This window comes from Pristiophorus japonicus, chromosome 25, assembly GCF_044704955.1.
Source record: "Pristiophorus japonicus isolate sPriJap1 chromosome 25, sPriJap1.hap1, whole genome shotgun sequence".
In the NCBI taxonomy this organism is placed as follows: Eukaryota; Metazoa; Chordata; class Chondrichthyes; family Pristiophoridae; genus Pristiophorus; species Pristiophorus japonicus.
In genome coordinates this window covers 31,101,570-31,173,658 of record NC_092001.1, presented here as the reverse complement: position 1 = coordinate 31,173,658, position 72,089 = coordinate 31,101,570, and positions in this window count along the sequence as shown.

The window sequence follows — 72,089 nt, the reverse complement described above, 5'->3', positions numbered from 1 at the left end:
GGAATGATGTTTGGAATGCTGTGTGGAAACATGTGTAGAATGAGGTGTGGAATGATGTGTGGAATGATGTGTGGAATGATGTGTAGAATAAAGTGTGGAATGAGATTTCGAATGATGTATGGAATGATGTTTGGAATGATGTGTGGAATGATGTCTGGAATGCGGTGTGGAAAGTGGTGTGGAATGATGTGTGGAATGATGTGTCGAATGGTGTGTGTATTGATGTGTGGAATGATGTGTGGAATGATGTGTGGAATGAGGTGTGGAATGATGTTTGGAATGATGTGTGGAATGATGTGTGTTATGATGTGTGGAACGATGTGTGGAAAGATGTGTGGAATGAGGTTTGGAATGATGTTTGGAATGATGTAAGGAATGAGGTTCAGAATGATGTGTGGAATGATGTGTGGAATGATGTGTGAAATTTCGTGTGGGATGAGTTGAGGAATGAGGTGTGAATTGAGGTGCGGAATGAGGTGTGAAATGAGATGTGGAATGATGTTTGGAATGATGTGTGGAATGATGTGTGGAATGAGCTGTGCAATGATGTGTGGAATGATATGTGAAATAATGTGCGGAATGAGATGTGGAATAAAGTGTGAAATGACGTGTGGAATGAGTTGTGGACTGAGGTGTGAATTGAGGCGGGGAATGAGGTGTGAAATGAGGTGTTGAATGATGTGTGGAATGGTTTGTGGAATGATGTGTGGAATGATGTGTGGAATCTTGTGTGGAATGATGTGTGGAATGATGTGTGGAATGATGTGTGGAATGACGTGTGGAATGATGTGTAGAATGAGGTGTGGAATGATGTGTGGAATGATGTGTGGAATAATGTGTGGAATGATGTGTGGAATGAGGTTTGGAATGAAGTGTAGAAAGCTGAGTAGAATGAGGTGTGGAATGATTGGTGGAATGATGTGTGGAATGATTTGTGGAATGATGTGTGGAATGACGTGAGGAATGTGGTTTGGAATGATGTTTGGAATGATGTGTGGAATGATGTGTAGAATGAGGTGTGGTATGATGTGTGGAATGATGTGTGGAATGATGTTTAGAATAATGTGTGGAATGAGGTTTCGAATGATGTATGGAATGATGTTTGGAATGATGTGTGGAATGATGTGTGGAATGCGGTGTGGAAAGTGGTGTGGAATGATGTTTGGAATGATGTGTCGAATGGTGTGTGGAATGATGTGTGGAATGATGTGTGGAATGATGTGTGGAATGATGTATGGAATGCGGTTTGGAATTATGTGTGGAATGATGTCCGGAATAATGTGTGGAATGAGGTGTGGAATGATGTTTGGAATGATGTGTGGAATGATGTGTGGAATGATGTGTGGAACGATGTGTGGAAAGATGTGAAGAATGAGGTGTGGAATGTTGTTTGGAATGAGCTTTGTAATGATGTGTTGAATGAGTTTTGGAATGATGTCTGGAATGATGTGTGGAATGAAGTTGGAATTAGTTGTGGAATTATGTATGGAATGATGTGTGGGATGAGGTGTGGAATGATGTGTGGAATGATGTGTAGAATTACGGGTGGAATGAGTTGTTGAATGATGCGTGGAATGATGTGTGGAATGATGTGTGGAATGATGTGTGGAATGATGTGTGGAATATTGTGTGGAATGATGTGTGGAATGATGTGTTAAATGATACGTGGAATGATTTGAGGAATGATATGTGTAATGATGTGTTGAATAATGTGTTGAATGCTGTGTGGAATGATGTTTGGATCGAAGTGTGGAATGATGTGTGGAATGAGATTTGGAATAATGTGTGGAATGATATGTGGTATGATGTGTCGAATGATGTTTGGAATAATGTTTAGAATGAGGTGTGGAATGATATCTGGAATGAAGTGTGGAATGAGGTGTGGAATGATGTGTGGAATGATGTGAGGAATGAGATGTGGCATGAGGTGTGGAATGATGCGTAGAATGAGGTGTGGAATGATTTGTGGCATGATGTGAGGAATGATGTGTGAAATGATGTGTGGAATAATGTGTGGAATGATGCGTGGAATGATGTGTGGAATAATGTGAATGATGTGTGGAATGATGTTTGGAATGATGTGTGGAATGATGTGTCGAATGATCTGTGGAATGATGTGTGGAATGATGTGTGGAATGAGGTTTAGAATGGTGTCTGGAATGATGTGTGGAATGAAGTTTGGAATGAGTTGTGGAATGATGAATGGAATGATGTGTGGAATGAGGTGTGGAATGATGTGTGGAATGATGTATGGAATGCGGTTTGAAATTATGTGTGGAAAAATGTTTGGAATGATGTGTGGAATAATGTGTAGAATGACGGGTGGAATGAGTTGTGGAATGATGCGTGGAATGATGTGTGGAATGATGTATGGAATGATGTGTGGGTTGATGTGTAGAATTACGGGTGGAATGAGTTGTTGAATGATGCGTGGAATGATGTGTGGAATGATGTGTGGAATGATGTGTGGAATATTGTGTGGAATGATGCGTGGAATGATGTGTAGAATGATGGATGGAATGAGTTGTGGAATGATGCATGGAATGATGTGTGGAATGAGGTTGGAATGATGAGTGGAATGAAGTGTGGAATGATGTGTGGAATAATTTGTGGATTGATGTGTGGAATGATGTGTGGAATGAAGTGTGAAATGATGTGTTAAATGATACGTGGAATGATTTGTGGAATGATATGTGTAATGATGTGTGGAATGATGTGTTGAGTGATGTTTGGAATCATGTTTGGATAGATGTGTGGAATGATGTGTGGAATGAGGTGTGGAATGAGGTGTGGAATGATGGGTGGAATCATGTGTGGAATGTTGTGTGGAATGATGTGTGGAATGATTTGAGGAATGAGGTGTGGAATGATGTTTGGAATGATGTGTGGAAACATGTGTAGAATGAGGTGTGGAATGATGTGTGGAATGATGTGTGGAATGATGTGTAGAATAAAGTGTGGAATGAGATTTCGAATGATGTATGGAATGATGTTTGGAATGATGTGTGGAATGATGTCTGGAATGCGGTGTGGAAAGTGGTGTGGAATGATGTGTGGAATGATGTGTCGAATGGTGTGTGTATTGATGTGTGGAATGATGTGTGGAATGATGTGTGGAATGAGGTGTGGAATGATGTCCGGAGTAATGTGTGGAATGAGGTGTGGAATGATGTTTGGAATGATGTGTGGAATGATGTGTGTTATGATATGTGGAACGATGTGTGGAAAGATGTGTGGAATGAGTTTTGGAATGATGTTTGGAATGATGCAAGGAATGAGGTTTAGAATGATGTGTGGAATGATCTGTGGAATGATGTGTGGAATGATGTGTGAAATTTCGTGTGGGATGAGTTGAGGAATGAGGTGTGAATTGAGGTGTGGAATGAGGTGTGAAATGAGATGTGGAATGATGTTTGGAATGATGTGTGGAATGATGTGTGGAATGAGCTGTGCAATGATGTGTGGAATGATATGTGAAATAATGTGCGGAATGAGATGTGGAATAAAGTGTGAAATGACGTGTGGAATGAGTTGTGGACTGAGGTGTGAATTGAGGCGGGGAATGAGGTGTGAAATGAGGTGTTGAATGATGTGTGGAATGGTTTGTGGAATGATGTGTGGAATCTTGTGTGGAATGATGTGTGGAATGAAGTTGGAATTAGTTGTGGAATTATGTATGGAAAGATGAGTGGAATGAGGTGTGGAATGATGTGTGGAATGATGTATGGAATGCGGTTTCGAATTATGTGTGGAAAGATGTTTGGAATGATGTGTGGAATGATGTGTAGAATGACGGGTGGAATGAGTTGTGGAATGATGCGTGGAATGATGTGTGGAATGAGGTTGGAATGATGAGTGGAATGAAGTGTGGAATGATGCGTGGAATAATTTGTGGAATGATGTGTGGAATGATGTGTTAAATGATACGTGGAATGATTTGTGGAATGATATGTGTAATGACGTGTGGAATAATGTGTTGAGTGATGTGTGGAATGCAGTTTGGATAGAAGTGTGGAATGATGTGTGGAATGAGATTTGGAATAATGTGTGGTATGATGTGTGGTATGATGTGTCGAATGATGTTTGGAATAATGTTTAGAATGAGGTGTGGAATGATATCTGGAATGAAGTGTGGAATGAGGTGTGGAATGATGTGTGGAATGATGTGAGGAATGAGATGTGGCATGAGGTGTCGAATGATGCGTAGAATGAGGTGTGGAATGATTTGTGGCATGATGTGTGGAATGATGTGTGGAATGAGGTGTTGAATGATGTGTGGAATGGTGTGTGGAATGATGTGTGAAATGATGTGTGGAATAATGTGTGGAATGATGCGTGGAATTATGTGTGGAATAATGTGAATGATGTGTGGAATGATGTTTGGAATGATGTGTGGAATGAGGTGTCGAATGATCTGTGGAATGATGTGTGGAATGACGTGTGTAATGATGTGTGGAATGATGTGTGGAATGAGGTTTGGAATGATGTCTGGAATGATGTGTGGAATGAAGTTTGGAATGAGTTGTGGAATGATGAATGGAATGATGTGTGGAATGAGGTGTGGAATGATGTGTGGAATGATGTATGGAATGCGGTTTGGAATTATGTGTGGAAAGATGTTTGGAATGATGTGTGGAATAATGTGTAGAATGACGGGTGGAATGAGTTGTGGAATGATGCGTGGAATGATGTGTGGAATGATGTATGGAATGATGTGTGGAATGATGTGTAGAATTACGGGTGGAATGAGTTGTTGAATGATGCGTGGAATGATGTGTGGAATGATGTGTGGAATGATGTGTGGAATATTGTGTGGAATGATGCGTGGAATGATGTGTAGAATGATGGATGGAATGAGTTGTGGAATGATGCATGGAATGATGTGTGGAATGAGGTTGGAATGATGAGTGGAATGAAGTGTGGAATGATGTGTGGAATAATTTGTGGATTGATGTGTGGAATGATGTGTGGAATGATGTGTGGAATGATGTGTGGAATGATGTGTAGAATAAAGTGTGGAATGAGATTTCGAATGATGTATGGAATGATGTTTGGAATGATGTGTGGAATGATGTCTGGAATGCGGTGTGGAAAGTGGTGTGGAATGATGTGTGGAATGATGTGTCGAATGGTGTGTGTATTGATGTGTGGAATGATGTGTGGAATGATGTGTGGAATGAGGTGTGGAATGATGTCCGGAGTAATGTGTGGAATGAGGTGTGGAATGATGTTTGGAATGATGTGTGGAATGATGTGTGTTATGATATGTGGAACGATGTGTGGAAAGATGTGTGGAATGAGTTTTGGAATGATGTTTGGAATGATGCAAGGAATGAGGTTTAGAATGATGTGTGGAATGATCTGTGGAATGATGTGTGGAATGATGTGTGAAATTTCGTGTGGGATGAGTTGAGGAATGAGGTGTGAATTGAGGTGTGGAATGAGGTGTGAAATGAGATGTGGAATGATGTTTGGAATGATGTGTGGAATGATGTGTGGAATGAGCTGTGCAATGATGTGTGGAATGATATGTGAAATAATGTGCGGAATGAGATGTGGAATAAAGTGTGAAATGACGTGTGGAATGAGTTGTGGACTGAGGTGTGAATTGAGGCGGGGAATGAGGTGTGAAATGAGGTGTTGAATGATGTGTGGAATGGTTTGTGGAATGATGTGTGGAATCTTGTGTGGAATGATGTGTGGAATGAAGTTGGAATTAGTTGTGGAATTATGTATGGAAAGATGAGTGGAATGAGGTGTGGAATGATGTGTGGAATGATGTATGGAATGCGGTTTCGAATTATGTGTGGAAAGATGTTTGGAATGATGTGTGGAATGATGTGTAGAATGACGGGTGGAATGAGTTGTGGAATGATGCGTGGAATGATGTGTGGAATGAGGTTGGAATGATGAGTGGAATGAAGTGTGGAATGATGCGTGGAATAATTTGTGGAATGATGTGTGGAATGATGTGTTAAATGATACGTGGAATGATTTGTGGAATGATATGTGTAATGACGTGTGGAATAATGTGTTGAGTGATGTGTGGAATGCAGTTTGGATAGAAGTGTGGAATGATGTGTGGAATGAGATTTGGAATAATGTGTGGTATGATGTGTGGTATGATGTGTCGAATGATGTTTGGAATAATGTTTAGAATGAGGTGTGGAATGATATCTGGAATGAAGTGTGGAATGAGGTGTGGAATGATGTGTGGAATGATGTGAGGAATGAGATGTGGCATGAGGTGTCGAATGATGCGTAGAATGAGGTGTGGAATGATTTGTGGCATGATGTGTGGAATGATGTGTGGAATGAGGTGTTGAATGATGTGTGGAATGGTGTGTGGAATGATGTGTGAAATGATGTGTGGAATAATGTGTGGAATGATGCGTGGAATTATGTGTGGAATAATGTGAATGATGTGTGGAATGATGTTTGGAATGATGTGTGGAATGAGGTTTCGAATGATCTGTGGAATGATGTGTGGAATGACGTGTGTAATGATGTGTGGAATGATGTGTGGAATGAGGTTTGGAATGATGTCTGGAATGATGTGTGGAATGAAGTTTGGAATGAGTTGTGGAATGATGAATGGAATGATGTGTGGAATGAGGTGTGGAATGATGTGTGGAATGATGTATGGAATGCGGTTTGGAATTATGTGTGGAAAGATGTTTGGAATGATGTGTGGAATAATGTGTAGAATGACGGGTGGAATGAGTTGTGGAATGATGCGTGGAATGATGTGTGGAATGATGTATGGAATGATGTGTGGAATGATGTGTAGAATTACGGGTGGAATGAGTTGTTGAATGATGCGTGGAATGATGTGTGGAATGATGTGTGGAATGATGTGTGGAATATTGTGTGGAATGATGCGTGGAATGATGTGTAGAATGATGGATGGAATGAGTTGTGGAATGATGCATGGAATGATGTGTGGAATGAGGTTGGAATGATGAGTGGAATGAAGTGTGGAATGATGTGTGGAATAATTTGTGGATTGATGTGTGGAATGATGTGTGGAATGATGTGTGGAATGATGTGTTAAATGATACGTGGAATGATTTGTGGAATGATATGTGTAATGATGTGTGGAATGATGTGTTGAGTGATGTTTGGAATCATGTTTGGATAGATGTGTGGAATGATGTGTGGAATGAGGTGTGGAATGATGTGTGGAATGATGGGTGGATTCATGTGTGGAATGTTGTGTGGAATGATGTGTGGAATGATTTGAGGAATGATGTGTGGAATGATGTTTGGAATGCTGTGTGGAAACATGTGTAGAATGAGGTGTGGAATGATGTGTGGAATGATGTGTGGAATGATGTGTAGAATAAAGTGTGGAATGAGATTTCGAATGATGTATGGAATGATGTTTGGAATGATGTGTGGAATGATGTCTGGAATGCGGTGTGGAAAGTGGTGTGGAATGATGTGTGGAATGATGTGTCGAATGGTGTGTGTATTGATGTGTGGAATGATGTGTGGAATGATGTGTGGAATGAGGTGTGGAATGATGTTTGGAATGATGTGTGGAATGATGTGTGTTATGATGTGTGGAACGATGTGTGGAAAGATGTGTGGAATGAGGTTTGGAATGATGTTTGGAATGATGTAAGGAATGAGGTTCAGAATGATGTGTGGAATGATGTGTGGAATGAAGTGTGAAATTTCGTGTGGGATGAGTTGAGGAATGAGGTGTGAATTGAGGTGCGGAATGAGGTGTGAAATGAGGTGTTGAATGATGTGTGGAATGGTTTGTGGAATGATGTGTGGAATGATGTGTGGAATCTTGTGTGGAATGATGTGTGGAATGATGTGTGGAATGATGTGTGGAATGACGTGTGGAATGATGTGTAGAATGAGGTGTGGAATGATGTGTGGAATGATGTGTGGAATAATGTGTGGAATGATGTGTGGAATGAGGTTTGGAATGAAGTGTAGAAAGCTGAGTAGAATGAGGTGTGGAATGATTGGTGGAATGATGTGTGGAATGATTTGTGGAATGATGTGTGGAATGACGTGAGGAATGTGGTTTGGAATGATGTTTGGAATGATGTGTGGAATGATGTGTAGAATGAGGTGTGGTATGATGTGTGGAATGATGTGTGGAATGATGTTTAGAATAATGTGTGGAATGAGGTTTCGAATGATGTATGGAATGATGTTTGGAATGATGTGTGGAATGATGTGTGGAATGCGGTGTGGAAAGTGGTGTGGAATGATGTTTGGAATGATGTGTCGAATGGTGTGTGGAATGATGTGTGGAATGATGTGTGGAATGATGTGTGGAATGATGTATGGAATGCGGTTTGGAATTATGTGTGGAATGATGTCCGGAATAATGTGTGGAATGAGGTGTGGAATGATGTTTGGAATGATGTGTGGAATGATGTGTGGAATGATGTGTGGAACGATGTGTGGAAAGATGTGAAGAATGAGGTGTGGAATGTTGTTTGGAATGAGCTTTGTAATGATGTGTTGAATGAGTTTTGGAATGATGTCTGGAATGATGTGTGGAATGAAGTTGGAATTAGTTGTGGAATTATGTATGGAATGATGTGTGGGATGAGGTGTGGAATGATGTGTGGAATGATGTGTAGAATTACGGGTGGAATGAGTTGTTGAATGATGCGTGGAATGATGTGTGGAATGATGTGTGGAATGATGTGTGGAATGATGTGTGGAATATTGTGTGGAATGATGTGTGGAATGATGTGTTAAATGATACGTGGAATGATTTGAGGAATGATATGTGTAATGATGTGTTGAATAATGTGTTGAATGCTGTGTGGAATGATGTTTGGATCGAAGTGTGGAATGATGTGTGGAATGAGATTTGGAATAATGTGTGGAATGATATGTGGTATGATGTGTCGAATGATGTTTGGAATAATGTTTAGAATGAGGTGTGGAATGATATCTGGAATGAAGTGTGGAATGAGGTGTGGAATGATGTGTGGAATGATGTGAGGAATGAGATGTGGCATGAGGTGTGGAATGATGCGTAGAATGAGGTGTGGAATGATTTGTGGCATGATGTGAGGAATGATGTGTGAAATGATGTGTGGAATAATGTGTGGAATGATGCGTGGAATGATGTGTGGAATAATGTGAATGATGTGTGGAATGATGTTTGGAATGATGTGTGGAATGATGTGTCGAATGATCTGTGGAATGATGTGTGGAATGATGTGTGGAATGAGGTTTAGAATGATGTCTGGAATGATGTGTGGAATGAAGTTTGGAATGAGTTGTGGAATGATGAATGGAATGATGTGTGGAATGAGGTGTGGAATGATGTGTGGAATGATGTATGGAATGCGGTTTGAAATTATGTGTGGAAAAATGTTTGGAATGATGTGTGGAATAATGTGTAGAATGACGGGTGGAATGAGTTGTGGAATGATGCGTGGAATGATGTGTGGAATGATGTATGGAATGATGTGTGGGTTGATGTGTAGAATTACGGGTGGAATGAGTTGTTGAATGATGCGTGGAATGATGTGTGGAATGATGTGTGGAATGATGTGTGGAATATTGTGTGGAATGATGCGTGGAATGATGTGTAGAATGATGGATGGAATGAGTTGTGGAATGATGCATGGAATGATGTGTGGAATGAGGTTGGAATGATGAGTGGAATGAAGTGTGGAATGATGTGTGGAATAATTTGTGGATTGATGTGTGGAATGATGTGTGGAATGAAGTGTGGAATGATGTGTTAAATGATACGTGGAATGATTTGTGGAATGATATGTGTAATGATGTGTGGAATGATGTGTTGAGTGATGTTTGGAATCATGTTTGGATAGATGTGTGGAATGATGTGTGGAATGAGGTGTGGAATGAGGTGTGGAATGATGGGTGGAATCATGTGTGGAATGTTGTGTGGAATGATGTGTGGAATGATTTGAGGAATGAGGTGTGGAATGATGTTTGGAATGATGTGTGGAAACATGTGTAGAATGAGGTGTGGAATGATGTGTGGAATGATGTGTGGAATGATGTGTAGAATAAAGTGTGGAATGAGATTTCGAATGATGTATGGAATGATGTTTGGAATGATGTGTGGAATGATGTCTGGAATGCGGTGTGGAAAGTGGTGTGGAATGATGTGTGGAATGATGTGTCGAATGGTGTGTGTATTGATGTGTGGAATGATGTGTGGAATGATGTGTGGAATGAGGTGTGGAATGATGTCCGGAGTAATGTGTGGAATGAGGTGTGGAATGATGTTTGGAATGATGTGTGGAATGATGTGTGTTATGATATGTGGAACGATGTGTGGAAAGATGTGTGGAATGAGTTTTGGAATGATGTTTGGAATGATGCAAGGAATGAGGTTTAGAATGATGTGTGGAATGATCTGTGGAATGATGTGTGGAATGATGTGTGAAATTTCGTGTGGGATGAGTTGAGGAATGAGGTGTGAATTGAGGTGTGGAATGAGGTGTGAAATGAGATGTGGAATGATGTTTGGAATGATGTGTGGAATGATGTGTGGAATGAGCTGTGCAATGATGTGTGGAATGATATGTGAAATAATGTGCGGAATGAGATGTGGAATAAAGTGTGAAATGACGTGTGGAATGAGTTGTGGACTGAGGTGTGAATTGAGGCGGGGAATGAGGTGTGAAATGAGGTGTTGAATGATGTGTGGAATGGTTTGTGGAATGATGTGTGGAATCTTGTGTGGAATGATGTGTGGAATGAAGTTGGAATTAGTTGTGGAATTATGTATGGAAAGATGAGTGGAATGAGGTGTGGAATGATGTGTGGAATGATGTATGGAATGCGGTTTCGAATTATGTGTGGAAAGATGTTTGGAATGATGTGTGGAATGATGTGTAGAATGACGGGTGGAATGAGTTGTGGAATGATGCGTGGAATGATGTGTGGAATGAGGTTGGAATGATGAGTGGAATGAAGTGTGGAATGATGCGTGGAATAATTTGTGGAATGATGTGTGGAATGATGTGTTAAATGATACGTGGAATGATTTGTGGAATGATATGTGTAATGACGTGTGGAATAATGTGTTGAGTGATGTGTGGAATGCAGTTTGGATAGAAGTGTGGAATGATGTGTGGAATGAGATTTGGAATAATGTGTGGTATGATGTGTGGTATGATGTGTCGAATGATGTTTGGAATAATGTTTAGAATGAGGTGTGGAATGATATCTGGAATGAAGTGTGGAATGAGGTGTGGAATGATGTGTGGAATGATGTGAGGAATGAGATGTGGCATGAGGTGTCGAATGATGCGTAGAATGAGGTGTGGAATGATTTGTGGCATGATGTGTGGAATGATGTGTGGAATGAGGTGTTGAATGATGTGTGGAATGGTGTGTGGAATGATGTGTGAAATGATGTGTGGAATAATGTGTGGAATGATGCGTGGAATTATGTGTGGAATAATGTGAATGATGTGTGGAATGATGTTTGGAATGATGTGTGGAATGAGGTGTCGAATGATCTGTGGAATGATGTGTGGAATGACGTGTGTAATGATGTGTGGAATGATGTGTGGAATGAGGTTTGGAATGATGTCTGGAATGATGTGTGGAATGAAGTTTGGAATGAGTTGTGGAATGATGAATGGAATGATGTGTGGAATGAGGTGTGGAATGATGTGTGGAATGATGTATGGAATGCGGTTTGGAATTATGTGTGGAAAGATGTTTGGAATGATGTGTGGAATAATGTGTAGAATGACGGGTGGAATGAGTTGTGGAATGATGCGTGGAATGATGTGTGGAATGATGTATGGAATGATGTGTGGAATGATGTGTAGAATTACGGGTGGAATGAGTTGTTGAATGATGCGTGGAATGATGTGTGGAATGATGTGTGGAATGATGTGTGGAATATTGTGTGGAATGATGCGTGGAATGATGTGTAGAATGATGGATGGAATGAGTTGTGGAATGATGCATGGAATGATGTGTGGAATGAGGTTGGAATGATGAGTGGAATGAAGTGTGGAATGATGTGTGGAATAATTTGTGGATTGATGTGTGGAATGATGTGTGGAATGATGTGTGGAATGATGTGTTAAATGATACGTGGAATGATTTGTGGAATGATATGTGTAATGATGTGTGGAATGATGTGTTGAGTGATGTTTGGAATCATGTTTGGATAGATGTGTGGAATGATGTGTGGAATGAGGTGTGGAATGATGTGTGGAATGATGGGTGGATTCATGTGTGGAATGTTGTGTGGAATGATGTGTGGAATGATTTGAGGAATGATGTGTGGAATGATGTTTGGAATGCTGTGTGGAAACATGTGTAGAATGAGGTGTGGAATGATGTGTGGAATGATGTGTGGAATGATGTGTAGAATAAAGTGTGGAATGAGATTTCGAATGATGTATGGAATGATGTTTGGAATGATGTGTGGAATGATGTCTGGAATGCGGTGTGGAAAGTGGTGTGGAATGATGTGTGGAATGATGTGTCGAATGGTGTGTGTATTGATGTGTGGAATGATGTGTGGAATGATGTGTGGAATGAGGTGTGGAATGATGTTTGGAATGATGTGTGGAATGATGTGTGTTATGATGTGTGGAACGATGTGTGGAAAGATGTGTGGAATGAGGTTTGGAATGATGTTTGGAATGATGTAAGGAATGAGGTTCAGAATGATGTGTGGAATGATGTGTGGAATGATGTGTGAAATTTCGTGTGGGATGAGTTGAGGAATGAGGTGTGAATTGAGGTGCGGAATGAGGTGTGAAATGAGATGTGGAATGATGTTTGGAATGATGTGTGGAATGATGTGTGGAATGAGCTGTGCAATGATGTGTGGAATGATATGTGAAATAATGTGCGGAATGAGATGTGGAATAAAGTGTGAAATGACGTGTGGAATGAGTTGTGGACTGAGGTGTGAATTGAGGCGGGGAATGAGGTGTGAAATGAGGTGTTGAATGATGTGTGGAATGGTTTGTGGAATGATGTGTGGAATGATGTGTGGAATCTTGTGTGGAATGATGTGTGGAATGATGTGTGGAATGATGTGTGGAATGACGTGTGGAATGATGTGTAGAATGAGGTGTGGAATGATGTGTGGAATGATGTGTGGAATAATGTGTGGAATGATGTGTGGAATGAGGTTTGGAATGAAGTGTAGAAAGCTGAGTAGAATGAGGTGTGGAATGATTGGTGGAATGATGTGTGGAATGATTTGTGGAATGATGTGTGGAATGACGTGAGGAATGTGGTTTGGAATGATGTTTGGAATGATGTGTGGAATGATGTGTAGAATGAGGTGTGGTATGATGTGTGGAATGATGTGTGGAATGATGTTTAGAATAATGTGTGGAATGAGGTTTCGAATGATGTATGGAATGATGTTTGGAATGATGTGTGGAATGATGTGTGGAATGCGGTGTGGAAAGTGGTGTGGAATGATGTTTGGAATGATGTGTCGAATGGTGTGTGGAATGATGTGTGGAATGATGTGTGGAATGATGTGTGGAATGATGTATGGAATGCGGTTTGGAATTATGTGTGGAATGATGTCCGGAATAATGTGTGGAATGAGGTGTGGAATGATGTTTGGAATGATGTGTGGAATGATGTGTGGAATGATGTGTGGAACGATGTGTGGAAAGATGTGAAGAATGAGGTGTGGAATGTTGTTTGGAATGAGCTTTGTAATGATGTGTTGAATGAGTTTTGGAATGATGTCTGGAATGATGTGTGGAATGAAGTTGGAATTAGTTGTGGAATTATGTATGGAATGATGTGTGGGATGAGGTGTGGAATGATGTGTGGAATGATGTGTAGAATTACGGGTGGAATGAGTTGTTGAATGATGCGTGGAATGATGTGTGGAATGATGTGTGGAATGATGTGTGGAATGATGTGTGGAATATTGTGTGGAATGATGTGTGGAATGATGTGTAGAATGATGGATGGAATGAGTTGTGGAATGATGCAAGGAATGATGTGTGGAATGAGGTTGGAATGATGAGTGGAATGAAGTGTGGAATGATGTTTGGAATAATTTGTGGAATGATGTGTGGAATGATAGGTGGAATGATGTGTGTAATGATGTGTTAAATGATACGTGGAATGATTTGTGGAATGATATGTGTAATGATGTGTGGAATGATGTGTTGAGTGATGTGTGGAATTATGTTTGGATAGATGTGTGGAATGATGTGTGGAATGAGGTGTGGAATGATGTGTGGAATGATGGGTAGAATGATGTGTGGAATGATGTGTGGAATGATGTGTGGAATGCTTTGAGGAATGATGTGTGGAATGAGGTGTGGAATGATGTCCGGAATAATGTATGGAATGAGGTGTGGAATGATGTTTGGATTGATGTGTGGAATGATGTGTGGAATGATGTGTGGAACGATGTGTGGATATATGTGGAATGAGGTTTGGAATGATGTTTGGAATAATGTATGGAATGAGGTTTAGAATGATGTGTGGAATGATGTGTGGAATGATGTGTGGAATGATATGTGGAATGATGTGTGGAATGATGAGTGGTATGATGCTGGAATGATGTGTGTAATAATGTGTGGAATCAGGTTTGCAATTATTTGTGGAATGATGCGGGGAATGATATGTGGAATTATGTTTTGAATGAGGTTTGCAATTATATGTGGAATGATGTTTGGAATGATATGTGGAATGATAAATGATATTTTAAATGATACGTGGAATGAGGTGTGGAATGATGTCTGGAATGATGTGTGGAATGACGTGTAAAATGATGTGTGGAATGATGTTTCGAATGAGGTTTGGAATGTTGTGTGGAATGAGGTGTGGAATGATGTGTGGAATGAGTTTTGGAATAATTTCTGGAATGAGGGTTGGAATGATGTGTGAAATGATGTGTGGAATGATGTGTCGAATGATTTGTGAAATGCTGTGTGGAATAATGTTTTGAATGCTGTTTTGTATCACGTGCGGAATGATGTGTGGAATGAGGTTTGTCATGATGTGTACAATGATGTGTAGAATGAATTGTGGAATGATGAGTGGAAAGATGTGTGGAATTATTTGTGGAATGATGTGGAATGATGTGTGGAATGACGTTTGGAATGATGTGTAGAATGAGGTGTGGAATGATGTGTGGAATGATGTGTGGAATGTTGTGTGGAATAATGTGTGAAATGAGGTTTGAAATGATGTGTGGAATGAGGTTTGGAATTATGATTGGAATCATGTGTGGAATAATGTGTGGAATGATGTGTGGAATGAGGTTTGGAATGAAGTTTAGAAAGCTGAGTAGAATGAGGTGTGGAATGATTGGTGGAATGATGTGTGGAATGATGTGTGGAATGATGTGTGGAATGATGCGAGGAATGTGGTGTGGAATGATGTTTGGAATGATGTGTGGAATGATGTGTAGAATGAGGTGTGGAATGATGTGTGGAATGATGTGTGGAATGATGTTTAGAATAATATGTGGAATGAGGTTTCGAATGATATATGGAATGATGTTTGGAATGATGTGTGGAATGATGTGTGGAATGCGGTGTGGAAAGTGGTGTAGAATGATGTTTGGAATGATGTGTCGAATGATGTGTGGAATGATGTGTGCAATGATGTGTGGAATGATGTGTGGAATGAGGTGTGGAATGATGTCCGGAATAAAGTGTGGAATGAGTTGTGGAATGATGTTTGGAATGATGTGTGGAATGATGTGTGGAATGATGTGTGGAACGATGTGTGGAAAGATGTGTGGAATGAGCTTTGGAATGTTGTTTGGAATGAACTTTGGAATGATGTTTGGACTGATGTGTTAAATGAGGTGTGGAATGATGTGTGGAATGATGTATGGAATGCGGTTTGGAATTATGTGTGGAATGATGTCCGGAATAATGTGTGGAATGAGGTGTGGAATGATGTTTGGAATGACGTGTGGAATGATGTGTGGAATGATGTTTGGAAAGATGTGTGGAAAGATGTGTGGAATGAGGTGTGGAATGTTGTTTGGAATGAGCTTTGGAATGATGTGTGGAATGAGGTTTGGAATGATGTCTGGAATGATGTGTGGAATGAAGTTGGAATTAGTTGTGGAATTATGTATGGAATGATGTGTGGAATGAGGTGTGGAATGATGTGTGGAATGATGTATGGAATGCGGTTTGGAATTATGTGTGGAAAGATGTTTGGAATGATGTGTGGAATGATGTGTAGAATGACGGGTGGAATGAGTTGTGGAATGATGCGTGGAATGATGTGTGGAATGAGGTTGGAATGATGATTGGAATGAAGTGTGGAATGATGCGTGGAATAATTTATGGAATGATGTGTGGAATGATGTGTGGAATGATGTGTGGAATGATGTGTTAAATGATACGTGGAATGATTTGTGGAATGATATGTGTAATGTTGTGTGGAATAATGTGTTGAGTGATGTGTGGAATGATGTTTGGATCGAAGTGTGGAATGATGTGTGGAATGAGATTTGGAATAATGTGTGGAATGATATGTGGTATGATGTGTCGAATGATGTTTGGAATAATGTTTAGAATGAGGTGTGGAATGATATCTGGAATGAAGTGTGGAATGAGGTGTGGAATGATGTGTGGAATGATGTGAGGAATGAGATGTGGCATGAGGTGTGGAATGATGCGTAGAATGAGGTGTGGAATGATTTGTGGCATGATGTGTGGAATGATGTGTGGAATGAGGTGTTGAATGATGTGTGGAATGGTGTGTGGAATGATGTGTGAAATGATGTATGGAATAATGTGTGGAATGATGTGTGGAATGATGTGTATGATGTATGGAATGATGTTTGGAATGATGTGTGGAATGAGGTGTGGAATGATGTGTGGAATGATGTGTGGAATGACGTGTGTAATGATGTGTGGAATGATGTGTGGAATGAGGTTTGGAATGATGTCTATAATGATGTGTGGAATGAAGTTTGGAATGAGTTGTGGAATGATGAATGGAATGATGTGTGGAATGAGGTGTGGAATGATGTGTGGAATGATGTATGGAATGCGGTTTGGAATTATGTGTGGAAAGATGTTTGGAATGATGTGTGGAATAATGTGTAGAATGACGGCTGGAATGAGTTGTGGAATGATGCGTGGAATGATGTGTGGAATGATGTGTGGAATGATGTGTGGAATGACGTGAGGAATGTGGTTTGGAATGATGTTTGGAATGATGTGTGGAATGATGTGTAGAATGAGGTGTGGTATGATGTGTGGAATGATGTGTGGAATGATGTTTAGAATAATGTGTGGAATGAGGTTTCGAATGATGTATGGAATGATGTTTGGAATGATGTGTGGAATGATGTGTGGAATGCGGTGTGGAAAGTGGTGTGGAATGATGTTTGGAATGATGTGTCGAATGGTGTGTGGAATGATGTGTGGAATGATGTGTGGAATGATGTGTGGAATGATGTATGGAATGCGGTTTGGAATTATGTGTGGAATGATGTCCGGAATAATGTGTGGAATGAGGTGTGGAATGATGTTTGGAATGATGTGTGGAATGATGTGTGGAATGATGTGTGGAACGATGTGTGGAAAGATGTGAAGAATGAGGTGTGGAATGTTGTTTGGAATGAGCTTTGTAATGATGTGTTGAATGAGTTTTGGAATGATGTCTGGAATGATGTGTGGAATGAAGTTGGAATTAGTTGTGGAATTATGTATGGAATGATGTGTGGGATGAGGTGTGGAATGATGTGTGGAATGATGTGTAGAATTACGGGTGGAATGAGTTGTTGAATGATGCGTGGAATGATGTGTGGAATGATGTGTGGAATGATGTGTGGAATGATGTGTGGAATATTGTGTGGAATGATGTGTGGAATGATGTGTAGAATGATGGATGGAATGAGTTGTGGAATGATGCAAGGAATGATGTGTGGAATGAGGTTGGAATGATGAGTGGAATGAAGTGTGGAATGATGTTTGGAATAATTTGTGGAATGATGTGTGGAATGATGGGTGGAATGATGTGTGTAATGATGTGTTAAATGATACGTGGAATGATTTGTGGAATGATATGTGTAATGATGTGTGGAATGATGTGTTGAGTGATGTGTGGAATTATGTTTGGATAGATGTGTGGAATGATGTGTGGAATGAGGTGTGGAATGATGTGTGGAATGATGGGTAGAATGATGTGTGGAATGATGTGTGGAATGATGTGTGGAATGATTTGAGGAATGATGTGTGGAATGAGGTGTGGAATGATGTCCGGAATAATGTATGGAATGAGGTGTGGAATGATGTTTGGATTGATGTGTGGAATGATGTGTGGAATGATGTGTGGAACGATGTGTGGATATATGTGGAATGAGGTTTGGAATGATGTTTGGAATAATGTATGGAATGAGGTTTAGAATGATGTGTGGAATGATGTGTGGAATGATGTGTGGAATGATATGTGGAATGATGTGTGGAATGATGAGTGGTATGATGCTGGAATGATGTGTGTAATAATGTGTGGAATCAGGTTTGCAATTATTTGTGGAATGATGCGGGGAATGATATGTGGAATGATGTTTTGAATGAGGTTTGCAATTATATGTGGAATGATGTTTGGAATGATATGTGGAATGATAAATGATATTTTAAATGATACGTGGAATGAGGTGTGGAATGATGTCTGGAATGATGTGTGGAATGACGTGTAAAATGATGTGTGGAATGATGTTTCGAATGAGGTTTGGAATGTTGTGTGGAATGAGGTGTGGAATGATGTGTGGAATGAGTTTTGGAATAATTTCTGGAATGAGGGTTGGAATGATGTGTGAAATGATGTGTGGAATGATGTGTCGAATGATTTGTGAAATGCTGTGTGGAATAATGTTTTGAATGCTGTTTTGTATCACGTGCGGAATGATGTGTGGAATGAGGTTTGTCATGATGTGTACAATGATGTGTAGAATGAATTGTGGAATGATGAGTGGAAAGATGTGTGGAATTATTTGTGGAATGATGTGGAATGATGTGTGGAATGACGTTTGGAATGATGTGTAGAATGAGGTGTGGAATGATGTGTGGAATGATGTGTGGAATGTTGTGTGGAATAATGTGTGAAATGAGGTTTGAAATGATGTGTGGAATGAGGTTTGGAATTATGATTGGAATCATGTGTGGAATAATGTGTGGAATGATGTGTGGAATGAGGTTTGGAATGAAGTTTAGAAAGCTGAGTAGAATGAGGTGTGGAATGATTGGTGGAATGATGTGTGGAATGATGTGTGGAATGATGTGTGGAATGATGCGAGGAATGTGGTGTGGAATGATGTTTGGAATGATGTGTGGAATGATGTGTAGAATGAGGTGTGGAATGATGTGTGGAATGATGTGTGGAATGATGTTTAGAATAATATGTGGAATGAGGTTTCGAATGATATATGGAATGATGTTTGGAATGATGTGTGGAATGATGTGTGGAATGCGGTGTGGAAAGTGGTGTGGAATGATGTTTGGAATGATGTGTCGAATGATGTGTGGAATGATGTGTGCAATGATGTGTGGAATGATGTGTGGAATGAGGTGTGGAATGATGTCCGGAATAAAGTGTGGAATGAGTTGTGGAATGATGTTTGGAATGATGTGTGGAATGATGTGTGGAATGATGTGTGGAACGATGTGTGGAAAGATGTGTGGAATGAGCTTTGGAATGTTGTTTGGAATGAACTTTGGAATGATGTTTGGACTGATGTGTTAAATGAGGTGTGAAATGATGTGTGGAATGATGTATGGAATGCGGTTTGGAATTATGTGTGGAATGATGTCCGGAATAATGTGTGGAATGAGGTGTGGAATGATGTTTGGAATGACGTGTGGAATGATGTGTGGAATGATGTTTGGAACGATGTGTGGAAAGATGTGTGGAATGAGGTGTGGAATGTTGTTTGGAATGAGCTTTGGAATGATGTGTGGAATGAGGTTTGGAATGATGTCTGGAATGATGTGTGGAATGAAGTTGGAATTAGTTGTGGAATTATGTATGGAATGATGTGTGGAATGAGGTGTGGAATGATGTGTGGAATGATGTATGGAATGCGGTTTGGAATTATGTGTGGAAAGATGTTTGGAATGATGTGTGGAATGATGTGCAGAATGACGGGTGGAATGCGTTGTGGAATGATGCGTGGAATGATGTGTGGAATGAGGTTGGAATGATGATTGGAATGAAGTGTGGAATGATGCGTGGAATAATTTATGGAATGATGTGTGGAATGATGTGTGGAATGATGTGTGGAATGATGTGTTAAATGATACGTGGAATGATTTGTGGAATGATATGTGTAATGTTGTGTGGAATAATGTGTTGAGTGATGTGTGGAATGATGTTTGGATCGAAGTGTGGAATGATGTGCGGAATGAGATTTGGAATAATGTGTGGAATGATATGTGGTATGATGTGTCGAATGATGTTTGGAATAATGTTTAGAATGAGGTGTGGAATGATATCTGGAATGAAGTGTGGAATGAGGTGTGGAATGATGTGTGGAATGATGTGAGGAATGAGATGTGGCATGAGGTGTGGAATGATGCGTAGAATGAGGTGTGGAATGATTTGTGGCATGATGTGTGGAATGATGTGTGGAATGAGGTGTTGAATGATGTGTGGAATGGTGTGTGGAATGATGTGTGAAATGATGTATGGAATAATGTGTGGAATGATGTGTGGAATGATGTGTATGATGTATGGAATGATGTTTGGAATGATGTGTGGAATGAGGTGTGGAATGATGTGTGGAATGATGTGTGGAATGACGTGTGTAATGATGTGTGGAATGATGTGTGGAATGAGGTTTGGAATGATGTCTATAATGATGTGTGGAATGAAGTTTGGAATGAGTTGTGGAATGATGAATGGAATGATGTGTGGAATGAGGTGTGGAATGATGTGTGGAATGATGTATGGAATGCGGTTTGGAATTATGTGTGGAAAGATGTTTGGAATGATGTGTGGAATAATGTGTAGAATGACGGGTGGAATGAGTTGTGGAATGATGCGTGGAATGATGTGTGGAATGATGTGTGGAATGATGTGTGGAATGATGTGTAGAATTACGGGTGGAATGAGTTGTTGAATGATGCGTGGAATGATGTGCGGAATGATGTGTGGAATGATGTTTGGAATATTGTGTGGAATGATGCGTGGAATGATGTGTAGAATGATGGATGGAATGAGTTGTGGAATGATGCATGGAATGATGTGTGGAATGATGTGTGGAATGATGTGTTAAATGATACGTGGAATGATTTGTGGAATGATATGTGTAATGATGTGTGGAATGATGTGTTGAGTGATGTGTGGAATCATGTTTGGATAGATGTGTGGAATGATGTGTGGAATGAGGTGTGGAATAATGTGTGGAATGATGGGTGAAATGATGTGTGGAATGTTGTGTGGAATGATGTGTGGAGTGATTTGAGGAATGAGGTGTGGAATGATGTTTGGAATGATGTGTGGAAACATGTGCAGAATGAGGTGTGGAATGATGTGTGGAATGATGTGTGGAATGATGTGCAGAATAAAGTGTGGAATGAGGTATCGAATGATGTATGGAATGATGTTTGGAATGATGTGTGGAATGATGTCTGGAATGCGGTGTGGAAAGAGGTGTGGAATGATGTGTGGAATGATGTGTCGAATGGTGTGTGGATCGATGTGTGGAATGATGTGTGGAATGATGTGTGGAATGAGGTGTGGAATGATGTCCGGAGTAATGTGTGGAAAGGGTGTGTAATGATGTTTGGAATGATGTGTGGAATGATGTGTGGAATGATGTGTGGAACGATGTGTGGAAAGATGTGTGGAATGAAGTTTGGAATGATGTTTGGAATGATGTAAGGAATGAGGTTTAGAATGATGTGTGGAATGATGTGTGGAATGATGTGTGGAATGATGTGTGAAATTTCGTGTGGGATGAGTTGAGGAATGAGGTGTGAATTGAGGTGTGGAATGAGGTGTGAAATGAGATGTGGAATGATGTTTGGAATGATGTGTGGAATGATGTGTGGAATGAGCTGTGCAATGATGTGTAGAATGATATGTGAAATGATGTGCGGAATGAGATGTGGAATAAAGTGTGAAATGACGTGTGGAATGAGTTGTGGACTGAGGTGTGAATTGAGGCGGGGAATGAGGTGTGAATTGAGGTGTTGAATGATGTGTGGAATGGTTTGTGGAATGATGTGTGGAATGATGTGTGGAATCTTGTGTGGAATGATGTGTGGAATGATGTGTGGAATGATGTGTGGAATGACGTGTGGAATGATGTGTAGAATGAGGTGTGGAATGATGTGTGGAATGATGTGTGGAATAATGTGTGGAATGATGTGTGGAATGAGTTTTGGAATGAAGTGTAGAAAGCTGTGGAATAAAGTGTGAAATGACGTGTGGAATGAGTTGTGGACTGAGGTGTGAATTGAGGCGGGGAATGAGGTGTGAAATGAGGTGTTGAATGATGTGTGGAATGGTTTGTGGAATGATGTGTGGAATGATGTGTGGAATCTTGTGTGGAATGATGTGTGGAATGATGTGTGGAATGATGTGTGGAATGACGTGTGGAATGATGTGTAGAATGAGGTGTGGAATGATGTGTGGAATGATTGGTGGAATGATGTGTGGAATGATGTGTGGAATGCGGTGTGGAAAGTGGTGTGGAATGATGTTTGGAATGATGTGTCGAATGGTGTGTGGAATGATGTGTGGAATGATGTGTGGAATGATGTGTGGAATGATGTATGGAATGCGGTTTGGAATTATGTGTGGAATGATGTCCGGAATAACGTGTGGAATGAGGTGTGCAATGATGTTTGGAATGATGTGTGGAATGATGTGTGGAATGATGTGTGGAACGATGTGTGGAAAGATGTGTGGAATGAGGTGTGGAATGTTGTTTGGAATGAGCTTTGTAATGATGTGTTGAATGAGTTTTGGAATGATGTCTGGAATGATGTGTGGAATGAAGTTGGAATTAGTTGTGGAATTATGTATGGAATGATGTGTGGAATGAGGTGTGGAATGATGTGTGGAATGATGTGTAGAATGACGGGTGGAATGAGTAGTGGAATGATGCGTGGAATGATGTGCGGAATGATGTGTGGAATGATGTGTGGAATGATGTGTTAAATGATACGTGGAATGATTTGTGGAATGATATGTGTAATGATGTGTGGAATAATGTGTTGAGTGATGTGTGGAATGATGTTTGGATAGAAGTGTGGAATGATGTGTGGAATGAGATTTGGAATAATGTGTGGAATGATGTGTGGTATGATGTGTCGAATGATGTTTGGAATAATGTTTAGAATGAGGTGTGGAATGATATCTGGAATGAAGTGTGGAATGAGGTGTGGAATGATGTGTGGAATGATGTGAGGAATGAGATGTGGCATGAGGTGTCGAATGATGCGTAGAATGAGGTGTGGAATGATTTGTGGCATGATGTGTGGAATGATGTGTGGAATGAGGTGTTGAATGATGTGTGGAATGGTGTGTGGAATGATGTGTGAAATGATGTGTGGAATAATGTGTGGAATGATGCGTGGAATGATGTGTGGAATGATGTGAATGATGTGTGGAATGATGTTTGGAATGATGTGTGGAATGAGGTGTGGAATGATTTGTGGAATGATGTGTGGAATGACGTGTGAAATGATGTGTGGAATGATGTGTGGAATGAGGTTTGGAATGATGTCTGGATTGATGTGTGGAATGAAGTTTGGAATGAGTTGTGGAATGATGTATGGAATGATGTGTGGAATGAGGTGTGGAATGATGTGTGGAATGATGTATGGAATGCGGTTTGGAATTATGTGTGGAAAGATGTTTGGAATGATGTGTGGAATGATGTGTAGAATGATGTGTGGAATGATGTGTGGAATGATGTGTGGAATGATGTGTGGAATGATGTGTGGAATATTGTGTGGAATGATGTGTGGAATGATGTGTAGAATGATGGATGAAATGAGTTGTGGAATGATGCAAGGAATGATGTGTGGAATGAGGTTGGAATGATGAGTGGAATGAAGTGTGGAATGATGTGTGGAATAATTTGTGGAATGATGTGTGGAATGATGCGTGGAATGGTGTGTGTAATGATGTATTAAATGATACGTGGAATGATTTGTGGAATGATATGTGTAATGATGTGTGGAATGATGTGTTGAGTGATGTGTGGAATTATGTTTGGATAGATGTGTGGAATGATGTGTGGAATGAGGTGTGGAATGATGTGTGGAATGATGGGTGGAATGATGTGTGGAATGATGTGTGGAATGATGTGTGGAATGATTTGAGGAATGAGGTGTGGAATGATGTCCGGAATAATGTGTGGAATGAGGTGTGGAATGATGTTTGGATTGATGTGTGGAATGATGTGTGGAATGATGTGTGGAACGATGTTTGGATATATGTGGAATGAGGTTTGGAATGATGTTTGGAATGATGTATGGAATGAGGTTTAGAATGATGTGTGGAATGATGTGTGGAATGATGTATGGAATGATATGTGGAATGATGTGTGGAATGATGAGTGGTATGATGCGTGGAATGATGTGTGGAATAATGTGTGGAATCAGGTTTGCAATTATTTGTGGAATGATGCGGGGAATGATATGTGGAATGATGTTTTGAATGAGGTTTGCAATTATATGTGGAATGATGTTTGGAATGATATGTGGAATGATGAATGATATTTTAAATGATACGTGGAATGAGGTGTGGAATGATGTCTGGAATGATGTGTGGAATGACGTGTAAAATGATGTGTGGAATGATGTTTCGAATGAGGTTTGGAATGTTGTGTGGAATGAGGTGTGGAATGATATGTGGAATGAGTTTTGGAATAATTTCTGGAATGAGGGTTGGAATGATGTGTGAAATGATGTGTGGAATGATGTGTCGAATGATTTGTGAAATGATGTGTGGAATAATGTTTTGAAAGATGTTTTGTATCACGTGCGGAATGATGTGTGGAATGAGGATTGGCATGGTGTGTACAATGATGTGTAGAATGATTTGTGGAATGATGAGTGGAAAGATGTGTGGAATTATTTGTGGAATGATGTGTGGAATGATGTGTGGAATGACGTTTGGAATGATGTGTAGAATGAGGTGTGGAATGATGTGTGGAATGATGTGTGGAATGTTGTGTGGAATAATGTGTGAAATGAGGTTTGAAATGAAGTGTGGAATGAGGTTTGGAATGATGATTGGAATCATGTGTGGAATAATGTGTGGAATGATGTGTGGAATGAGGTTTGGAATGAAGTGTAGAAAGCTGAGTAGAATGAGGTGTGGAATGATTGGTGGAATGATGTGTGGAATGATGTGTGGAATGATGTGTGGAATGATGCGAGGAATGTGGTGTGGAATGATGTTTGGAATGATGTGTGGAATGAGGTTTCGAATGATATATGGAATGATGTTTGGAATGATGTGTGGAATGAAGTGTGGAATGCGGTGTGGAAAGTGGTGTGGAATGATGTTTGGAATGATGTGTCGAATGATGTGTGGAATGATGAGTGCAATGATGTGTGGAATGATGTGTGGAATGAGGTGTGGAATGATGTCCGGAATAAAGTGTGGAATGAGTTGTGGAATGATGTTTGGAATGATGTGTGGAATGATGTGTGGAATGATGTGTGGAACGATGTGTGGAAAGATGTGTGGAATGAGCTTTGGAATGTTGTTTGGAATGAACTTTGGAATGATGTTTGGACTGATGTGTTAAATGAGGTGTGGAATGATGTGTGGATTGATGTATGGAATGCGGTTTGGAATTATGTGTGGAATGATGTCCGGAATAATGTGTGGAATGAGGTGTGGAATGATGATTGGAATGATGTGTGGAATGATGTGTGGAATGATGTTTGGAACGATGTGTGGAAAGATGTGTGGAATGAGGTGTGGAATTTTGTTTGGAATGAGCTTTGGAATGATGTGTGGAATGAGGTTTGTAATGATGTCTGGAATGATGTGTGGAATGAAGTTGGATTTTGTTGTGGAATTATGTGTGGAATGATGTGTGGAATGAGGTGTGGAATGATGTGTGGAATGATGTATGGAATGCGGTTTGGAATTATGAGTGGAATGAAGTGTGGAATGATGCGTGGAATAATTTGTGGAATGATGTGTGGAATGATGTGTGGAATGATGTGTGGAATGATGTGTTAAATGATACGTGGAATGATTTGTGGAATGATATGTGTAATGTTGTGTGGAATAATGTGTTGAGTGATGTGTGGAATGAAGTTTGGATCGATGTGTGGAATGATGTGTGGAATGAGATTTGGAATAATGTGTGGAATGATATGTGGTATGATGTGTCGAATGATGTTTGGAATAATGTTTAGAATGAGGTGTGGAATGATATCTGGAATGAAGTGTGGAATGAGGTGTGGAATGATGTGTGGAATGATGTGAGGAATGAGATGTGGCATGAGGTGTGGAATGATGCGTAGAATGAGGTGTGGAATGATTTGTGGAATGGTGTGTGGAATGATGTGTGAAATGATGTGTGGAATAATGTGTGGAATGATGTGTGGAATGATGTGTGGAATAATGTGAATGATGTATGGAATGATGTTTGGAATGAAGTTTGGAAAGAGTTGTGGAATGATGAATGGAATGATGTGTGGAATGAGGTGTGAAATGATGTGTGGAATGATGCGTGGAATGATGTGTGGAATGATGTGTGGAATGATGTTTAGAATTACGGGTGGAATGAGTTGTTGAATGATGCGTGGAATGATGTGTGGAATGATGTGTGAAATGATGTTTGGAATATTGTGTGGAATGATGCGTGGAATGATGTGTAGAATGATGGATTGAATGAGTTGTGGAATGATGCATGGAATGATGTATGGAATGATGTGTGGAATGATGTGTTCAATGATACGTGGAATGATTTTTGGAATGATATGTGTAATGATGTGTGGAATGATGTGTTGAGTGATGTGTGGAATCATGTTTGGATAGATGTGTGGAATGATGTGTGGAATAAGGTGTGGAATGAAGTGTGGAATGATGGGTGGAATGATGTGTGGAATGTTGTGTGGAATGATGTGTGGAATGATTTGAGGAATGAGTTGTGGAATGATGTTTGGAATGATGCGTGGAAACATGTGTAGAATGAGGTGTGGAATGATGTGTGGAATGATGTGTGAAATGATGTACAGAATAAAGTGTGGAATGAGGTATCGAATGATGTATGGAATGATGTTTGGAATGACGTGTGGAATGATGTCTGGAATGCGGTGTGGAAAGTGGTGTGGAATGATGTTTGGAATGATGTGTCGAATGGTGTGTGGAATGATGTGTGGAATGATGTGTGGAATGATGTATGGAATGCGGTTTGGAATTATGTGTGGAATGATGTCCGGAATAATGTGTGGAATGAGGTGTGCAATGATGTTTGGAATGATGTGTGGAATGATGTGTGGAATGATGTGTGGAACAATGTGAGGAAAGATGTGTGGAATGAGGTGTGGAATGAGGTGTGGAATGTTGTTTGGAATGAGCTTTGTAATGATGTGTTGAATGAGTTTTGGAATGATGTCTGAAATGATGTGTGGAATGAAGTTGGAATTAGTTGTGGAATTATGTATGGAATGATGTGTGGAATGAGGTGTGGAATGATGTGTGGAATGATATATGGAAAGCGGTTTGGAATTATGTGTGGAAAGATGTTTGGAATGATGTGTGGAATGATGAGTAGAATGACGGGTGGAATGAGTTGTGGAATGATGCGTGGAATGATGTGTGGAATGAGGTTGGAATGATGAGTGGAATGAAGTGTGGAATGATGCGTGGAATAATTTGTGGAATGATGTGTGGAATGATGTGTGGAATGAGGTTTGGAATGAAGTGTAGAAAGCTGAGTAGAATGAGGTGTGGAATGATTGGTGGAATGATGTGTGGAATGATGTGTGGAATGCGGTGTGGAAAGTGGTGTGGAATGATGTTTGGAATGATGTGTCGAATGGTGTGTGGAATGATGTGTGGAATGATGTGTGGAATGATGTATGGAATGCGGTTTGGAATTATGTGTGGAATGATGTCCGGAATAATGTGTGGAATGAGGTGTGCAATGATGTTTGGAATGATGTGTGGAATGATGTGTGGAATGATGTGTGGAACAATGTGAGGAAAGATGTGTGGAATGAGGTGTGGAATGAGGTGTGGAATGTTGTTTGGAATGAGCTTTGTAATGATGTGTTGAATGAGTTTTGGAATGATGTCTGAAATGATGTGTGGAATGAAGTTGGAATTAGTTGTGGAATTATGTATGGAATGATGTGTGGAATGAGGTGTGGAATGATGTGTGGAATGATATATGGAAAGCGGTTTGGAATTATGTGTGGAAAGATGTTTGGAATGATGTGTGGAATGATGAGTAGAATGACGGGTGGAATGAGTTGTGGAATGATGCGTGGAATGATGTGTGGAATGAGGTTGGAATGATGAGTGGAATGAAGTGTGGAATGATGCGTGGAATAATTTGTGGAATGATGTGTGGAATGATGTGTGGAATGATTTGTGGAATGATGCGTTAAATGATACGTGGAATGATTTGTGGAATGCTATGTGTAATGATGTGTGGAATAATGTGTTGAGTGATGTGTGGAATGATGTTTGGATAGAAGTGTGGAATGATGTGTGGAATGAGATTTGGAATAATGTGTGGAATGATGTGTGGTATGATGTGTCGAATGATGTTTGGAATAATGTTTAGAATGCGGTGTGGAATGATATCTGGAATGAAGTGTGGAATGAGGTGTGGAATGATGTGTGGAATGATGTGAGGAATGAGATGTGGCATGAGGTGTCGAATGATGCGTAGAATGAGGTGTGGAATGATTTGTGGCATGATGTGTGGAATGATGTGTGGAATGGTGTGTGGAATGATGTGTGAAATGATGTGTGGAATAATGTGTGGAATGATGCGTGGAATGATGTGTGGAATGATGTGAATGATGTGTGGAATGATGTTTGGAATGATGTGTGGAATGAGGTGTGGAATGATGTGTGGAATGATGTGTGGAATGACGTGTGAAATGATGTGTGGAATGATGTGTGGAATGAGGTTTGGAATGATGTCTGGATTCATGTGTGGAATGAAGTTTGGAATGAGTTGTGGAATGATGTATGGAATGATGTGTGGAATGAGGTGTGGAATGATGTGTGGAATGATGTATGGAATGCGGTTTGGAATTATATGTGGAAAGATGTTTGGAATGATGTGTGGAATGATGTGTAGAATTACGGGTGGAATGAGTTGTTGAATGATGCGTGGAATGATGTGTGGAATGATGTGTGGAATGATGTGTGGAATGATGTGTGGAATATTGTGTGGAATGATGTGTGGAATGATGTGTAGAATGATGGATGGAATGAGTTGTGGAATGATGCAAGGAATGATGTGTGGAATGAGGTTGGAATGATGAGTGGAATGAAGTGTGGAATGATGTGTGGAATAATTTGTGGAATGATGTGTGGAATGATGCGTGGAATGGTGTGTGTAATGATGTGTTAAATGATACGTGGAATGATTTGTGGAATGATATGTGTAATGATGTATGGAATGACGTGTTGAGTGATGTGTGGAATTATGTTTGGATAGATGTGTGGAATGATGTGTGGAATGAGGTGTGGAATGATGTGTGGAATGATGGGTGGAATGATGTGTGGAATGATGTGTGGAATGATGTGTTCAATGATTTGAGGAATGAGGTGTGGAATGATGTTTGGAATGATGTGTGGAAACATGTGTAGAATGAGGTGTGGAATGATGTGAGGAATGATGTGTGGAATGATGTGTGGAATGTTGTGTAGAATACAGTGTGGAATGAGGTTTCGAATGATGTATGGAATGATGTTTGGAATGATGTGTGGAATGATATCTGGAATGCGGTGTGGAAAGTGGTGTGGAATGATGTGTGGAATGATATGTCGAATGGTATGTGGATTGATGTGTGGAATGATGTGTGGAATGATGTGTGGAATGAGGTGTGGAATGATGTCCGGAATAATGTGTGGAATGAGTTGTGGAATGATGTTTGGAATGATGTGTGGAATGATGTGTGGAATGATGTTGGAACGAAGTGTGGAAAGATGTGTAGAATGAGGTTTGGAATGATGTTTGGAATGATGTAAGGAATGAGGTTTAGAATGATGTGTGGAATGATGTGTGGAATGATGTTTGGAATGATGTGTGTAATTTTGTGTGGGATGAGTTGAGGAATGAGGTGTGAATTGAGGTGTGGAATGAGGTGTGAAATGAGGTGTGGAATGATGTGTGGAATGATGTGTGGAATGATGTGTGGAATGAGCTGTGCAATGATGTGTGGAATGATATGTGAAATGATGTGCGGAATGAGATGTGGAATAAAGTGTGAAATGACGTGTGGAATGAGTTGTGGACTGAGGTGTGATTTGAGGTGGGGAATGAGGTGTGAAATGAGGTGTTGAATGATGTGTGGAATGGTTTGTGGAATGATGTGTGGAATGAGGTGTGGAATGATGTGTGGAATGAAATGTGGAATGATGTGTGGAATGATGTGTGGAATGATTTTTGGAATGAGCTTTGGAATGATGTTTGGAATGATGTGTGGAATGATATGTGGAATGATGTGTGGAATGATGTGTGGAATGATGCGTGGAATGAGGTGAGGAATGAGGTGTGGAATGAGGTGTGGAATGAGGTGTGGAATGATGTGTGGAATGATGTGTGCAATGAAGTCTGGAATGATGTGTGGAATGATGTGTGAAATGAGGCATGGAATGATGCGTGGAATGATGTGTGGTATGATGTGTGGAATGAGGTTTGGAATGATGTGTGGAATGATGTGTGGAATGACATGTGGAATGACGTGTGGAATGTGTTGTGGAATGATTTGTGGAATGAGGTGTGGAATGAAGTATGGAATGATGTGTGGAATGGTGTGTGGAATGATGTGTGGAATGATGTGTAGAATAACGGGCGGAATGAGTTGTGGAATGATGCGTGGAATGATGTGTGAAATGATGTGTGGAATGATGTGTGGAATGATGTGTAGAATGATGTGTAGAATGACGGGTGGAATGAATTGTTGAATGATGCGTGGAATGATGTGTGGAATGAGATTTGGAATAATGTGTGGAATGATGTGAGGAATGATGTGTCGAATGATGTGTGAAATGACGTGTGGAATGATGTGTGGAATGAGATTTGGAATAATGTGTGGAATGATGTGTGGAATGATGTGTCGAATGATGTGTGAAATGATGTTTGGAATGATGTGTGGAATGATGTGTGGAATGATGTGTGGAATGATGTGTGTAATGAAGTCTGGAATGATGTGTGGAATGATGCATGGAATGATGCGTGGAATGATGTGTGGTATGATGTGTGGAATGAGGTTTGGAATGATGTGTGGAATTATGTGTGGAATGACGTGTGGAATGACGTGTGGAATGATGTTTGGAATGAGCTTTGGAATGATGTTTGGAATGATGTGTGGAATGAGGTGTGGAATGATGTTTGGAATGATGTATGGAATGAGGTTTAGAACGATGTGTGAAATGATGTGCGGAATGATATGTAGAATGAAGTGTGAAATGACGTGTGGAATGAGCTGTGGAATGAGGTGTGAATTGAGGCGGGGATTGAGGTGTGAAATGAGGTGTTGAATGATGTATGGAATGGTTTGTGGAATGATGTGTGGAATGAGGTGTGGAATGTTGTGTCAATGAAATGTGGAATGATGAGTGGAATGATGTGTGGAATGATGTTTGGAATGAGCTTAGAATGATGTTTGGAATGATGTGTGGAATGAGGTGTGGAATGATGTGTGGAATGATGTGTGGAATGATGTTTGGAATGATGTGTGGAATGATATGTAGATTGATGTGTGCAATGGTGTGTGCAATGATGTGTGGAATAAAGGGTTGAATGAGGTTTGGAATGATGTGTGGAATGATGATTGAAATGAAGTGTGGAATGATATGTGGAATGATGTGTGGAATGAGGCCTGGAATGATGTGTGGAATGATGTGTGAGATTAGGTGTGGAATTATGTGTGGAATGATTTGTGGAATGATGCGTGGAATGATGTGTGGAATGATGTGTGGATTGATGTGAGAACGAATTGTGCAATTATGTGTTGAATAATGAGCTGAATGATGTATGGAATGATGTGTGGAATGATGTTTAGAATGAGCTGTGGAATGATGTGTGGAATGATTTGTGGAATGAGGTGTGGAATGATGTGTGAAATGACGTATGGAATGATGTGTGGAAGGATGTGTGGAATGAGGTTTGTAATGATATGTTGAATGATGTGTGGAATGATGTGTGGAATGATCGGTGGAATGATGTGTGGAATAATGTTTGGAATGATGTTTCGAACGAGGTGTGGAATGATGTGTGGGATGATTTGTGGAATGATGTGTGGAATTAAATGTGGAATGATGTTTGGACTGAAGTGTGGAGTGATGTATAGAATGAGGTATGGAAAGATGGGTGGAATGATGTGTGGAATGACGGATGGAATGAATTGTGGAATGATGCGTGGAATGATGTGTGGAATTATGTGTGGAATGAGTATTGGAATGATGTTTGGAAAGATGTGAGGAATGATGTGTGGAACGACGGGTGGAATGAGTTGTGGAATGATGTGAGGAATGATGTCCGGAAGGATCTGGTGGAATGATGTGTTTAATGAAGTGTGGAATGAGAATTGGAATGATGTGTGAAATGATGTGTGGAATGATGTGTGGAATGATTTGTGGAATGATGTTCGGAATGATGTATGGAATGATGCGTGGAATGAGGTTTGGAATGATATGTGGAATGATGTTTGGAATGATCTGTGGAATGAGGTTTGGAATTATGTGTGGAATGACGTGTGGAATGACGTGTGGAATGACGTATGGAATGAGTTGTGGAATGATGTGTGGAATGATGTGTGGAATGATGTGTGGATTGAAGTGTGGAATGATGTGTGGAATGATGTGTGGAATGATGCCAAGAATGATGCGTGGAATGAAGTGTGGATTGAAGTGAGAATGAATTGTGCAATGATGTGTGGAATGATGAGTGGAATGATGTGTGGAATGATGTGTGGAATGATGTTTATAATGAGGTGTGGGATGATGTGTGGAATTATTTGTGGAATGAGGTGTGGAATGATTTGTGGAATGATGTGTGGAATGAAGTGTGGAAGGATGTGTGGAATGAGGTTTGTGGTGATATGTTGAATGATGTGTAGGATGATGTGTGGAATGATTTGTGGAATGAGGTTTGGAATGATGTGTGGAATGATGTGTGGAATGATGCTAGGAATGATGCGTGGAATGATGTTTGGAATCACATGTGCAATGATGTGTGGAATGAGGTTTGAAATGATGTGTGGAATGATGTGTGGAATGATGTGTGTATTGATGTGTGGATTCAGGTGTGAAATGATGTCTGGAATGATGTGTGGAATGATGTGTGGATTGATGTGTAGAATGATGTGTGGAATGAGGTGTGGAATGATACGTGGAATGAAGTCTGGAATGATGTGTGGAATGATGTGTTGAATCAGGTGTTGAATTATGTGTGGAATGATGTGTGGAATGATGCGTGGTATGATGTGTGGAATGATGTGTGGAATGATGTGTGGATTGATGTGTAGAATGATGTGTGGAATGAGGTGTGGAATGATACGTGGAATGAAGTCTGGAATGATGTGTGGAATGATGTGTTGAATTAGGTGTTGAATTATGTGTGGAATGATGTGTGGAATGATGCGTGGTATGATGTGTGGAATGATGTGTGGATTGATGTGAGAAGGAATTGTGCAATGATGTGTGGAATGATGAGCGGAATGATGTATGTAATGATGTGTGGAATGATTTTTACAATGAGCTGTGGAATGATGTGTGGAATAATTTATGGAATGAGGTGTGGAATGATGTGTGGAATGATGTGTGGAATGATGTGTGGAAGGATGTGTGGAATGAGGTTTGTAATGATATGTTGAATGATGTGTGGAATGATGTGTGGAATGATCAGTGGAATGATGTGTGGAATGATGTTTGGAATGATGTTTAGAACAAGGTGTGGCATGATGTGTGGGATGATTTGTGGAATGATGTGTGGAATGAAATGTGGAACGATGTTTGGAATGAAGTGTGGAATGATATGTAGAATGAGGTATGGAATGATGGGTGGAATGATGTGTGTAATGACGGGTGGAATGAGTTGTGGAATTATGCGTGGAATGATGTGTGGAATGATGTGTGGAATGAGGTTTGGAATGATTTGTGGAATGATGTTTGGAAAGATGTGTGGAAGGACGGGTGGAATGAGTTGTGGAATGATGTGTGGAATGATGTGTGGAATGATGTGCGGAATGATGTGGGGGAATGATGTGTTTAATGATGTGTGGAATGAGGTTTGGAATGATGTGTGAAATGTTGTGTGGAATGATGTGTGGAATGATTTGTGGAATGATGTTTGGAATGATGTATGGAATGATGTGGTGGAATGATGTGTTTAATGATGTGTGGAATGAGGTTTGGAATGATGTTTGAAATGTTGTGTGGAATGATGTGTGGAATGATTTGTGGAATGATGTTTGGAATGATGTATGGAATGATGCGTGGAATGAGGTTTGGAATGATATGTGGAATGATGTGTGGAATGACGTGTGCAATGATGAGTGGAATGATGTGTGGAATGATGTGTGGAATGATGTTTATAATGAGGTGTGGAATGATGTGTGGAATTATTTGTGGAATGTTGTGTGGAATGATGTGTGGAATGATGTGTGGAATGAAGTTTGGAAGGATGTGTGGAAGGATGTGTGGAATTATGCTTGGAATGATGCGTGGAATGCTGTGTGGAATGAATTGTGGATGATGTGTGGAATGATGTTTAGAATTATGTGAATAATGATGTGTGGAATGATGTGTGGAATGATGTGTGAAATGATGTGTGGAATGATGTGTGGAATGATGTTTGGAATGATGTGTGGAATGATGTGTGGAATGAGATTTGGAATGATGTGTAGAAAGCTGAGTAGAATGAGGTGTGGAATGATGGGTGGATTGATGTGTGGAATGATGTGTGGAATGATGTGAGGATTGAGGTGATGAATGATGTTTGGAATGATGTGTGGAATGATGTGTGGAATGCGGTGTGGAAAGTGGTGTGGAATGATGTGTGGAATGACGTGTCGAATGGTGTGTGGAATGATTTGTGGAATGATGTGTGGAATGATGTGTGGAAAGATGTGTGGAATGAGGTGTTGAATGATGTCCGGAATAATGTTTGTAATGAGTTGTGGAATGATGTTTGGAATGATGTATGGAATGATGTGTGGATTGATGTGTGGAACGATGTGTGGAATGATGTGTGGAATGAGGTGTGGAATGATGTGTGGAATGATGTGTGAAATTTCGTGTGGGATGAGTTGAGGAATGAGGTGTGAATTGAGGTGTGGAATGAGGTGTGAAATGAGGTGGAAATGATGTGTGGAATGATGTATGGAATGATGTGTGGAATGAGCTGTGCAATGATGTGTGGAATGGTATGTTAAATGATGTGTGGAATGATATGTGGAATGATGTGTGAAATGACGTGTGGAATGAGTTGTGGAATGAGGTGTGAATTGAGGCGGGGAATGAGGTGTGACATGCGGTGATGAATGATGTGTGGAATAGTTTGTGGAATGATGTGTGGAATGAGGTGTGGAATGATGTGTGGAATTAAATGTGGAATGAGGTTTGAAATGATGTGTGGAATGATGTGTGGAATGATGTGTGTATTGATGTGTGGATTCAGGTGTGAAATGATGTCTGGAATGATGTGTGGAATGATGTGTGGATTGATGTGTAGAATGATGTGTGGAATGAGGTGTGGAATGATACGTGGAATGAAGTCTGGAATGATGTGTGGAATGATGTGTTGAATCAGGTGTTGAATTATGTGTGGAATGATGTGTGGAATGATGCGTGGTATGATGTGTGGAATGATGTGTGGAATGATGTGTGGATTGATGTGTAGAATGATGTGTGGAATGAGGTGTGGAATGATACGTGGAATGAAGTCTGGAATGATGTGTGGAATGATGTGTTGAATTAGGTGTTGAATTATGTGTGGAATGATGTGTGGAATGATGCGTGGTATGATGTGTGGAATGATGTGTGGATTGATGTGAGAAGGAATTGTGCAATGATGTGTGGAATGATGAGCGGAATGATGTATGTAATGATGTGTGGAATGATTTTTACAATGAGCTGTGGAATGATGTGTGGAATAATTTATGGAATGAGGTGTGGAATGATGTGTGGAATGATGTGTGGAATGATGTGTGGAAGGATGTGTGGAATGAGGTTTGTAATGATATGTTGAATGATGTGTGGAATGATGTGTGGAATGATCAGTGGAATGATGTGTGGAATGATGTTTGGAATGATGTTTAGAACAAGGTGTGGCATGATGTGTGGGATGATTTGTGGAATGATGTGTGGAATGAAATGTGGAACGATGTTTGGAATGAAGTGTGGAATGATATGTAGAATGAGGTATGGAATGATGGGTGGAATGATGTGTGTAATGACGGGTGGAATGAGTTGTGGAATTATGCGTGGAATGATGTGTGGAATGATGTGTGGAATGAGGTTTGGAATGATTTGTGGAATGATGTTTGGAAAGATGTGTGGAAGGACGGGTGGAATGAGTTGTGGAATGATGTGTGGAATGATGTGTGGAATGATGTGCGGAATGATGTGGGGGAATGATGTGTTTAATGATGTGTGGAATGAGGTTTGGAATGATGTGTGAAATGTTGTGTGGAATGATGTGTGGAATGATTTGTGGAATGATGTTTGGAATGATGTATGGAATGATGTGGTGGAATGATGTGTTTAATGATGTGTGGAATGAGGTTTGGAATGATGTTTGAAATGTTGTGTGGAATGATGTGTGGAATGATTTGTGGAATGATGTTTGGAATGATGTATGGAATGATGCGTGGAATGAGGTTTGGAATGATATGTGGAATGATGTGTGGAATGACGTGTGCAATGATGAGTGGAATGATGTGTGGAATGATGTGTGGAATGATGTTTATAATGAGGTGTGGAATGATGTGTGGAATTATTTGTGGAATGTTGTGTGGAATGATGTGTGGAATGATGTGTGGAATGAAGTTTGGAAGGATGTGTGGAAGGATGTGTGGAATTATGCTTGGAATGATGCGTGGAATGCTGTGTGGAATGAATTGTGGATGATGTGTGGAATGATGTTTAGAATTATGTGAATAATGATGTGTGGAATGATGTGTGGAATGATGTGTGAAATGATGTGTGGAATGATGTGTGGAATGATGTTTGGAATGATGTGTGGAATGATGTGTGGAATGAGATTTGGAATGATGTGTAGAAAGCTGAGTAGAATGAGGTGTGGAATGATGGGTGGATTGATGTGTGGAATGATGTGTGGAATGATGTGAGGATTGAGGTGATGAATGATGTTTGGAATGATGTGTGGAATGATGTGTAGAATGAGGTATGGAATGATGTGTGGAATGATGTTTGGAATGATGTGTGGAATGATGTGTGGAATGCGGTGTGGAAAGTGGTGTGGAATGATGTGCGGAATGACGTGTCGAATGGTGTGTGGAATGATTTGTGGAATGATGTGTGGAATGATGTGTGGAAAGATGTGTGGAATGAGGTGTTGAATGATGTCCGGAATAATGTTTGTAATGAGTTGTGGAATGATGTTTGGAATGATGTATGGAATGATGTGTGGATTGATGTGTGGAACGATGTGTGGAATGATGTGTGGAATGAGGTGTGGAATGATGTGTGGAATGATGTGTGAAATTTCGTGTGGGATGAGTTGAGGAATGAGGTGTGAATTGAGGTGTGGAATGAGGTGTGAAATGAGGTGGAAATGATGTGTGGAATGATGTATGGAATGATGTGTGGAATGAGCTGTGCAATGATGTGTGGAATGGTATGTTAAATGATGTGTGGAATGATATGTGGAATGATGTGTGAAATGACGTGTGGAATGAGTTGTGGAATGAGGTGTGAATTGAGGCGGGGAATGAGGTGTGACATGCGGTGTTGAATGATGTGTGGAATAGTTTGTGGAATGATGTGTGGAATGAGGTGTGGAATGATGTGTGGAATTAAATGTGGAATGATGTGTGGAATGATGTGTGGAATGATGTTTGGAATGAGCTTTGGAATGATGTTTGGAATGATGTGTGGAATGATATGTGGAATGATGTGTGGAATCAGGTTTGCAGTTATTTGTGGAATGGTGCGTAGTACGATATGTGGAATGATGTGTGGAATGAGGTTTGCAATTATTTGTGCAATGAATTTTGGAATGATGTGTGGAATGATGAATGATATTTTAAATGATACGTGGAATGATGTGTGGAATGATGTGTGGAATGAAGTGTGAAATGATGTGTGGAATGATGTGTGGAATGAGGTTTGGAATGATGTGTGGAATGAGGTGTGGAATGATGTGTGGAATGATTTTTGGAATAATTTGTGGAATGAGGTTTGGAATGATGTGTGGAATGATGTGTGGAATGATGTGTCGAATGATGTGCGAAATGATGTGTGGAATGATGTGTGGAATGAGGTGTGGAATGATGTTTGGAATGATGTGTGGAATGATGTGTGGAATGATGTGTGGAACGATGTGTGGAAAGATGTTTGGAATGAGGTGTGGAATGATGTTTGGTATCACGTGCGGAATGATGTGTGGAATCAGGTTTGGAATGAAGTGTAGAAAGCTGAGTAGAATGAGCTGTGGAATGATTGGTGGAATGATGTGTGGAATGATGTGTGGAATGATGTGTGGAATGATGTGAGGAATGTGGTGTGGAATAATGTTTGGCATGATGTGTGGAATGATGTGTAGAATGAGGTGTGGAATACTGTGTGGAATGATGTGTGGAATGATGTGTAGAATAACGTGTGGAATGAGGTTTCGAATGATGTATGGAATGATGTGTGGAATGATGTGTGGAATGATGTGTGGAATGAGGTGTGGAATGATGTTTGGAATGATGTGTGGAATGATGTGTGGAATGATGTGTGGAACGATGTGTGGAAAGGTGTTTGGAATGAGGTGTGGAATGTTGTTTGGAATGAGGTTTGGAATGATATTTGGAATGATGTGTGGAATGATATGTGGAATGATGTGTAGAATGATGTGTGGAGTGACGCGTGGAATGAGGTGTGGAATGAGGTCTGGAATGAGGTGTGGAATGAGGTGTGTAATGATGTGTGGAATGATGTGTGGAATGATGTGTGTAATGCAGTCTGGAATGATGTGCGGAATGATGTGTGAAATGATGCATGGAATGTTGCGTGTAATGATGTGTGGTATGATATGTGGAATGAGTTTTGGAATGATGTGCGGAATTATGTGTGGAATGACGTGTGGAATGACGTGTGGAATGACATGTGGAATGAGTTGTGGAATGATTTGTGGAACGAGGTGTGGAATGAAGTATGGAATGATGTGTGGAATGGTGTGTGGAATGATGTGTGGAATTACGTGTGGAATGGGGTGTGGAATGATGTGTGGAATGATGTGTGGAATGATATGTAGAATGAGGTGTGGAATGATGTGTGGGATGATGTGTGGAATGATGTGTGCAAAGATGTTTGCAATGATGTGTGGAATAAAGGCTGGAATGAGGTTTGGAATGATGTTTGGAATGATGATTGGAATGAGGTGTGGAATGCTGTGTGGAATGACGTGTGGATTGTGTTGTGGAATGATGCGTGGAATGATGTGTGGAATGATGTGTGGAATGATGTTTGGAATAATGTTTAGAATGAGGTGTGGAATGATATCTGGAAAAAAGTGTGGAATGAGGTGTGGAATGATATGTGGAATGATATGTGGAATGATGTGAGGAATGAGATGTGGCATGAGGTGTGGAATGATGCGTGGAATGATGTGTGGAATGATGTGTGGAATGATGTGTGGAATGATGTGTGGAATGAGGTGTGGAATGATTTGTGGCATGATGTGTGGAATGATGTGTGGAATGCGGTGTGGAATGATGTGTGGAATGGTGTTTCGAATGATGTGTGAAATTATGTATGGAATAATGTGTGGAATGAAGTGTGGAATGACGGGTGGAATGATGTGAATCATGTTTGGAATGATGTGTGGAATGAGGTGTGGAATGATGTGTGGAATGATGTTTGGAATAATGTATAGAATGAGGTGTGGAATGATATCTGGAATGAAGTGTGGAATGAGGTGTGGAATGATGTGTGGAATGATGTGAGGAATGAGATGTGGCATGAGGTGTGGTATGATTCCTGGAATGAGGTGTGGAATGATTTGTGGCATGATGTGTGGAATGATGTGTGGAATGAGGTGTGGAATGATGTGTGGAATGGTGTGTGGAATGATGTGTGGAATGATGTGTGGAATGATGTGTGGAATGATGTGAATGATGTGTGGAATGATGTGTGGAATGATTTGTGGAATGATGTGTTCAATGACAAGTGGAACGATATGTTTAATAATGTCTGGAATGATGTGTGGAATGACGTGTGGAATGACGTGTGGAATGACTTGTGGAATGAGTTGTGGAATGATTTGTGGAATGAGGTGTGGAATGAAGTATGGAATGATGTGTGGAATGGTGTGTGGAATGATGTGTGGAATGACGTGTGGAATGGGGTGTGGAATGATGTGTGGAATGATGTGTGGAATGATATGTAGAATGAGCTGTGGAATGATGTGTGGGATGATGTGTGGAATGATGTGTGCAATGATGTTTGCAATGATGTGTGGAATAAAGGCTGGAATGAGGTTTGGAATGATGTTTGGAATGATGATTGGAATGAGGTGTGGAATGATGTGTGGAATGACGTGTGGATTGTGTTGTGGAATGATGCGTGGAATGATGTGTGCAATGATGTGTGGAATGATGTTTGGAATGAGGTGTGGAATGATGTGTGGAATGATGGGTGGAATGATGAGTGGAATGATGTGTGGAATGATATGTGAAATGATGTGCGGAATGAGATGTGGAATAAAGTGTGAAATGACGTGTGGAATGAGTTGTGGACTGAGGTGTGAATTGAGGCGGGGAATGAGGTGTGAAATGAGGTGTTGAATGATGTGTGGAATGATTTGTGGAATGATGTGTGGAATGATGTGTGGAATCCTGTGTGGAATGATGTGTGGAATGATGTGTGGAATGATGTGTGGAATGACGTGTGGAATGATGTGTAGAATGAGGTGTGGAATGATGTGTGGAATGATGTGTGGAATAATGTGTGGAATGATGTGTGGAATGAGGTTTGGAATGAAGTGTAGAAAGCTGAGTAGAATGAGGTGTGGAATGATTGGTGGAATGATGTGTGGAATGATGTGTGGAATGCGGTGTGGAAAGTGGTGTGGAATGATGTTTGGAATGATGTGTCGAATGGTGTGTGGAATGATGTGTGGAATGATGTGTGGAATGATGTATGGAATGCGGTTTGGAATTATGTGTGGAATGATGTCCGGAATAATGTGTGAAATGAGGTGTGCAATGATGTTTGGAATGATGTGTGGAATGATGTGTGGAATGATGTGTGGAACAATGTGAGGAAAGATGTGTGGAATGAGGTGTGGAATGAGGTGTGGAATGTTGTTTGGAATGAGCTTTGTAATGATGTGTTGAATGAGTTTTGGAATGATGTCTGAAATGATGTGTGGAATGAAGTTGGAATTAGTTGTGGAATTATGTATGGAATGATGTGTGGAATGAGGTGTGGAATGATGTGTGGAATGATATATGGAAAGCGGTTTGGAATTATGTGTGGAAAGATGTTTGGAATGATGTGTGGAATGATGAGTAGAATGACGGGTGGAATGAGTTGTGGAATGATGCGTGGAATGATGTGTGGAATGAGGTTGGAATGATGAGTGGAATGAAGTGTGGAATGATGCGTGGAATAATTTGTGGAATGATGTGTGGAATGACGTGTGGAATGACGTGTGGAATGACTTGTGGAATGAGTTGTGGAATGATTTGTGGAATGAGGTGTGGAATGAAGTATGGAATGATGTGTGGAATGGTGTGTGGAATGATGTGTGGAATGACGTGTGGAATGGGGTGTGGAATGATGTGTGGAATGATGTGTGGAATGATATGTAGAATGAGCTGTGGAATGATGTGTGGGATGATGTGTGGAATGATGTGTGCAATGATGTTTGCAATGATGTGTGGAATAAAGGCTGGAATGAGGTTTGGAATGATGTTTGGAATGATGATTGGAATGAGGTGTGGAATGATGTGTGGAATGACGTGTGGATTGTGTTGTGGAATGATGCGTGGAATGATGTGTGCAATGATGTGTGGAATGATGTTTGGAATGAGGTGTGGAATGATGTGTGGAATGATGGGTGGAATGATGTGTGGAATGATGTGTGGAATGATATGTGAAATGATGTGCGGAATGAGATGTGGAATAAAGTGTGAAATGACGTGTGGAATGAGTTGTGGACTGAGGTGTGAATTGAGGCGGGGAATGAGGTGTGAAATGAGGTGTTGAATGATGTGTGGAATGATTTGTGGAATGATGTGTGGAATGATGTGTGGAATCTTGTGTGGAATGATGTGTGGAATGATGTGTGGAATGATGTGTGGAATGACGTGTGGAATGATGTGTAGAATGAGGTGTGGAATGATGTGTGGAATGATGTGTGGAATAATGTGTGGAATGATGTGTGGAATGAGGTTTGGAATGAAGTGTAGAAAGCTGAGTAGAATGAGGTGTGGAATGATTGGTGGAATGATGTGTGGAATGATGTGTGGAATGCGGTGTGGAAAGTGGTGTGGAATGATGTTTGGAATGATGTGTCGAATGGTGTGTGGAATGATGTGTGGAATGATGTGTGGAATGATGTATGGAATGCGGTTTGGAATTATGTGTGGAATGATGTCCGGAATAATGTGTGGAATGAGGTGTGCAATGATGTTTGGAATGATGTGTGGAATGATGTGTGGAATGATGTGTGGAACAATGTGAGGAAAGATGTGTGGAATGAGGTGTGGAATGAGGTGTGGAATGTTGTTTGGAATGAGCTTTGTAATGATGTGTTGAATGAGTTTTGGAATGATGTCTGAAATGATGTGTGGAATGAAGTTGGAATTAGTTGTGGAATTATGTATGGAATGATGTGTGGAATGAGGTGTGGAATGATGTGTGGAATGATATATGGAAAGCGGTTTGGAATTATGTGTGGAAAGATGTTTGGAATGATGTGTGGAATGATGAGTAGAATGACGGGTGGAATGAGTTGTGGAATGATGCGTGGAATGATGTGTGGAATGAGGTTGGAATGATGAGTGGAATGAAGTGTGGAATGATGCGTGGAATAATTTGTGGAATGATGTGTGGAATGATGTGTGGAATGATTTGTGGAATGATGCGTTAAATGATACGTGGAATGATTTGTGGAATGATATGTGTAATGATGTGTGGAATAATGTGTTGAGTGATGTGTGGAATGATGTTTGGATAGAAGTGTGGAATGATGTGTGGAATGAGATTTGGAATAATGTGTGGAATGATGTGTGGTATGATGTGTCGAATGATGTTTGGAATAATGTTTAGAATGCGGTGTGGAATGATATCTGGAATGAAGTGTGGAATGAGGTGTGGAATGATGTGTGGAATGATGTGAGGAATGAGATGTGGCATGAGGTGTCGAATGATGCGTAGAATGAGGTGTGGAATGATTTGTGGCATGATGTGTGGAATGATGTGTGGAATGGTGTGTGGAATGATGTGTGAAATGATGTGTGGAATAATGTGTGGAATGATGCGTGGAATGATGTGTGGAATGATGTGAATGATGTGTGGAATGATGTTTGGAATGATGTGTGGAATGAGGTGTGGAATGATGTGTGGAATGATGTGTGGAATGACGTGTGAAATGATGTGTGGAATGATGTGTGGAATGAGGTTTGGAATGATGTCTGGATTCATGTGTGGAATGAAGTTTGGAATGAGTTGTGGAATGATGTATGGAATGATGTGTGGAATGAGGTGTGGAATGATGTGTGGAATGATGTATGGAATGCGGTTTGGAATTATATGTGGAAAGATGTTTGGAATGATGTGTGGAATGATGTGTAGAATTACGGGTGGAATGAGTTGTTGAATGATGCGTGGAATGATGTGTGGAATGATGTGTGGAATGATGTGTGGAATGATGTGTGGAATATTGTGTGGAATGATGTGTGGAATGATGTATAGAATGATGGATGGAATGAGTTGTGGAATGATGCAAGGAATGATGTGTGGAATGAGGTTGGAATGATGAGTGGAATGAAGTGTGGAATGATGTGTGGAATAATTTGTGGAATGATGTGTGGAATGATGCGTGGAATGGTGTGTGTAATGATGTGTTAAATGATACGTGGAATGATTTGTGGAATGATATGTGTAATGATGTATGGAATGACGTGTTGAGTGATGTGTGGAATTATGTTTGGATAGATGTGTGGAATGATGTGTGGAATGAGGTGTGGAATGATGTGTGGAATGATGGGTGGAATGATGTGTGGAATGATGTGTGGAATGATGTGTTCAATGATTTGAGGAATGAGGTGTGGAATGATGTTTGGAATGATGTGTGGAAACATGTGTAGAATGAGGTGTGGAATGATGTGTGGAATGATGTGTGGAATGATGTGTGGAATGTTGTGTAGAATACAGTGTGGAATGAGGTTTCGAATGATGTATGGAATGATGTTTGGAATGATGTGTGGAATGATATCTGGAATGCGGTGTGGAAAGTGGTGTGGAATGATGTGTGGAATGATATGTCGAATGGTGTGTGGATTGATGTGTGGAATGATGTGTGGAATGATGTGTGGAATGAGGTGTGGAATGATGTCCGGAATAATGTGTGGAATGAGTTGTGGAATGATGTTTGGAATGATGTGTGGAATGATGTGTGGAATGATGTTGGAACGATGTGTGGAAAGATGTGTAGAATGAGGTTTGGAATGATGTTTGGAATGATGTAAGGAATGAGGTTTAGAATGATGTGTGGAATGATGTGTGGAATGATGTTTGGAATGATGTGTGTAATTTTGTGTGGGATGAGTTGAGGAATGAGGTGTGAATTGAGGTGTGGAATGAGGTGTGAAATGAGGTGTGGAATGATGTGTGGAATGATGTGTGGAATGATGTGTGGAATGAGCTGTGCAATGATGTGTGGAATGATATGTGAAATGATGTGCGGAATGAGATGTGGAATAAAGTGTGAAATGACGTGTGGAATGAGTTGTGGACTGAGGTGTGAATTGAGGTGGGGAATGAGGTGTGAAATGAGGTGTTGAATGATGTGTGGAATGGTTTGTGGAATGATGTGTGGAATGAGGTGTGGAATGATGTGTGGAATGAAATGTGGAATGATGTGTGGAATGATGTGTGGAATGATTTTTGGAATGAGCATTGGAATGATGTTTGGAATGATGTGTGGAATGATATGTGGAATGATGTGTGGAATGATGTGTGGAATGATGCGTGGAATGAGGTGAGGAATGAGGTGTGGAATGAGGTGTGGAATGAGGTGTGGAATGATGTGTGGAATGATGTGTGCAATGAAGTCTGGAATGATGTGTGGAATGATGTGTGAAATGAGGCATGGAATGATGCGTGGAATGATGTGTGGTATGATGTGTGGAATGAGGTTTGGAATGATGTGTGGAATGATGTGTGGAATGACATGTGGAATGACGTGTGGAATGTGTTGTGGAATGATTTGTGGAATGAGGTGTGGAATGAAGTATGGAATGATGTGTGGAATGGTGTGTGGAATCATGTGTGGAATGATGTGTAGAATAACGGGCGGAATGAGTTGTGGAATGATGCGTGGAATGATGTGTGAAATGATGTGTGGAATGATGTGTGGAATGATGTGTAGAATGATGTGTAGAATGACGGGTGGAATGAATTGTTGAATGATGCGTGGAATGATGTGTGGAATGAGATTTGGAATAATGTGTGGAATGATGTGAGGAATGATGTGTCGAATGATGTGTGAAATGACGTGTGGAATGATGTGTGGAATGAGATTTGGAATAATGTGTGGAATGATGTGTGGAATGATGTGTCGAATGATGTGTGAAATGATGTTTGGAATGATGTGTGGAATGATGTGTGGAATGATGTGTGGAATGATGTGTGTAATGAAGTCTGGAATGATGTGTGGAATGATGCATGGAATGATGCGTGGAATGATGTGTGGTATGATGTGTGGAATGAGGTTTGGAATGATGTGTGGAATTATGTGTGGAATGACGTGTGGAATGACATGTGGAATGATGTTTGGAATGAGCTTTGGAATGATGTTTGGAATGATGTGTGGAATGAGGTGTGGAATGATGTTTGGAATGATGTATGGAATGAGGTTTAGAACGATGTGTGAAATGATGTGCGGAATGATATGTAGAATGAAGTGTGAAATGACGTGTGGAATGAGCTGTGGAATGAGGTGTGAATTGAGGCGGGGATTGAGGTGTGAAATGAGGTGTTGAATGATGTATGGAATGGTTTGTGGAATGATGTGTGGAATGAGGTGTGGAATGTTGTGTCAATGAAATGTGGAATGATGAGTGGAATGATGTGTGGAATGATGTTTGGAATGAGCTTAGAATGATGTTTGGAATGATGTGTGGAATGAGGTGTGGAATGATGTGTGGAATGATGTGTGGAATGATGTTTGGAATGATGTGTGGAATGATATGTAGATTGATGTGTGCAATGGTGTGTGCAATGATGTGTGGAATAAAGGGTTGAATGAGGTTTGGAATGATGTGTGGAATGATGATTGAAATGAAGTGTGGAATGATATGTGGAATGATGTGTGGAATGAGGCCTGGAATGATGTGTGGAATGATGTGTGAGATTAGGTGTGGAATTATGTGTGGAATGATTTGTGGAATGATGCGTGGAATGATGTGTGGAATGATGTGTGGATTGATGTGAGAACGAATTGTGCAATTATGTGTTGAATAATGAGCTGAATGATGTATGGAATGATGTGTGGAATGATGTTTAGAATGAGCTGTGGAATGATGTGTGGAATGATTTGTGGAATGAGGTGTGGAATGATGTGTGAAATGACGTATGGAATGATGTATGGAAGGATGTGTGGAATGAGGTTAGTAATGATATGTTGAATGATGTGTGGAATGATGTGTGGAATGATCGGTGGAATGATGTGTGGAATAATGTTTGGAATGATGTTTAGAACGAGGTGTGGAATGATGTGTGGGATGATTTGTGGAATGATGTGTGGAATTAAATGTGGAATGATGTTTGGACTGAAGTGTGGAGTGATGTATAGAATGAGGTATGGAAAGATGGGTGGAATGATGTGTGGAATGACGGATGGAATGAATTGTGGAATGATGCGTGGAATGATGTGTGGAATTATGTGTGGAATGAGTATTGGAATGATGTTTGGAAAGATGTGAGGAATGATGTGTGGAACGACGGGTGGAATGAGTTGTGGAATGATGTGAGGAATGATGTCCGGAAGGATCTGGTGGAATGATGTGTTTAATGAAGTGTGGAATGAGGTTTGGAATGATGTGTGAAATGATGTGTGGAATGATGTGTGGAATGATTTGTGGAATGATGTTTGGAATGATGTATGGAATGATGCGTGGAATGAGGTTTGGAATGATATGTGGAATGATGTTTGGAATGATCTGTGGAATGAGGTTTGGAATTATGTGTGGAATGACGTGTGGAATGACGTGTGGAATGACGTATGGAATGAGTTGTGGAATGATGTGTGGAATGATGTGTGGAATGATGTGTGGATTGACGTGTGGAATGATGTGTGGAATGATGTGTGGAATGATGCCAAGAATGATGCGTGGAATGAAGTGTGGATTGAAGTGAGAATGAATTGTGCAATGATGTGTGGAATGATGAGTGGAATGATGTGTGGAATGATGTGTGGAATGATGTTTATAATGAGGTGTGTGATGATGTGTGGAATTATTTGTGGAATGAGGTGTGGAATGATTTGTGGAATGATGTGTGGAATGAAGTGTGGAAGGATGTGTGGAATGAGGTTTGTGGTGATATGTTGAATGATGTGTAGGATGATGTGTGGAATGATTTGTGGAATGAGGTTTGGAATGATGTGTGGAATGATGTGTGGAATGATGCTAGGAATGATGCGTGGAATGATGTTTGGAATCACATGTGCAATGATGTGTGGAATGAGGTTTGAAATGATGTGTGGAATGATGTGTGGAATGATGTGTGTATTGATGTGTGGATTCAGGTGTGAAATGATGTCTGGAATGATGTGTGGAATGATGTGTGGATTGATGTGTAGAATGATGTGTGGAATGAGGTGTGGAATGATACGTGGAATGAAGTCTGGAATGATGTGTGGAATGATGTGTTGAATCAGGTGTTGAATTATGTGTGGAATGATGTGTGGAATGATGCGTGGTATGATGTGTGGAATGATGTGTGGAATGATGTGTGGATTGATGTGTAGAATGATGTGTGGAATGAGGTGTGGAATGATACGTGGAATGAAGTCTGGAATGATGTGTGGAATGATGTGTTGAATTAGGTGTTGAATTATGTGTGGAATGATGTGTGGAATGATGCGTGGTATGATGTGTGGAATGATGTGTGGATTGATGTGAGAAGGAATTGTGCAATGATGTGTGGAATGATGAGCGGAATGATGTATGTAATGATGTGTGGAATGATTTTTACAATGAGCTGTGGAATGATGTGTGGAATAATTTATGGAATGAGGTGTGGAATGATGTGTGGAATGATGTGTGGAATGATGTGTGGAAGGATGTGTGGAATGAGGTTTGTAATGATATGTTGAATGATGTGTGGAATCATGTGTGGAATGATCAGTGGAATGATGTGTGGAATGATGTTTGGAATGATGTTTAGAACAAGGTGTGGCATGATGTGTGGGATGATTTGTGGAATGATGTGTGGAATGAAATGTGGAACGATGTTTGGAATGAAGTGTGGAATGATATGTAGAATGAGGTATGGAATGATGGGTGGAATGATGTGTGGAATGACGGGTGGAATGAGTTGTGGAATTATGCGTGGAATGATGTGTGGAATGATGTGTGGAATGAGGTTTGGAATGATTTGTGGAATGATGTTTGGAAAGATGTGTGGAAGGACGGGTGGAATGAGTTGTGGAATGATGTGTGGAATGATGTGTGGAATGATGTGCGGAATGATGTGGGGGAATGATGTGTTTAATGATGTGTGGAATGAGGTTTGGAATGATGTGTGAAATGTTGTGTGGAATGATGTGTGGAATGATTTGTGGAATGATGTTTGGAATGATGTATGGAATGATGTGGTGGAATGATGTGTTTAATGATGTGTGGAATGAGGTTTGGAATGATGTTTGAAATGTTGTGTGGAATGATGTGTGGAATGATTTGTGGAATGATGTTTGGAATGATGTATGGAATGATGCGTGGAATGAGGCTTGGAATGATATGTGGAATGATGTGTGGAATGACGTGTGCAATGATGAGTGGAATGATGTGTGGAATGATGTGTGGAATGATGTTTATAATGAGGTGTGGAATGATGTGTGGAATTATTTGTGGAATGTTGTGTGGAATGATGTGTGGAATGATGTGTGGAATGAAGTTTGGAAGGATGTGTGGAAGGATGTGTGGAATTATGCTTGGAATGATGCGTGGAATGCTGTGTGGAATGAATTGTGGATGATGTGTGGAATGATGTTTAGAATTATGTGAATAATGATGTGTGGAATGATGTGTGGAATGATGTGTGAAATGATGTGTGGAATGATGTGTGGAATGATGTTTGGAATGATGTGTGGAATGATGTGTGGAATGAGATTTGGAATGATGTGTAGAAAGCTGAGTAGAATGAGGTGTGGAATGATGGGTGGATTGATGTGTGGAATGATGTGTGGAATGATGTGAGGATTGAGGTGATGAATGATGTTTGGAATGATGTGTGGAATGATGTGTAGAATGAGGTATGGAATGATGTGTGGAATGATGTTTGGAATGATGTGTGGAATGATGTGTGGAATGCGGTGTGGAAAGTGGTGTGGAATGATGTGTGGAATGACGTGTCGAATGGTGTGTGGAATGATTTGTGGAATGATGTGTGGAATGATGTGTGGAAAGATGTGTGGAATGAGGTGTTGAATGATGTCCGGAATAATGTTTGTAATGAGTTGTGGAATGATGTTTGGAATGATGTATGGAATGATGTGCGGATTGATGTGTGGAACGATGTGTGGAATGATGTGTGGAATGAGGTGTGGAATGATGTGTGGAATGATGTGTGAAATTTCGTGTGGGATGAGTTGAGGAATGAGGTGTGAATTGAGGTGTGGAATGAGGTGTGAAATGAGGTGGAAATGATGTGTGGAATGATGTATGGAATGATGTGTGGAATGAGCTGTGCAATGATGTGTGGAATGGTATGTTAAATGATGTGTGGAATGATATGTGGAATGATGTGTGAAATGACGTGTGGAATGAGTTGTGGAATGAGGTGTGAATTGAGGCGGGGAATGAGGTGTGACATGCGGTGTTGAATGATGTGTGGAATAGTTTGTGGAATGATGTGTGGAATGAGGTGTGGAATGATGTGTGGAATTAAATGTGGAATGATGTGTGGAATGATGTGTGGAATGATGTTTGGAATGAGCTTTGGAATGATGTTTGGAATGATGTGTGGAATGATATGTGGAATGATGTGTGGAATCAGGTTTGCAGTTATTTGTGGAATGGTGCGTAGTATGATATGTGGAATGATGTGTGGAATGAGGTTAGCAATTATTTGTGCAATGAATTTTGGAATGATGTGTGGAATGATGAATGATATTTTAAATGATACGTGGAATGATGTGTGGAATGATGTGTGGAATGATGTGTGGAATGAAGTGTGAAATGATGTGTGGAATGATGTGTGGAATGAGGTTTGGAATGATGTGTGGAATGAGGTGTGGAATGATGTGTGGAATGATTTTTGGAATAATTTGTGGAATGAGGTTTGGAATGATGTGTGGAATGATGTGTGGAATGATGTGTCGAATGATGTGTGAAATGATGTGTGGAATGATGTGTGGAATGAGGTGTGGAATGATGTTTGGAATGATGTGTGGAATGATGTGTGGAATGATGTGTGGAACGATGTGTGGAACGATGTTTGGAATGAGGTGTGGAATGATGTTTGGTATCACGTGCGGAATGATGTGTGGAATCAGGTTTGGAATGAAGTGTAGAAAGCTGAGTAGAATGAGCTGTGGAATGATTGGTGGAATGATGTGTGGAATGATGTGTGGAATGATGTGTGGAATGATGTGAGGAATGTGGTGTGGAATAATGTTTGGAATGATGTGTGGAATGATGTGTAGAATGAGGTGTGGAATACTGTGTGGAATGATGTGTGGAATGATGTGTAGAATAACGTGTGGAATGAGGTTTCGAATGATGTATGGAATGATGTGTGGAATGATGTGTGGAATGATGTGTGGAATGAGGTGTGGAATGATGTTTGGAATGATGTGTGGAATGATGTGTGGAATGATGTGTGGAACGATGTGTGGAAAGGTGTTTGGAATGAGGTGTGGAATGTTGTTTGGAATGAGGTTTGGAATGATATTTGGAATGATGTGTGGAATGATATGTGGAATGATGTGTAGAATGATGTGTGGAGTGACGCGTGGAATGAGGTGTGGAATGAGGTCTGGAATGAGGTGTGGAATGAGGTGTGTAATGATGTGTGGAATGATGTGTGGAATGATGTGTGTAATGCAGTTTGGAATGATGTGCGGAATGATGTGTGAAATGATGCATGGAATGTTGCGTGTAATGATGTGTGGTATGATATGTGGAATGAGTTTTGGAATGATGTGCGGAATTATGTGTGGAATGACGTGTGGAATGACGTGTGGAATGACATGTGGAATGAGTTGTGGAATGATTTGTGGAACGAGGTGTGGAATGAAGTATGGAATGATGTGTGGAATGGTGTGTGGAATGATGTGTGGAATGACGTGTGGAATGGGGTGTGGAATGATGTGTGGAATGATGTGTGGAATGATATGTAGAATGAGGTGTGGAATGATGTGTGGGATGATGTGTGGAATGATGTGTGCAATGATGTTTGCAATGATGTGTGGAATAAAGGCTGGAATGAGGTTTGGAATGATGTTTGGAATGATGATTGGAATGAGGTGTGGAATGCTGTGTGGAATGACGTGTGGATTGTGTTGTGGAATGATGCGTGGAATGATGTGTGGAATGATGTGTGGAATGATGTTTGGAATAATGTTTAGAATGAGGTGTGGAATGATATCTGGAAAAAAGTGTGGAATGAGGTGTGGAATGATATGTGGAATGATATGTGGAATGATGTGAGGAATGAGATGTGGCATGAGGTGTGGAATGATGCGTGGAATGATGTGTGGAATGATGTGTGGAATGATGTGTGGAATGATGTGTGGAATGAGGTGTGGAATGATTTGTGGCATGATGTGTGGAATGATGTGTGGAATGAGGTGTGGAATGATGTGTGGAATGGTGTTTCGAATGATGTGTGAAATTATGTATGGAATAATGTGTGGAATGAAGTGTGGAATGACGGGTGGAATGATGTGAATCATGTTTGGAATGATGTGTGGAATGAGGTGTGGAATGATGTGTGGAATGATGTTTGGAATAATGTATAGAATGAGGTGTGGAATGATATCTGGAATGAAGTGTGGAATGAGGTGTGGAATGATGTGTGGAATGATGTGAGGAATGAGATGTGGCATGAGGTGTGGTATGATTCGTGGAATGAGGTGTGGAATGATTTGTGGCATGATGTGTGGAATGATGTGTGGAATGAGGTGTGGAATGATGTGTGGAATGGTGTGTGGAATGATGTGTGGAATGATGTGTGGAATGATGTGTGGAATGATGTGAATGATGTGTGGAATGATGTGTGGAATGATTTGTGGAATGATGTGTTCAATGACAAGTGGAACGATATGTTTAATAATGTCTGGAATGATGTGTGGAATGACGTGTGGAATGATGTGTGGAATGATGTGTGGAATGAGGTTTGGAATGATGTCTTCAATGATGTGTAGAATGAAGTTTGGAATGAGTTGTGGAATGATGTATGGAATGATGTGTGGAATGAGGTGTGGAATGATGTGTGGAATGATATATGGAATGCGGTTTGGAATTATGTGTGGAATGATGTGTAGAATGACGGGTGGAATGAGTTGTGGTATGATGCGTGGAATGATGTGTGGAATGATGCGTGGAATGATGTGTGGAATGATGTGTAGAATGACGGGGAGAATGAGTTGTTGAATGATGCGTGGAATGATGTGTGGAATGATGTGTGGAATGATGTGTGGAATGAGGTTGGAATGATGTGTGGAATGAAGTGTGGAATGATGTGTGGAATGATGTATGGAATGATGTGTAGAATGACGGGTGGAATGAGTTGTTGAATGATGCGTGGAATGATGTGTGGAATGATGTGTGGAATAATGTGTGGAATGATGTGATAAATGATACGTGGAATGACTTGTGGAATGATATGTGTAAAGATGTGTGGAATGATGTGTTGAGTGATGTGTGGAATGATGTTTGGATAGATGTGTGGAATGATGTATGGAATGAGATTTGGAATAATGTTTGGAATGATGTGTGGAATGAAGTGTCGAATGATGTGTGAAATGATATGTGGAATGATGTGTGGAATGAAGTTTGGAATGATGTGTGGAATGATGTGTGGAATGATGTTTGGAATGATGTGTTGAAAGCTGAGTAGAATGAGGTGTGGAATGATGTGAGGAATGAGGTGTGGAATGATGTATGGAATGATGTTTGGAATGATGTGTAGAATGAGGTGTGGAATGATGTGTGGAATGATGTGTGGAATGATGTGTAGAATGAGGTGTGGAATGATGTGTGGAATGATGTGTGGAATGTTGTGTAGAATAATGTGTGGAATGAGATTTCGAATGATGTATGGAATGATGTTTGGAATGATGTGTGGAACGATGTGTCGAATGGTGTGTTGAATGATTTGTGGAATGAGGTGTTGAATGATGTCAGGATTAATGTGTGGAATGAGGTGTGTAATGATGTGTGGAATGATGTTTGGAATGATATGTGTAATGAAGTCTGGAATGATGTGCGGAATGGTGTGTGAAATGATGCATGGAATGTTGCGTGTAATGATGTGTGGTATGATGTGTGGAATGAGGTTTGGAATGATGTGCGGAATTATGTGTGGAATGACGTGTGGAATGACGTGTGGAATGACTTGTGGAATGAGTTGTGGAATGATTTGTGGAATGAGGTGTGGAATGAAGTATGGAATGATGTGTGGAATGGTGTGTGGAATGATGTGTGGAATGACGTGTGGAATGGGGTGTGGAATGATGTGTGGAATGATGTGTGGAATGATATGTAGAATGAGGTGTGGAATGATGTGTGGGATGATGTGTGGAATGATGTGTGCAATGATGTTTGCAATGATGTGTGGAATAAAGGCTGGAATGAGGTTTGGAATGATGTTTGGAATGATGATTGGAATGAGGTGTGGAATGCTGTGTGGAATGACGTGTGGATTGTGTTGTGGAATGATGTGTGGAATGATGTGTGGAATGATGTGTGAAATTATGTGTGGAATAATGTGTGGAATGATGTATGGAATTATGTGTAGAATGACGGGTGGAATGAGTTGTTGAATGATGCGTGGAATGATGGGTGGAATGATGTGTGGAATAATTTGTGGAATGATGTGTAGAATGAGGTGTGGAATGATGTGTGGAATGATGTGTGGAATGATGTGTAGAATGAGGTGTGGAATGATGTGTGGAATGATGTGTGGAATGTTGTGTAGAATAATGTGTGGAATGAGATTTCGAATGATGTATGGAATGATGTTTGGAATGATGTGTGGAACGATGTGTCGAATGGTGTGTGGAATGATTTGTGGAATGAGGTGTTGAATGATGTCCGGATTAATGTGTGGAATGAGGTGTGTAATGATGTGTGGAATGATGTGTGGAATGATGTGTGTAATGAAGTCTGGAATGATGTGCGGAATGATGTGTGAAATGATGCATGGAATGTTGCGTGTAATGATGTGTGGTATGATGTGTGGAATGAGGTTTGGAATGATGTGCGGAATTATGTGTGGAATGACGTGTGGAATGACGTGTGGAATGACTTGTGGAATGAGTTGTGGAATGATTTGTGGAATGAGGTGTGGAATGAAGTATGGAATGATGTGTGGAATGGTGTGTGGAATGATGTGTGGAATGACGTGTGGAATGGGGTGTGGAATGATGTGTGGAATGATGTGTGGAATGATATGTAGAATGAGCTGTGGAATGATGTGTGGGATGATGTGTGGAATGATGTGTGCAATGATGTTTGCAATGATGTGTGGAATAAAGGCTGGAATGAGGTTTGGAATGATGTTTGGAATGATGATTGGAATGAGGTGTGGAATGATGTGTGGAATGACGTGTGGATTGTGTTGTGGAATGATGCGTGGAATGATGTGTGCAATGATGTGTGGAATGATGTTTGGAATAATGTTTAGAATGAGGTGTGGAATGATATCTGGAAAAAAGTTTGGAATGATGTGTGGAATGATGTGTGGAATGATGTGTGGAATGAGGTGTGGAATGACTTGTGGCATGATGTGTGGAATGATGTGTGGAATGAGGTATGGAATGATGTGTGGAATGGTGTTTCGAATGATGTGTGAAATTATGTGTGGAATAATGTGTGGAATGAAGTGTGGAATGACGGGTGGAATGATGTGAATCATGTTTGGAATGATGTGTGGAATGAGGTGCGGAATGATGTGTGGAATGATGCTTGGAATGATGTGTTGAATGATGTGTGGAATGATGTTTAGAATAATGTATAGAATGAGGTGTGGAATGATGTGTGGAATGATGTGTGGAATGAGATTTGGAATGATGTCTTCAATGATGTGTAGAATGAAGTTTGGAATGAGTTGTGGAATGATGTATGGAATGATGTGTGGAATGAGGTGTGGAATGATGTGTGGAATGATATATGGAATGCAGTTTGGAATTATGTGTGGAAAGATGTTTGGAATGACGTGTGGAATGATGTGTATAATGACGGGTGGAATGAGTTGTGGTATGATGCGTGGAATGATGTGTGGAATGATGCGTGGAATGATGTGTGGAATGATGTGTAGAATGACGGGGAGAATGAGTTGTTGAATGATGCGTGGAATGATGTGTGGAATGATGTGTGGAATGATGTGTGGAATGAGGTTGGAATGATGTGTGGAATGAAGTGTGGAATGATGTGTGGAATGATGTATGTAATGATGTGTGGAATGATTTTTACAATGAGCTGTGGAATGATGTGTGGAATAATTTATGGAATGAGGTGTGGAATGATGTGTGGAATGATGTGTGGAATGATGTGTGGAAGGATGTGTGGAATGAGGTTTGTAATGATATGTTGAATGATGTGTGGAATGATGTGTGGAATGATCAGTGGAATGATGTGTGGAATGATGTTTGGAATGATGTTTAGAACAAGGTGTGGCATGATGTGTGGGATGATTTGTGGAATGATGTGTGGAATGAAATGTGGAACGATGTTTGGAATGAAGTGTGGAATGATATGTAGAATGAGGTATGGAATGATGGGTGGAATGATGTGTGGAATGACGGGTGGAATGAGTTGTGGAATTATGCGTGGAATGATGTGTGGAATGATGTGTGGAATGAGGTTTGGAATGATTTGTGGAATGATGTTTGGAAAGATGTGTGGAAGGACGGGTGGAATGAGTTGTGGAATGATGTGTGGAATGATGTGCGGAATGATGTGGGGGAATGATGTGTTTAATGATGTGTGGAATGAGGTTTGGAATGATGTGTGAAATGTTGTGTGGAATGATGTGTGGAATGATTTGTGGAATGATGTTTGGAATGATGTATGGAATGATGTGGTGGAATGATGTGTTTAATGATGTGTGGAATGAGGTTTGGAATGATGTTTGAAATGTTGTGTGGAATGATGTGTGGAATGATTTGTGGAATGATGTTTGGAATGATGTATGGAATGATGCGTGGAATGAGGCTTGGAATGATATGTGGAATGATGTGTGGAATGACGTGTGCAATGATGAGTGGAATGATGTGTGGAATGATGTGTGGAATGATGTTTATAATGAGGTGTGGAATGATGTGTGGAATTATTTGTGGAATGTTGTGTGGAATGATGTGTGGAATGATGTGTGGAATGAAGTTTGGAAGGATGTGTGGAAGGATGTGTGGAATTATGCTTGGAATGATGCGTGGAATGCTGTGTGGAATGAATTGTGGATGATGTGTGGAATGATGTTTAGAATTATGTGAATAATGATGTGTGGAATGATGTGTGGAATGATGTGTGAAATGATGTGTGGAATGATGTGTGGAATGATGTTTGGAATGATGTGTGGAATGATGTGTGGAATGAGATTTGGAATGATGTGTAGAAAGCTGAGTAGAATGAGGTGTGGAATGATGGGTGGATTGATGTGTGGAATGATGTGTGGAATGATGTGAGGATTGAGGTGATGAATGATGTTTGGAATGATGTGTGGAATGATGTGTAGAATGAGGTATGGAATGATGTGTGGAATGATGTTTGGAATGATGTGTGGAATGATGTGTGGAATGCGGTGTGGAAAGTGGTGTGGAATGATGTGTGGAATGACGTGTCGAATGGTGTGTGGAATGATTTGTGGAATGATGTGTGGAATGATGTGTGGAAAGATGTGTGGAATGAGGTGTTGAATGATGTCCGGAATAATGTTTGTAATGAGTTGTGGAATGATGTTTGGAATGATGTATGGAATGATGTGCGGATTGATGTGTGGAACGATGTGTGGAATGATGTGTGGAATGAGGTGTGGAATGATGTGTGGAATGATGTGTGAAATTTCGTGTGGGATGAGTTGAGGAATGAGGTGTGAATTGAGGTGTGGAATGAGGTGTGAAATGAGGTGGAAATGATGTGTGGAATGATGTATGGAATGATGTGTGGAATGAGCTGTGCAATGATGTGTGGAATGGTATGTTAAATGATGTGTGGAATGATATGTGGAATGATGTGTGAAATGACGTGTGGAATGAGTTGTGGAATGAGGTGTGAATTGAGGCGGGGAATGAGGTGTGACATGCGGTGTTGAATGATGTGTGGAATAGTTTGTGGAATGATGTGTGGAATGAGGTGTGGAATGATGTGTGGAATTAAATGTGGAATGATGTGTGGAATGATGTGTGGAATGATGTTTGGAATGAGCTTTGGAATGATGTTTGGAATGATGTGTGGAATGATATGTGGAATGATGTGTGGAATCAGGTTTGCAGTTATTTGTGGAATGGTGCGTAGTATGATATGTGGAATGATGTGTGGAATGAGGTTAGCAATTATTTGTGCAATGAATTTTGGAATGATGTGTGGAATGATGAATGATATTTTAAATGATACGTGGAATGATGTGTGGAATGATGTGTGGAATGATGTGTGGAATGAAGTGTGAAATGATGTGTGGAATGATGTGTGGAATGAGGTTTGGAATGATGTGTGGAATGAGGTGTGGAATGATGTGTCGAATGATGTGTGAAATGATGTGTGGAATGATGTGTGGAATGAGGTGTGGAATGATGTTTGGAATGATGTGTGGAATGATGTGTGGAATGTTGTGTGGAACGATGTGTGGAAAGATGTTTGGAATGAGGTGTGGAATGATGTTTGGTATCACGTGCGGAATGATGTGTGGAATCAGGTTTGGAATGAAGTGTAGAAAGCTGAGTAGAATGAGCTGTGGAATGATTGGTGGAATGATGTGTGGAATGATGTGTGGAATGATGTGTGGAATGATGTGAGGAATGTGGTGTGGAATAATGTTTGGAATGATGTGTGGAATGATGTGTAGAATGAGGTGTGGAATACTGTGTGGAATGATGTGTGGAATGATGTGTAGAATAACGTGTGGAATGAGGTTTCGAATGATGTATGGAATGATGTGTGGAATGATGTGTGGAATGATGTGTGGAATGAGGTGTGGAATGATGTTTGGAATGATGTGTGGAATGATGTGTGGAATGATGTGTGGAACGATGTGTGGAAAGGTGTTTGGAATGAGGTGTGGAATGTTGTTTGGAATGAGGTTTGGAATGATATTTGGAATGATGTGTGGAATGATATGTGGAATGATGTGTAGAATGATGTGTGGAGTGACGCGTGGAATGAGGTGTGGAATGAGGTCTGGAATGAGGTGTGGAATGAGGTGTGTAATGATGTGTGGAATGATGTGTGGAATGATGTGTGTAATGCAGTCTGGAATGATGTGCGGAATGATGTGTGAAATGATGCATGGAATGTTGCGTGTAATGATGTGTGGTATGATATGTGGAATGAGTTTTGGAATGATGTGCGGAATTATGTGTGGAATGACGTGTGGAATGACGTGTGGAATGACATGTGGAATGAGTTGTGGAATGATTTGTGGAACGAGGTGTGGAATGAAGTATGGAATGATGTGTGGAATGGTGTGTGGAATGATGTGTGGAATGACGTGTGGAATGGGGTGTGGAATGATGTGTGGAATGATGTGTGGAATGATATGTAGAATGAGGTGTGGAATGATGTGTGGGATGATGTGTGGAATGATGTGTGCAATGATGTTTGCAATGATGTGTGGAATAAAGGCTGGAATGAGGTTTGGAATGATGTTTGGAATGATGATTGGAATGAGGTGTGGAATGCTGTGTGGAATGACGTGTGGATTGTGTTGTGGAATGATGCGTGGAATGATGTGTGGAATGATGTGTGGAATGATGTTTGGAATAATGTTTAGAATGAGGTGTGGAATGATATCTGGAAAAAAGTGTGGAATGAGGTGTGGAATGATATGTGGAATGATATGTGGAATGATGTGAGGAATGAGATGTGGCATGAGGTGTGGAATGATGCGTGGAATGATGTGTGGAATGATGTGTGGAATGATGTGTGGAATGATGTGTGGAATGAGGTGTGGAATGATTTGTGGCATGATGTGTGGAATGATGTGTGGAATGAGGTGTGGAATGATGTGTGGAATGGTGTTTCGAATGATGTGTGAAATTATGTATGGAATAATGTGTGGAATGAAGTGTGGAATGACGGGTGGAATGATGTGAATCATGTTTGGAATGATGTGTGGAATGAGGTGTGGAATGATGTGTGGAATGATGTTTGGAATAATGTATAGAATGAGGTGTGGAATGATATCTGGAATGAAGTGTGGAATGAGGTGTGGAATGATGTGTGGAATGATGTGAGGAATGAGATGTGGCATGAGGTGTGGTATGATTCGTGGAATGAGGTGTGGAATGATTTGTGGCATGATGTGTGGAATGATGTGTGGAATGAGGTGTGGAATGATGTGTGGAATGGTGTGTGGAATGATGTGTGGAATGATGTGTGGAATGATGTGTGGAATGATGTGAATGATGTGTGGAATGATGTGTGGAATGATTTGTGGAATGATGTGTTCAATGACAAGTGGAACGATATGTTTAATAATGTCTGGAATGATGTGTGGAATGACGTGTGGAATGATGTGTGGAATGATGTGTGGAATGAGGTTTGGAATGATGTCTTCAATGATGTGTAGAATGAAGTTTGGAATGAGTTGTGGAATGATGTATGGAATGATGTGTGGAATGAGGTGTGGAATGATGTGTGGAATGATATATGGAATGCGGTTTGGAATTATGTGTGGAATGATGTGTAGAATGACGGGTGGAATGAGTTGTGGTATGATGCGTGGAATGATGTGTGGAATGATGCGTGGAATGATGTGTGGAATGATGTGTAGAATGACGGGGAGAATGAGTTGTTGAATGATGCGTGGAATGATGTGTGGAATGATGTGTGGAATGATGTGTGGAATGAGGTTGGAATGATGTGTGGAATGAAGTGTGGAATGATGTGTGGAATGATGTATGGAATGATGTGTAGAATGACGGGTGGAATGAGTTGTTGAATGATGCGTGGAATGATGTGTGGAATGATGTGTGGAATAATGTGTGGAATGATGTGATAAATGATACGTGGAATGACTTGTGGAATGATATGTGTAAAGATGTGTGGAATGATGTGTTGAGTGATGTGTGGAATGATGTGTGGAATGATGTGAGGAATGTGGTGTGGAATAATGTTTGGAATGATGTGTGGAATGAGGTTTGGAATGATGTGTGGAATGAGGTGTGGAATGATGTGTGGAATGATTTTTGGAATAATTTGTGGAATGAGGTTTGGAATGATGTGTGGAATGATGTGTGGAATGATGTGTCGAATGATGTGTGAAATGATGTGTGGAATGATGTGTGGAATGAGGTGTGGAATGATGTTTGGAATGATGTGTGGAATGATGTGTGGAATGATGTGTGGAACGATGTGTGGAAAGATGTTTGGAATGAGGTGTGGAATGATGTTTGGTATCACGTGCGGAATGATGTGTGGAATCAGGTTTGGAATGAAGTGTAGAAAGCTGAGTAGAATGAGCTGTGGAATGATTGGTGGAATGATGTGTGGAATGATGTGTGGAATGATGTGTGGAATGATGTGAGGAATGTGGTGTGGAATAATGTTTGGAATGATGTGTGGAATGATGTGTAGAATGAGGTGTGGAATACTGTGTGGAATGATGTGTGGAATGATGTGTAGAATAACGTGTGGAATGAGGTTTCGAATGATGTATGGAATGATGTGTGGAATGATGTGTGGAATGATGTGTGGAATGAGGTGTGGAATGATGTTTGGAATGATGTGTGGAATGATGTGTGGAATGATGTGTGGAACGATGTGTGGAAAGGTGTTTGGAATGAGGTGTGGAATGTTGTTTGGAATGAGGTTTGGAATGATATTTGGAATGATGTGTGGAATGATATGTGGAATGATGTGTAGAATGATGTGTGGAGTGACGCGTGGAATGAGGTGTGGAATGAGGTCTGGAATGAGGTGTGGAATGAGGTGTGTAATGATGTGTGGAATGATGTGTGGAATGATGTGTGTAATGCAGTCTGGAATGATGTGCGGAATGATGTGTGAAATGATGCATGGAATGTTGCGTGTAATGATGTGTGGTATGATATGTGGAATGAGTTTTGGAATGATGTGCGGAATTATGTGTGGAATGACGTGTGGAATGACGTGTGGAATGACATGTGGAATGAGTTGTGGAATGATTTGTGGAACGAGGTGTGGAATGAAGTATGGAATGATGTGTGGAATGGTGTGTGGAATGATGTGTGGAATGACGTGTGGAATGGGGTGTGGAATGATGTGTGGAATGATGTGTGGAATGATATGTAGAATGAGGTGTGGAATGATGTGTGGGATGATGTGTGGAATGATGTGTGCAATGATGTTTGCAATGATGTGTGGAATAAAGGCTGGAATGAGGTTTGGAATGATGTTTGGAATGATGATTGGAATGAGGTGTGGAATGCTGTGTGGAATGACGTGTGGATTGTGTTGTGGAATGATGCGTGGAATGATGTGTGGAATGATGTGTGGAATGATGTTTGGAATAATGTTTAGAATGAGGTGTGGAATGATATCTGGAAAAAAGTGTGGAATGAGGTGTGGAATGATATGTGGAATGATATGTGGAATGATGTGAGGAATGAGATGTGGCATGAGGTGTGGAATGATGCGTGGAATGATGTGTGGAATGATGTGTGGAATGATGTGTGGAATGATGTGTGGAATGAGGTGTGGAATGATTTGTGGCATGATGTGTGGAATGATGTGTGGAATGAGGTGTGGAATGATGTGTGGAATGGTGTTTCGAATGATGTGTGAAATTATGTATGGAATAATGTGTGGAATGAAGTGTGGAATGACGGGTGGAATGATGTGAATCATGTTTGGAATGATGTGTGGAATGAGGTGTGGAATGATGTGTGGAATGATGTTTGGAATAATGTATAGAATGAGGTGTGGAATGATATCTGGAATGAAGTGTGGAATGAGGTGTGGAATGATGTGTGGAATGATGTGAGGAATGAGATGTGGCATGAGGTGTGGTATGATTCGTGGAATGAGGTGTGGAATGATTTGTGGCATGATGTGTGGAATGATGTGTGGAATGAGGTGTGGAATGATGTGTGGAATGGTGTGTGGAATGATGTGTGGAATGATGTGTGGAATGATGTGTGGAATGATGTGAATGATGTGTGGAATGATGTGTGGAATGATTTGTGGAATGATGTGTTCAATGACAAGTGGAACGATATGTTTAATAATGTCTGGAATGATGTGTGGAATGACGTGTGGAATGATGTGTGGAATGATGTGTGGAATGAGGTTTGGAATGATGTCTTCAATGATGTGTAGAATGAAGTTTGGAATGAGTTGTGGAATGATGTATGGAATGATGTGTGGAATGAGGTGTGGAATGATGTGTGGAATGATATATGGAATGCGGTTTGGAATTATGTGTGGAATGATGTGTAGAATGACGGGTGGAATGAGTTGTGGTATGATGCGTGGAATGATGTGTGGAATGATGCGTGGAATGATGTGTGGAATGATGTGTAGAATGACGGGGAGAATGAGTTGTTGAATGATGCGTGGAATGATGTGTGGAATGATGTGTGGAATGATGTGTGGAATGAGGTTGGAATGATGTGTGGAATGAAGTGTGGAATGATGTGTGGAATGATGTATGGAATGATGTGTAGAATGACGGGTGGAATGAGTTGTTGAATGATGCGTGGAATGATGTGTGGAATGATGTGTGGAATAATGTGTGGAATGATGTGATAAATGATACGTGGAATGACTTGTGGAATGATATGTGTAAAGATGTGTGGAATGATGTGTTGAGTGATGTGTGGAATGATGTGTGGAATGATGTGAGGAATGTGGTGTGGAATAATGTTTGGAATGATGTGTGGAATGAGGTTTGGAATGATGTGTGGAATGAGGTGTGGAATGATGTGTGGAATGATTTTTGGAATAATTTGTGGAATGAGGTTTGGAATGATGTGTGGAATGATGTGTGGAATGATGTGTCGAATGATGTGTGAAATGATGTGTGGAATGATGTGTGGAATGAGGTGTGGAATGATGTTTGGAATGATGTGTGGAATGATGTGTGGAATGATGTGTGGAACGATGTGTGGAAAGATGTTTGGAATGAGGTGTGGAATGATGTTTGGTATCACGTGCGGAATGATGTGTGGAATCAGGTTTGGAATGAAGTGTAGAAAGCTGAGTAGAATGAGCTGTGGAATGATTGGTGGAATGATGTGTGGAATGATGTGTGGAATGATGTGTGGAATGATGTGAGGAATGTGGTGTGGAATAATGTTTGGAATGATGTGTGGAATGATGTGTAGAATGAGGTGTGGAATACTGTGTGGAATGATGTGTGGAATGATGTGTAGAATAACGTGTGGAATGAGGTTTCGAATGATGTATGGAATGATGTGTGGAATGATGTGTGGAATGATGTGTGGAATGAGGTGTGGAATGATGTTTGGAATGATGTGTGGAATGATGTGTGGAATGATGTGTGGAACGATGTGTGGAAAGGTGTTTGGAATGAGGTGTGGAATGTTGTTTGGAATGAGGTTTGGAATGATATTTGGAATGATGTGTGGAATGATATGTGGAATGATGTGTAGAATGATGTGTGGAGTGACGCGTGGAATGAGGTGTGGAATGAGGTCTGGAATGAGGTGTGGAATGAGGTGTGTAATGATGTGTGGAATGATGTGTGGAATGATGTGTGTAATGCAGTCTGGAATGATGTGCGGAATGATGTGTGAAATGATGCATGGAATGTTGCGTGTAATGATGTGTGGTATGATATGTGGAATGAGTTTTGGAATGATGTGCGGAATTATGTGTGGAATGACGTGTGGAATGACGTGTGGAATGACATGTGGAATGAGTTGTGGAATGATTTGTGGAACGAGGTGTGGAATGAAGTATGGAATGATGTGTGGAATGGTGTGTGGAATGATGTGTGGAATGACGTGTGGAATGGGGTGTGGAATGATGTGTGGAATGATGTGTGGAATGATATGTAGAATGAGGTGTGGAATGATGTGTGGGATGATGTGTGGAATGATGTGTGCAATGATGTTTGCAATGATGTGTGGAATAAAGGCTGGAATGAGGTTTGGAATGATGTTTGGAATGATGATTGGAATGAGGTGTGGAATGCTGTGTGGAATGACGTGTGGATTGTGTTGTGGAATGATGCGTGGAATGATGTGTGGAATGATGTGTGGAATGATGTTTGGAATAATGTTTAGAATGAGGTGTGGAATGATATCTGGAAAAAAGTGTGGAATGAGGTGTGGAATGATATGTGGAATGATATGTGGAATGATGTGAGGAATGAGATGTGGCATGAGGTGTGGAATGATGCGTGGAATGATGTGTGGAATGATGTGTGGAATGATGTGTGGAATGATGTGTGGAATGAGGTGTGGAATGATTTGTGGCATGATGTGTGGAATGATGTGTGGAATGAGGTGTGGAATGATGTGTGGAATGGTGTTTCGAATGATGTGTGAAATTATGTATGGAATAATGTGTGGAATGAAGTGTGGAATGACGGGTGGAATGATGTGAATCATGTTTGGAATGATGTGTGGAATGAGGTGTGGAATGATGTGTGGAATGATGTTTGGAATAATGTATAGAATGAGGTGTGGAATGATATCTGGAATGAAGTGTGGAATGAGGTGTGGAATGATGTGTGGAATGATGTGAGGAATGAGATGTGGCATGAGGTGTGGTATGATTCGTGGAATGAGGTGTGGAATGATTTGTGGCATGATGTGTGGAATGATGTGTGGAATGAGGTGTGGAATGATGTGTGGAATGGTGTGTGGAATGATGTGTGGAATGATGTGTGGAATGATGTGTGGAATGATGTGAATGATGTGTGGAATGATGTGTGGAATGATTTGTGGAATGATGTGTTCAATGACAAGTGGAACGATATGTTTAATAATGTCTGGAATGATGTGTGGAATGACGTGTGGAATGATGTGTGGAATGATGTGTGGAATGAGGTTTGGAATGATGTCTTCAATGATGTGTAGAATGAAGTTTGGAATGAGTTGTGGAATGATGTATGGAATGATGTGTGGAATGAGGTGTGGAATGATGTGTGGAATGATATATGGAATGCGGTTTGGAATTATGTGTGGAATGATGTGTAGAATGACGGGTGGAATGAGTTGTGGTATGATGCGTGGAATGATGTGTGGAATGATGCGTGGAATGATGTGTGGAATGATGTGTAGAATGACGGGGAGAATGAGTTGTTGAATGATGCGTGGAATGATGTGTGGAATGATGTGTGGAATGATGTGTGGAATGAGGTTGGAATGATGTGTGGAATGAAGTGTGGAATGATGTGTGGAATGATGTATGGAATGATGTGTAGAATGACGGGTGGAATGAGTTGTTGAATGATGCGTGGAATGATGTGTGGAATGATGTGTGGAATAATGTGTGGAATGATGTGATAAATGATACGTGGAATGACTTGTGGAATGATATGTGTAAAGATGTGTGGAATGATGTGTTGAGTGATGTGTGGAATGATGTTTGGATAGATGTGTGGAATGATGTATGGAATGAGATTTGGAATAATGTTTGGAATGATGTGTGGAATGAAGTGTCGAATGATGTGTGAAATGATATGTGGAATGATGTGTGGAATGAAGTTTGGAATGATGTGTGGAATGATGTGTGGAATGATGTTTGGAATGATGTGTTGAAAGCTGAGTAGAATGAGGTGTGGAATGATGTGAGGAATGAGGTGTGGAATGATGTATGGAATGATGTTTGGAATGATGTGTAGAATGAGGTGTGGAATGATGTGTGGAATGATGTGTGGAATGATGTGTAGAATGAGGTGTGGAATGATGTGTGGAATGATGTGTGGAATGTTGTGTAGAATAATGTGTGGAATGAGATTTCGAATGATGTATGGAATGATGTTTGGAATGATGTGTGGAACGATGTGTCGAATGGTGTGTTGAATGATTTGTGGAATGAGGTGTTGAATGATGTCAGGATTAATGTGTGGAATGAGGTGTGTAATGATGTGTGGAATGATGTTTGGAATGATATGTGTAATGAAGTCTGGAATGATGTGCGGAATGGTGTGTGAAATGATGCATGGAATGTTGCGTGTAATGATGTGTGGTATGATGTGTGGAATGAGGTTTGGAATGATGTGCGGAATTATGTGTGGAATGACGTGTGGAATGACGTGTGGAATGACTTGTGGAATGAGTTGTGGAATGATTTGTGGAATGAGGTGTGGAATGAAGTATGGAATGATGTGTGGAATGGTGTGTGGAATGATGTGTGGAATGACGTGTGGAATGGGGTGTGGAATGATGTGTGGAATGATGTGTGGAATGATATGTAGAATGAGGTGTGGAATGATGTGTGGGATGATGTGTGGAATGATGTGTGCAATGATGTTTGCAATGATGTGTGGAATAAAGGCTGGAATGAGGTTTGGAATGATGTTTGGAATGATGATTGGAATGAGGTGTGGAATGCTGTGTGGAATGACGTGTGGATTGTGTTGTGGAATGATGTGTGGAATGATGTGTGGAATGATGTGTGAAATTATGTGTGGAATAATGTGTGGAATGATGTATGGAATTATGTGTAGAATGACGGGTGGAATGAGTTGTTGAATGATGCGTGGAATGATGGGTGGAATGATGTGTGGAATAATTTGTGGAATGATGTGTAGAATGAGGTGTGGAATGATGTGTGGAATGATGTGTGGAATGATGTGTAGAATGAGGTGTGGAATGATGTGTGGAATGATGTGTGGAATGTTGTGTAGAATAATGTGTGGAATGAGATTTCGAATGATGTATGGAATGATGTTTGGAATGATGCGTGGAACGATGTGTCGAATGGTGTGTGGAATGATTTGTGGAATGAGGTGTTGAATGATGTCCGGATTAATGTGTGGAATGAGGTGTGTAATGATGTGTGGAATGATGTGTGGAATGATGTGTGTAATGAAGTCTGGAATGATGTGTGGAATGATGTGTGAAATGATGCATGGAATGTTGCGTGTAATGATGTGTGGTATGATGTGTGGAATGAGGTTTGGAATGATGTGCGGAATTATGTGTGGAATGACGTGTGGAATGACGTGTGGAATGACTTGTGGAATGAGTTGTGGAATGATTTGTGGAATGAGGTGTGGAATGAAGTATGGAATGATGTGTGGAATGGTGTGTGGAATGATGTGTGGAATGACGTGTGGAATGGGGTGTGGAATGATGTGTGGAATGATGTGTGGAATGATATGTAGAATGAGCTGTGGAATGATGTGTGGGATGATGTGTGGAATGATGTGTGCAATGATGTTTGCAATGATGTGTGGAATAAAGGCTGGAATGAGGTTTGGAATGATGTTTGGAATGATGATTGGAATGAGGTGTGGAATGATGTGTGGAATGACGTGTGGATTGTGTTGTGGAATGATGCGTGGAATGATGTGTGCAATGATGTGTGGAATGATGTTTGGAATAATGTTTAGAATGAGGTGTGGAATGATATCTGGAAAAAAGTTTGGAATGATGTGTGGAATGATGTGTGGAATGATGTGTGGAATGAGGTGTGGAATGACTTGTGGCATGATGTGTGGAATGATGTGTGGAATGAGGTATGGAATGATGTGTGGAATGGTGTTTCGAATGATGTGTGAAATTATGTGTGGAATAATGTGTGGAATGAAGTGTGGAATTACGGGTGGAATGATGTGAATCATGTTTGGAATGATGTGTGGAATGAGGTGTGGAATGATGTGTGGAATGATGCTTGGAATGATGTGTTGAATGATGTGTGGAATGATGTTTAGAATAATGTATAGAATGAGGTGTGGAATGATGTGTGGGATGATGTGTGGAATGATGTGTGCAATGATGTTTGCAATGATGTGTGGAATAAAGGCTGGAATGAGGTTTGGAATGATGTGTGGAATGAAGTGTGGAATGATGTGTGGAATGATGTATGGAATGATGTGTAGAATGACGGGTGGAATGAGTTGTTGAATGATGCGTGGAATGATGGGTGGAATGATGTGTGGAATAATTTGTGGAATAATGTGTGGAATGATGTGTGGAATGATGTGTGGAATGATGTGATAAATGATACGTGGAATGACTTGTGGAATGATATGTGTAAAGATGTGTGGAATGATGTGTTGAGTGATGTGTGGAATGATGTTTGGATAGATGTGTGGAATGATGTATGGAATGAGATTTGGAATAATGTGTGGAATGATGTGTGGAATGAAGTGTCGAATGATGTGTGAAATGATGTGTGGAATGATGTGTGGAATGAAGTTTGGAATGATGTGTGGAATGATGTGTGGAATGATGTTTGGAATGATGTGTAGAAAGCTGAGTAGAATGAGGTGTGGAATGATGTGAGGAATGAGGTGTGGAATGATGTTTGGAATGATGTGTGGAATGATGTGTAGAATGAGGTGTGGAATGATGTGTGGAATGATGTGTGGAATGATGTGTAGAATGAGGTGTGGAATGATGTGAGGAATGATGTGTGGAATGCTGTGTAGAATAATGTGTGGAATGTGATTTCGAATGATTTATGGAATGATGTTTGGAATGATGTGTGGAACGATGTGTCGAATGGTGTGTGGAATGATTTGTGGAATGAGGTGTTGAATGATGTCCGGATTAATGTGTAGAATGAGGTGTGGAATGATGTGTGGAATGATGTGTGGAATGATGTGTGAAATGATGTGTGGAATGATGTGTGTAATGAAGTCTGGAATGATGTGCGGAATGATGTGTGAAATGATGCATGGAATGTTGCGTGTAATGATGTGTGGTATGATGTGTGGAATGAGGTTTGGAATGATGTGCGGAATTATGTGTGGAATGACGTGTGGAATGACTTGTGGAATGAGTTGTGGAATGATTAGTGGAATGAGGTGTGGAATGAAGTAAGGAATGATGTGTGGAATGGTGTGTGGAATCATGTGTGGAATGACGTGTGGAATGGCGTGTGGAATGATGTGTGGAATGATGTGTGGAATGATATGTAGAATGAGGTGTGGAATGATGTGTGGGATGATGTGTGGAATGATGTGTGCAATGATGTTTGCAATGGTGTGTGGAATAAAGGCTGGAATGAGGTTTGGAATGATGTTTGGAATGATGATTGGAATGAGGTGTGGAATGATGTGTGGAATGACGTGTGGATTGTGTTGTGGAATGATGCTTGGAATGATGTGTGGAATGATGTGTGGAATGAGGTGTGGAATGATGTGTGGAATGATATATGGAATGCGGTTTGGAATTATGTGTGGAAAGATGTTTGGAATGTCGTGTGGAATGATGTGTAGAATGACGGGTGGAATGAGTTGTGGAATGATGCGTGGAATGATGTGTGGAATGATGCGTGGAATGATGTGTGGAATGATGTGTAGAATGACGGGGAGAATGAGTTGTTGAATGATGCGTGGAATGATGTGTGGAATGATGTGTGGAATGATGTGTGGAATGAGGTTGGAATGATGTGTGGAATGCAGTGTGCAATGATGTGTGGAATGATGTGCGGAATGATGTGTAGAATGACGGGTGGAATGAGTTGTTGAATGATGCGTGGAATGATGTGTGGAATGATGTGTGGAATAATTTGTGGAATGATGTGTGGAATGATGTGTGGAATGATCTATGGAATGATGTGATAAATGATACGTGGAATGACTTGTGGAATGATATGTGTAAAGATGTGTGGAATGATGTGTTGGGTGATGTGTGGAATGATGTTTGGATAGATGTGTGGAATGATGTATGGAATGAGATTTGGAATAATGTGTGGAATGATGTGTGGAATGAAGTGTCGAATGATGTGTGAAATGATGTGTGGAATGATGTGTGGAATGAGGTGTGGAATGATGTGAGGAATGAGGTGTGGAATGCTGTGTGGAATGATGTATGGAATGCGGTTTGGAATTATGTGTGGAAAGATGTTTGGAATGATGTGTGGAATGATGTGTAGAATGACGGGTGGAATGAGTTGTGGAATGATGCGTGGAATGATGTGTGGAATGAGGTTGAAATGATGAGTGGAATGAAGTGTGGAATGATGTGTGGAATAATTTGGGAATGATGTGTGGAATGGTGTGAGAGATGATGTTTGGAATGATGTTTTACATGATACGTGGAATGATTTGTGGAATGATATGTGTAATGATGTGTGGAATGATGTGTTGAGTGATGTGTGGAATGATGTTTGGATAGATGTGTGGAATGATGTGTGGAATGAGATTTGGAATAATGTGTGGAATGATGTGTTGAATGATGTGTCGAATGAGATTTGTAATAATGTGTGGAATGATGTGTGGAATGATGTTTGGAATGATGTGTGGAATGATGTGTGGAATGATGTGTGGAATGATGAGAGGAATGATGTGTGGAATGATGTTTGGATAGATGTGTGGAATGATGTATGGAATGAGGTTTGGAATGATGTGTAGAAAGCTGAGTAGAATGAGGTTTTGAATGATGGGTGGAATGCTGTGTGGAATGATGTGTGGAATGATGTGTGGAATGGTGTGAGGAATGAGTTGTGGAATGATGTTTGGAATGATGTGTGGAATGATGTGTAGAATGAGTAGTGGAATGATGTTCGGAATGATGTGTGGAATGAAGTGCAGAATAAAGTGTGGAATGAGGTTTCGAATGATGTATGGAATGATGTTTGGAATGATGTGTGGAATGATGTGTGGAATGCGGTGTGGAAAGTGGTGTGGAATGATTTGTGGAATGAGTTGCGGAATGAAGTGTGGAATGATGTGTGGAATGATGCGTGGAATGATGTGTGGAATGACGTGTGGAATGAGGTGTGGAATGATGTTTGGAATGATGTGTGGAATTATATGTAGAATGAGGTGTGGAA